General features: G+C 53.2%; 4 protein-coding genes across 12 annotated transcripts; 2 read left to right on the top strand and 2 right to left on the bottom strand.

Moving 5' to 3' along the window:
* Positions 1-3,180: 3,180 nt before the first annotated feature.
* On the top strand, positions 3,181-18,576 carry GRK6 (G protein-coupled receptor kinase 6). Of its 2 annotated transcripts, none has more exons than XM_080914104.1 (16): positions 3,181-3,396; positions 7,245-7,340; positions 8,174-8,286; positions 8,383-8,460; positions 8,823-8,923; positions 9,202-9,294; positions 9,397-9,460; positions 9,587-9,727; positions 10,022-10,212; positions 10,939-10,976; positions 11,064-11,153; positions 12,178-12,386; positions 12,467-12,604; positions 16,466-16,603; positions 16,686-16,820; positions 17,452-18,576. In XM_080914104.1, exons 1-16 carry the CDS (start codon positions 3,345-3,347, stop codon positions 17,503-17,505), a joined length of 1,731 nt encoding a protein of 576 aa, XP_080770230.1. In that variant the 5' UTR covers positions 3,181-3,344; the 3' UTR covers positions 17,506-18,576. The 2 variants fall into 2 exon arrangements, with proteins under 2 accessions (XP_080770230.1, XP_080770231.1); XM_080914105.1 differs by lacking the exon at positions 17,452-18,576 and adding an exon at positions 17,005-17,292.
* Positions 18,577-29,211: 10,635 nt separating this feature from the next.
* Positions 29,212-30,183, top strand: PRR7 (proline rich 7, synaptic; the record flags this gene model as incomplete). Its single annotated transcript, XM_080922482.1, has 2 exons — positions 29,212-29,623; positions 29,786-30,183. 2 exons carry the CDS (start codon positions 29,212-29,214, stop codon positions 30,181-30,183), a joined length of 810 nt encoding a protein of 269 aa, XP_080778608.1.
* Positions 30,184-30,785: 602 nt separating this feature from the next.
* On the bottom strand, positions 30,786-43,733 carry DBN1 (drebrin 1). Of its 3 annotated transcripts, XM_080927743.1 has the most exons (15): positions 43,583-43,709; positions 39,290-39,345; positions 38,608-38,720; positions 38,327-38,401; positions 38,039-38,185; positions 37,800-37,877; positions 37,442-37,593; positions 37,302-37,365; positions 34,749-34,808; positions 34,529-34,652; positions 33,635-33,772; positions 33,145-33,315; positions 32,044-32,726; positions 31,639-31,741; positions 30,786-31,475 (listed from the first exon to the last, which is right to left on the bottom strand). In XM_080927743.1, the coding sequence occupies exons 1-15, from the start codon at positions 43,666-43,668 to the stop codon at positions 31,405-31,407; spliced, it is 2,121 nt and encodes a 706-aa protein (XP_080783869.1). In that variant the 5' UTR covers positions 43,669-43,709; the 3' UTR covers positions 30,786-31,404. The 3 variants fall into 3 exon arrangements, with proteins under 3 accessions (XP_080783869.1, XP_080783868.1, XP_080783867.1); XM_080927742.1 differs by lacking the exon at positions 33,635-33,772 and having other exon boundaries at positions 43,583-43,733; XM_080927741.1 differs by lacking the exon at positions 33,635-33,772 and having other exon boundaries at positions 31,639-31,744.
* Positions 43,734-53,110: 9,377 nt separating this feature from the next.
* Positions 53,111-67,927, bottom strand: PDLIM7 (PDZ and LIM domain 7). Of its 6 annotated transcripts, XM_080928725.1 has the most exons (14): positions 67,860-67,927; positions 66,803-66,909; positions 63,113-63,264; positions 62,997-63,027; positions 62,446-62,564; positions 62,067-62,087; positions 61,695-61,831; positions 61,533-61,569; positions 60,516-60,577; positions 60,134-60,368; positions 58,931-59,111; positions 53,809-53,929; positions 53,598-53,713; positions 53,111-53,432 (listed from the first exon to the last, which is right to left on the bottom strand). In XM_080928725.1, exons 2-14 carry the CDS (start codon positions 66,896-66,898, stop codon positions 53,346-53,348), a joined length of 1,395 nt encoding a protein of 464 aa, XP_080784851.1. In that variant the 5' UTR covers positions 66,899-66,909; positions 67,860-67,927; the 3' UTR covers positions 53,111-53,345. The 6 variants fall into 6 exon arrangements, with proteins under 6 accessions (XP_080784851.1, XP_080784852.1, XP_080784853.1 ...); XM_080928726.1 differs by lacking the exon at positions 62,067-62,087; XM_080928727.1 differs by lacking the exon at positions 62,446-62,564 and having other exon boundaries at positions 62,071-62,087.
* Between the last annotated feature and the right edge of the window lie 270 nt (positions 67,928-68,197).

Below are 68,197 nucleotides of genomic sequence, written 5' to 3'. Positions count from 1 at the left end.
GTTCAAGATCAAGGAGGCTGGCTGACAACTCTGAAGAACTTGTTGAGAGAGAGAGAGGAAGGAAAGAGGAAAAGGAGGGAGGGAGGAGTGAGAAGCACATCACTTTACAGGAAATGACCAAATTTTACTTGCTCAATTAGTACCCCGTTTTGAACAATGCTGCAATCACTAACCTCGATGTTTATTTCTTTGGCCTAAGTGCAACGACTTCTACAGGCAAGATTCCAGGAAATGTACCTCTGACATTATTGTGTGGTTATTTCATCCAAATTGAAACGTTCCCTCCTGGAGATGGGGGGAGTGGGTGGGGGATGTCTCAAAGGCCAGGGAAACTAATGAGGCTTATCAGGCTTAGGAAGCTCAGACAGTTTCAAGATTCACTTGTTATATAAGCAGGAAACAACTTCTCAGGGAAAAGGGACTCTTTTGTTGAGGTATAGGAACACTGGGCAGGAAGCTAGTGTGCAGCTTTTCTAAGTCCTCACCTCTGCTGGGTGGGCTTCTAGGTGATTCCATTGCCTTTGAGTCAACTATAATGTAAGTAGCCAAAATAAGCTTATTGGTTTAGGAAGCTGGAACTGGGCTGGATTGTGCTACCTTTTTCCTTTTAAAAAACATCTCTAAAACTTCCAAGTTATGACTGGTACCTTTTCTTCACCTACTGTTAATCCCAGCTTGACAACGGTCTCCATTCCGTTGTTTACATGGCCTGGCTGTTACCCCACTATAGGGTACCACTATTCTACTAATGGCTCATCCCAAACAGTCTACTTCCTGTCTTAGCTAAATACTTGGTTGTATGTGTAGCCAAACCAGATTCTGGGTAATAAGACCTGGAAGAAACTGGACAGCTCTTGGAGGGGAACTTGTTGATTTCCCCATGCTGGCTTAACACCACTATCCCCTAGCCCTCACCCCCAACTCCACCAACACCACGACCCCTCCCACAACAAACTCCAAGTGACCTCACGCTGTCTTTTGTTGGTCCCTTCCTTGGCTTCAAAGACCTGGTTGGAAACATGTTCTGCTACCAGAGACCCAAGAGAGTAAATTCTCTTTCTCCTTTTTTGATTTCCTTAGAGTCAGGGCCTCCCTCTGCTTCTCATAGGACTCCTCACAGAAAGAAGTGTTCAGATACCGGACACCAAAAACAGACAGTCTGCCATTCATAGCCCAACCCGGCAGTGCAGCCTAGAGCCCTTTAGGAAAGCAAATCCTCTCCTCCTTAAAATCTGCCTCCATGACTCCCCAATACCCTCAAAATAAAGTCTAGGGACATCCTGGATACAGGCTCCATCAAGACACTACCTCACTTTATGTTCCCTAGCCCACCCCAATGCCTATACTCTACCCTTAGATGCTATATACATTTAGCACCCTTCCCTCCCCTGTTCATGTTGCACTTGTTTAAGTAGATTTGTTTACTTATAGTAACTTACTAATTTGTGTGTAACTAGAGGACAACAGATACAGTTAACTGTCTTCTTCCACCAGATGAATCCCAGGAGCGAATTTAGGTCTTCCCTTTTGGTTAGGCTTGCCCTCAGGGGACTTAACCAGCTGAGCCTTCTCACCAGCTATCCGACCCCTGAAGGCGCGAAAAGCATTCTTTATCCAGAAGGTTCTTTCCACCCTCCATGCCGTCGAAGCCTCACAGGGGCACATTCTCACTAGCTCTCAGGTCTCACCCCGACACAACAGTCTTTGGTGCTTAATAGTCCATTAGTCTGAGCTATCATTTGTAAATACAAATCACCCTTCCAGGAGCTTCACATTTCACAGAACAAACCCTTCTCTGTAAACCACAATGCCTTCCATGGCCTAGCTGACACCCTTACTCTTGGCTCACCTCAGACCACTGGACTCTGAAGCCACTTACACCTCTGTCTTCACCAAACTTAACTTTAGGCAGCGTGTCTCCTTTGGACCTACTCAAATGTCACAGCCGGAGACCACCACTTCGGTGGTCTCTTTAATGAACTGGGGGGCTGGGCATGCTAAGCGTACTCTACCACAAAGCAAAGTCTCTAGCTCTTTGTTTTAGTAGCATTCATTCTAAAACCACCCATTAATGTGCTCACTTACAGGATCATTACCACCTTTCTTCCCGCCTAGTACGTAAGCACCGAGAGTTTGGTTTTCTTGATGTTACCACTATATCCGGCACCTGGCTGGGTGCCTGGGAAAAAAACAGCAGCAGTATTTTTTGCAGTCATGAATGAATATGGATCAAAAACATCTAATTGAATCCGGTTGTTCCTTAATTCTCGAGTTTGGGCAAGCCTCCATTTCCTGCTGTACGAAAAGGGGTGGTGAGGAGGAAGTGGGAGATTGGACTATACGGTGTGGATGAGATGCAAAAGTTCGGACCTGTTTCCCTCCCCAGTCTCTGCGAGCAGCCAGCCATTCAACATCCAGCACCTCAGCTCCCCACCTGTATAATGGGTGTGAACTCATCCTCAACGACTTGGGGTGGCAGCGCTGCCTTATAAGGCAGCAGAGGCCGAAGGCGCCGGACGGGTGGGAGGGGAGAAATCACAACATCCGGCTGCGGGGGCGGGGTGAGGGGTGCGGGGTGCAGCTGGGCTGGAGCTAGGCGCTGCTGGGAAGGCAATAGCCTCCTTCGGTCCTCTGCTCGCTTTGGATGTGCGCTCTTCAGAAGCAGCTGATCTAAGGGACGACAGCAGGACACACATCCTAACCAAGCTACCTGCTAGCCGGCAGGATACACAGCGTGTCCGCAACAAAACCCTAGAAATCCCATCGGCGACCCAGACACTCAGCCACGCCCCTATCCTGTCACCCAATCGGATCGCAAAGCTGCATGGTTGATGCTTCCTTAATCCAATCATGTGTTTGGTCTCCTGGGCGTGGCTCCCGAAAGGACCCACCCCCAATTTCTCGGCAGAGGCTCGGCCCTAATTGGCAGCTCAGCATCCAACGAAGGCCTAGAAATTCGAACCTAAGGGCCAAATCCCGCCCGCAGTCCAACCAGAAAGAGGCGACGCAATGGGGACCGCCCCCGCCCCGCAGGGAGCGAGTTCCCGACTCCGTGGGCGGGGCAGGAGAAAGAGGTTAACCAATAGTAATCCGGCGCGGGGAGCGACAGCTCGCCTATTGACTGAGCCAAGTAAACAGAGGGCGGGGCTGGGCGGGCGCCGGTGGCTCGGGAGGGGCGCAGAGTGCGCGGCGGGCGGCGGCGGCCGGGGAGGCCGGTGAGGCCCGGGAGGCCGCGGCGCGGTCAGTCGAGCCGAGCCGAGCCGCGCCGATCGCCATCGGCCCCGGCTCTCGTGGGCGGTCCCGGCCGGCGGCGCGGCCTGGCGGGCCGGGCGGCGCTGCAGCCCATGGAGCTCGAGAACATCGTAGCGAACACGGTGCTACTCAAGGCCCGGGAAGGTGAGGCCAGGCAGGCGGGCGGCCAGGCCCGGGTGCGGGGATCGCGGGCGCACGACCTCCGAGCTCCACGAGGCGCCCAGTCCCCAGCCACCCTCGTGCCCTGGAGTCTGCACCCGGACTCTTGAGCGTAGACATGAGCCCTTCCGGCCCTCCGCATCTGCTCCCGGAACCCGGGGCCCATGAGGGGCGGGGGTCGCGCCATGGGACTCAGGTCGGGTGTGGGGGTGATGAAGAAAGGGAAGGAAGAGAAAAGGTGGGACATGAGCCCCAGGAGAATGCGTGTGAGGCCTCTTCTAGGTGAGAGGCAGAACGGTGCCCACGTGCCCCAGGCCCAGATTCCCTGAACAGCACAAAGTTGGTAATCTGTAAAGATTGGAGAATGAATGAACCGAGTCTTTGCATAGACAATCCGACCGACGGGGCGAAGGGAGGGGGAACCTTCTGGACACACACATTACCAGCAGAACCACCACTCAACTGGAGCTTCTGGATACTTAAAAGGGGTGAAAGGGGAGCGAATTTTGCATTCAGCAAGCCTGTGACCCGTTGGGGTAGATGCACAAAGAAATAAATGGGAAACGAGCATCCTGGGCTGTTAGGACTAAAGGTTCAAAGCGTGACAGGGAAGCCAGTCTGATCGACTTTGTGTGTGTGCGCGCTTTGATATGCTTCAGAGTTTCTCTTCGTTGGTTTCGCTTGGTGTGTTAATTGGCACCTATTCTATGGGTCCTAGGTGACTAGAGCCAGACCTTAAACTTACTGTCACTACCACTTCAGCGACATACTCGTCAGACACCTGTACTACTCTGTCCAAGGTGCTGGGAGACCAACACCAACCAGATTTTTTTTTTTTTTTTGGAACTCCAGGGAGGGACATGGTGACAGTTTTCCACTTTGGGATGGCTTTCCATGCTGAAAGAGCCTGCAGTTTCACTGTGTTCTAAATCAGGTTCTAGGTGGGAAACTGAGGCTCAGAGCAGAGGATAACCCAGTGAGATTGTAATTGATCCAGGCTCAGGCCAGGAGAGCCTATTGGAAGCTCAGAGAAGCCCCCGAAGTCCTCAGCCTACGGTGCATGTCACACCCAGAGAGGTGTTGCCTGGAAATGGGATGGGCAGACTGGGTCCCTAGTGCCCTAGGGAGGCTATCTTATCTCCTGCCCTTTATCAAGCTCAGGGGCTGGGCCTTCCTCTCAGCCTCTGGGGGCATCTGCAGATTCTGTTCTGCCTCGTCATCCAGCCAGCCAGGGAGGAGGGGTAAGGAGAGCCAAGGCCAGGCCTCACTTCCCAGGGCTAGCCAATTCGGGCCTTGGCCCCACTGAGGGCATTGCCTTGCTGGGCCAGACCCTGTGGGCTCCTTTGCATAGGCGGACATTGCTAGATCTTTGCTGAGGACAGTGTTTCCCTTGGAAGACCTGTGTCCTGGACTGGCTACCACAGCCCTATACACACCTGCATGGCCTTTGAAATGCTTCCTGTCCCTCAAAGTCATTGTTCCTTATTTTACATATACATTTTAAGGAGAGCCTCGTTGCTGTGGAATCCTCTAATGCCCATGGACTGGTTGTGTCAGAATCATTTCACAAAACAGCTAGAAGGTTGGGGCCAGCTTTCCAAGTGACCAGAGACCCTCAGCAGTCGGGAAACCTGTGGTATTTGCATACAGTTGGCTTTGTTTGGGGGATTTTGTTTTTGAGATGGTGTATACATAGATACATACATACATACATACACACCAAGGTCTTGGCCTGGACCTTGCTATGTAGATCAGGCTGGCCTTGCACCTAGAGATCCTTCTACTTATCCTACCTCAGTGCTAGGATAAAGCTCGGTTGACTTTTAATAAATGCTAGTCATCTAAGGATCTGAATCCAATGCCCAGAGCCTAACTTGTGTGTAATCTGGTTAGGTGGGATGGCTTTTGGGGTGTGCACCCTCACTTGGGTTTTCTTCCTTTCCCCGGTGCCAGAGGAGGGGGGCAGGGTAGGGTGGAGAGGAACCCCACACATTTGCAGCCAGTTCTAGGATGGGATATTTGCATGTGACTTTTTGCTCTTCCCTTAATACAGCTAGGAGGAGGGGGAAGAGGAAGTAACTGTGTGTTTGGGGGGTGAGGCAAGAAAATGTAGGGTTGGGTGGGGGACCTGGGTGGAGGGAGAGTGGGAGGAGTTCCTCTCTGGGGAGGCTTTGCCGTAGGTTAAGGAGTTGGAGATTTCTTGCTCATTTGCAGTGAGGCAGTGGCAGTGGGGCACATGGGGTATAGGCTGTAGCAGGGCCACCAGAGTTTCTCAAGGGGACGAAGCAGCACTTCCTCCTTCCTCAGCGCAGTTAGGGACCGAAACGTGACCTTTTCCCAAAAGGCAGCTTCTCCTCCTACCTCATTTACACTGGATCAGATAAAGGCAGTGCTGGGGAAACTGAGGCCAGGCAAGAGAACTTGATTGTCCTAGGTTGTCAGTAAATTGGAGCTAGGTCTTACCTCTTTAACCAGCCCTACTGAGAGCTGGGCACCATCTTTCCCACTCCCCCTACAGGGCCTCTGGAGGTGCCCTGAGATTGGGTAGTCCTGGGTATGCAGTGATGGCAGAAGTGTGTGCTGGAGAATCGGGTCCGGGAGGCTGCAAGTGTGTTGTCCCAAAGACAACACTGCCGTACTCCGTTTGCCTGCAGTGTGGGGTTTTTGTGTATTTGGTTCTTTGAGACCCATGCCTATATAGCCCCGACCTGGAACTCAAGTAGACCAGGCTGGCCTCCATCTCACGGAGGCCAGCCTGTCTCTACCTCTTTTTTTTTTTTTTTTTTAATTTTAGTTTTCAAATTTCTAGTCTAGTTTGCCTATCTCACTACTTCTGCAGGTGGGGGTGGGAACTCCTAAAGCACACATTTAACCTACCTGTCAAGCTCTGGAGGCATACCAACTGGCTCAACCAAATAAAATAAGGCAGGCATCAGTGAGGGTGTGTGATAGGGGCATCCTGAGTCCCAGCCCTCTGCCACCAGCTTGCTGAGGGCAGGAGATAGTTCTAGTACAGGGATTGGTGTTAGCAGTATGGGGGGGTTGCTCAGATTGCCTCTGGCATCTCATACAAGTCCTATGTGACACAGATCTTTGGCATGCCTTGGTGTCTTATGTGATACCCTCCACTGTGGTAATTTTGTCTACTTCCTTCCTTGTTTGTTTGTTTAAAGACCATAGTCTCACTGTGTAGCCTTGGCTTTTCTGGAACTGATTTGTAGACCAGGGTGGTCTCGAACTCAGAGATCCACCTGCTTTTTGAATGCTAAGATTAATGGCGAGTGCTACCATGCCCGGCTTCGTCTTCTCGCTTTCTTCTTTCTTTCTTTCTTTCGTTCTTTCTTTCTTTCTTCCTCTCTCTCTGTCTCTTTCTTTCACTTTCTTAGACAAAATTCCTCTGTGTAGCCCTGGCTGTCCTGTAACTTGCTCTGCAGAACAGGCTGGCCTCAAACTCAGATCTACCTGCCTCTGCCTCCTGAGTGCTGGGATTAAAGGTGTGCACCACCACGTGGCTTCTGGTCTACTTTCTTAACCTGTAGACTTCCCACTGTGTTTTGGGGAGTGAATGAGACTGAACTTCTTGCTGAGATGTCTCATTGCTCATTTTTGTTCTCATCCAGTGATCCCTTAAGATGGGTGTCCAGACAGACCATGTGGGTTTTGGAACTTGTTAAGGGTATGCTAGAATGTGTGGAAGAAGCCCCGAGGTTCCCCCCACAGCAGGATCGGTCTTAACAGGGCCCCGAAGGCCTCTGTACTACATGTTAAGGAGAAGGTTTGGAGGCAGGTGGCTCAAGACTCCAGTGAGACCCAACTCCTGATTTCTCTTGCAGGTGGTGGCGGAAATCGCAAAGGCAAGAGCAAGAAATGGCGTCAGATGCTACAGTTCCCCCATATCAGCCAGTGCGAAGAGCTCCGGCTCAGCCTTGGTGAGTTGTGGGTAGAGCTCCTGGCTTCCAGAGCAGACTGGGGGGCTACTTGTGAGGAGCCATCCCCAGACATTGCTTTGGCCACAGGGTCCTGTCGGGGAGGGATGTCCAGAAAGATTGAGACTATGTAGTCCAGTTTCAGTTCCTGGGCAGAGAATGGAGAGGACTGGACTGGCATCCGCAGAGTGGGCATGGGCAAGGAAGGAGGTGAGAGAAACTTAGGAAGGGAAGTCAGGTTTGGAACACTAGTCATGTGTTTCTGAGCCTCACCTAGGCCAGATCTGAGGAGCCCCATCAGAGCAGTATGAGTTACTTCTAGAAGGGCTCACCCCAGTTCCTGCATCTTGGATGTGGATCTGAACAGTACCTAAGGTGGCCCAGTCCTCTGCTGATGGCTTGCATGTGGCTTGCATGTGTTTGGGATGGAGGCCTTGCAGAGAGCAGCGGAAGCCACAGCTTCCTCTCGTACTTTCGTCAGGCAGGCAACAGGTGTAGACTTGGGCTGGGCGGGGCTGGCTGGAACCTCACAGACCACACCCAACACCAGAACTGTGACAAGTCCAGGAGATCACAGGGATAGGACACCTGGTGTCTGGAGCCCAGACTCCTGCCTGTGTGGCACTGAGTTGAATTAATCAACCTCTCTGGGTGCCGTAGCCCCCAAGTTACATTGGAATTACGGTGGTGTCCATCTGAAGATTGTAGGGTGGGAGCTGAAGAGATAACGACTACCACTCTCTGGGGCTGGAAGTTACTGGATTCCAGATGTGAGGGTATAGACCAGAGTGCCCTGAGTTCTAGGTCTGACCAGCAGCTCCCTCCTTGGCCTACAGAGCGTGACTACCACAGCCTGTGCGAGCGTCAGCCCATTGGGCGCCTGTTGTTTCGAGAGTTCTGCTCTACAAGGCCTGAGCTGACCCGCTGTACCGCCTTCCTGGATGGAGTGGTGAGTATCCAGCACTGAGGGCGAACAGAGGTCCTGGCCACTACCCATCCCCCGGACCCCCACATCTGTTAAGGTTCTTCGCCTCTTACCCTTCAGGCTGAATATGAGGTGACCCCTGATGAGAAACGGAAGGCATGTGGGCGCCGACTAATGCAGAATTTTCTGAGCCACACGGTGAGTGAGCAGTGACGGGAGAGATGACAGCAGCAGGCATGGCCCAGTGACTACAGGCACAGGAGTGACCACAGCCTGGGCACTGAGTGCCCTGGAGCTATTCCAGGCAGCCCCAAGGGCATGGAGCCCAAGGGTTGGGCTGAGCTTGGGACAGGCAGCCTGCCAGTGGCTGTCTCACCCTGTCTTCAGGGTCGGCAGAAAGGGAGTTCAGCAAAGAAGCAACTAGTGTACTACCCATCCACAGCCACCCTTGGTACCCACGGACATCTGGCAGTGCTGCCCCAGGAGTAGGCAGTGCTGCCCCAGGAGTAGGCAGTTGTCCAAGGGAACCCTCTGCATTGAGCTGTCTGGCTTGTCCCTAGGGTCCCGACCTCATCCCTGAAGTTCCCCGTCAGCTGGTGAGTAGCTGTGCCCAGCAGCTAGAACAGGGACCCTGCAAAGACCTCTTCCAGGAGCTGACCCGGTAAGGCTCCGGACCCACAGGTCTGGAATTGTGCCAAGGGAGGGGACTTCTGTGGGCTCTGAAGTCTGTGACAAGCTCCGCTCCTCTCCCTGTCCACGGTGTTTGAGTTTAGCGGTTGCCTCCCATCCCTGCTTCAGCATGGAATACACGTATCCTTAGTTACCCAAGGACAAGGATGGTTAGTGCTTTGTGGCTGACCATCATGTAATGGGAGGCCCAGGCCTTCAGATTGAAAATTGGGCTTGTTAGAGGCTCACCTATAGATCCTCTTTCAACAGGCTGACCCATGAGTACCTAAGCATGGCCCCTTTTGCCGACTACCTCGACAGCATCTACTTCAACCGTTTTCTGCAGTGGAAGTGGCTGGAAAGGTGAGCTCCTCCCAAGCTGGTCTGTGATAGGCCAGGGGTGGGGTCTCATGGCAAGCCCTCCCTGCTTGGGTAAATATTTGTTTCTTTTACTCTTGCCCGTAGGCAGCCAGTGACCAAAAACACCTTTAGGCAGTACCGAGTCCTGGGCAAAGGTGGCTTTGGGGAGGTAAGTGGCCACCCGGTGTCCCTGGAGAGTATATTATTAGATTGGGCACGGTAGGCCTGGAGCCTCCCACCTTTAGCAAGAGCATGCATGGCTGGCCCCCATTTGCTTCTGTCTACCTGGCTATAGGTGTGTGCCTGCCAGGTGCGGGCGACAGGCAGGATGTATGCATGCAAAAAACTGGAAAAGAAACGAATAAAGAAGCGGAAGGGGGAGGCCATGGCTCTCAACGAGAAGCAGATCCTGGAGAAAGTGAACAGTAGGTTTGTAGTAAGTACACAAGGAGCCCTCTCCCTTCCCCTTTGGTCACACTGCTACATTCCCCACCCACCAGGCTAAAGTCCCTCCCTATTGCCAAAGGGACTGCCCTCTGCCCCATCCCTTCCTGCTCTGGACAGTACCCAAGAAGGGTGGGGTAGGAGTGCTATTCCAGGCTCAGGAAGCCTGCTGAGCCTTAAGGAGTGGCACACAGAAGACTGTTTGGGTGGCTGCCATTAGCGCGTAGGAGAGCGTGTGCACGCACGCTCACGCTCCTGTCTGAGGGTGTGGGTCTCCTGAGCACAGGTGAGCTTAGCCTACGCATATGAGACCAAGGATGCACTGTGCCTGGTGCTGACATTGATGAATGGAGGTGACCTCAAGTTCCACATCTACCACATGGGCCAGGCTGGCTTTCCTGAAGCACGTGCTGTCTTCTATGCTGCTGAGATCTGCTGTGGTCTGGAAGACCTGCACCGGGAACGCATTGTGTACAGGTAGGGCGGAGCTTGGACGTCTGGCTGTTCCAGGCTCAGTCCTTCCTGGACAGAGGCAGCAGTTAGGTGTGACAGTAGCAGCCTATGCTAGGCAGTTGAAGTATCGTGTGCTGGGAATCTCTCTAACTAGAAGCCAACACTGGCTCCACATAAAACTCCCTCAGATTTGATAGATTTGATAAGTTTGGGAATCCAGCCTGCTGGCCAATGTGTGAATTCTGATTTTTGTCATCCTTCTCTGTGACCTTAAGCTTGTCTGCTCCCTGCTTCCAACATGAATTCTGTTTCTGGGAGACCCTACTTCCTGCCTTGCAGGTGGGCTCGGTAGTAGAGAGCTTTGCTTGTGGTTGTGCATGGAGCTTTCATTTGAGCCTCCCAGCGGCCCTCTGAGGGGGTAGAAGAGTAGCCTCATGTAACAGAGAAGGTAGAGTTGGCCACCAGGGGGAAGGGAGTTTTAATGTCACTGATGAACAAGTTCAAGGATGACTTCCAGGGATCCCCTCTCCCCAGGTCGGTCCCCACACTGGGTGGGAGTCCTCACTTTGGATTGGAGTCACTTCTCACTACCCTAGAAAGCTTCTGAGGTACTGGCTGCTGCCTGGGGAAAGCAGGGCTCTGTCACCTGGCTCTATGCCTGAACCCAGCAGGCACTTGAACCACGAGAGGCTGGCTCTTTCTGGCTTCCTGGAAAACGGGCATCTGACTCTTATGTTTCTCTCCCCATAGGGACCTAAAGCCAGAGAATATCCTTCTGGATGACCATGGTGGGTGAGAAGGCCCAAGTGGGAGGTGGGATGAGATGGGGAGGCTTGGCCAATCAGTAGACCCACCTACTTCAATACCCTACCCAGGCCACATTCGTATCTCTGACCTGGGACTGGCCGTGCATGTGCCTGAGGGCCAGACCATCAAAGGCCGTGTGGGCACTGTGGGCTACATGGGTAAGTACCTTTGACCTAGTACACCAGTCCCCTTGCTGCCCTAACCTGGCCTACTTACTCACTGTTGTACTGGGGAGGGAGGTGTCTACCTCAGAGAGTAGATAGCTCATTCCAACACTGCTACTTTTTTTTTTTTTGGATTGGGAGACCAAGACTTAGCCAGGTCCCACCATTGCGAGCCCTGCTGTTCATTTGCTGGGTGCTAATTAAACACCTAGGATTGAGTGAGCTTGTGAGAGTGAAGGGAAATGGAATATATAACCATGGCCCAGTGTTCCCTGCATGGCCCATGCATGTCATTCATGGGGGACACAGGCAGTGGAGACCTAACCTGTGGACAGTGACACAGTACAGTCTAGGCGCTTCACACTCCATCTTAGGTGAGGCATTCCACTTCTTGCCTTCTTTCTCCCACTGTAAAACCTCATCAGAGCTGCCTCCTGGGGGGCTTTGAGATGAAAGGAGATGCTAAAGGGAGAACTGTGCAGGAGTCTGCCAGAGCAGGTGGGAGGTAGCAGCCAGTGGGTGTTTTCAATCTCTTGTGAAAGCCAGAAGTTACAAATTAGTAGCTACCTGGTTCTGACTTGGCATATATTAATTTTGAGATTGAATTGTTTTTAGAATAATTTGAGTTGATTGCCAGCATTTAATAAGCCAAACAACTTAATGTAAAAAAAAAGAAGTAGTGCGGGGGTCTTGGTTGGGTATGCACGATGTAACTCAGATGTAGCTGACATTTATGTGGCCCTGGATTCAACAAACTCCAGCACTAAGAGCCCTCCCGCTCCCCAAACACCATGAAAACAAAGCAATCAGACATGGAGTTCCTTGATGTGACCCTCCCGCTTAGGGTCACATCAACTGTCATTGAGATGTGTTTTCTCATACTGGCTGAGGTCCCCACCAGGCCAGTGGCATACCTGCTTATCCAGAGGATGTTTGATTCTCTGGCTTTGGTTTCTGGGGCTCCAGGGCTCTCTGCTCCTCACCACCTACCCAGTCCTGCCTCCTCGTCCCTACCCAGCTCCAGAGGTGGTGAAGAATGAGCGCTATACATTCAGTCCCGACTGGTGGGCGCTAGGCTGCCTCCTGTACGAGATGATTGCGGGACAGTCACCCTTCCAGCAGAGGAAGAAGAAGATCAAGCGTGAGGAGGTGGAGCGGCTGGTCAAGGAAGTGACTGAGGAGTACACAGACCGCTTTTCCCCACAGGCACGCTCACTCTGTTCTCAGGTACTATAAGCCAAAGTCTGAGCTGGGGGAACTGGGGTCTCACCCCGTCAGGTACCCTAACCACCACTGCCCCTCTATAGCTTCTCAGCAAGGACCCTGCTGAGCGTTTGGGGTGTCGTGGAGGTGGTGCCCGTGAGGTAAAGGAGCACCCCCTTTTCAAGAAACTGAATTTCAAGCGGCTGGGAGCTGGAATGCTAGAGCCGCCTTTTAAGCCTGATGTAAGTCCTATCCTACCCTGCTAATGGTCGGGCCAAACTAGGGTGCGGGGCGGAGGGTGGATCACTTTCAGTGCAGATGCTGGAAAACCCCTATCTATGGCTTAGGTTGTGCCCCACCTCCAAATGTGTATGTGTGAGCATTTGTGTGTGTGTGTATGTGTGTACGTTGTGAAATAGTGTACCAGGTTAGGATGTGAGGTGGTCATGAGGATGCTCCTGGAGCATCACAGGAGCTCACTTCCGCTCTGTACTGTGATTGGTTAGCCTTCCATGCTTCCATGGCAGGCATCTGTTCCCAGGGAGTGGCATTGGTGACCTAGTGGCTCAGGATCAGTGGACTCAGAGCAAGTCTTGTTCAGGAGTTTGAAATGAAATTTCACTGGACACCCAGATTACATGCCTTCTTGGCCCCATGGGAATAATTCATTTCCAAGGAAACTAGGATGGTGGTGCCAGCAGGGGCTGTTGGGCTAACTGTCCCCTCTGTGGGCAGAAAATTAACCCCTTCACATTTTTATTTTAAAGTATTTATCTTATTCTTAATTATACATTTATGTGTCTCTCTGTGGTTATGTGTATGTCTATGTATGTGTGTATGTCTGAGTATGTGTATGTCTATGTATGTGTGTATGTCTGAGTATGTGTATGTCTGAGTATGTGTATGTCTATGTATGTGTGTATGTCTGAGTATGTGTATGTCTATGTGTGTATGTCTGAGTATGAGTATGTGTCTAGGTATGTAAGTGTCTGTGTGTGGGTACATGGATGGGAATGTGTTGCCACAGGGGCCCAAATCACAGGTAATTGTGAGCCTCCACATCACATTAGTTTGAGGAATCAACTCGGATCCTCCACAGTGGCAGTGTGTACTTCTAACTGCTGGGTCCTCTTTCTAGTCCCAGAATTTCCCTCTTGAGAGTTTTACCTTTGAACTGAGCCTCTTGTGGATTGGGCACTCTGCAGGCAGTTGTCGGAGTGGCCAGGATGGGGTCGTGTGCTTGCCTCCCTCCCATGTGTTTGTGGACATGAGGTCCTTTGATTGACAGTTTGCCGCCTGGGAAAGTCTCGAGGTGATAGAGTCACCAGGTTGATGGCTGGCAGCCACATGTGTTTGTGCATTTGACAAATACCTGAATATCTGTCTGTGTCAGATCTTAGAGATAATGAGGTTCTTAGAGTCAGGCCTATCCTTATGCTCTAATGGAGAGAAATAACCAAAATAAACCTAACAAGCAAAGAGGGCTTTCAGGTAGTCCTGAATCTGACAGGAAAAAGAGCAGGCTAAGAAGCCAGTGGTGCGGGGGTGGTCATCTCAGACAGGGTAATCGCTGAGAAAGCGATGCTTACGCGGCACTGAAGGAGAGCGCCTTGCAAGGCAGAGGACATGGCATTACAGGCAGAAGGGGCAGACTGACAGCCTGTGGCAGGATCAGCCAGTGTGTCTGGAGCAAGTATGTGCAGAGCAGTAACAACGTGAGCCCTAATGTGAGGTGTGGAAATGGGTCACAGAGGGTGACTGTGAGCTGGAGAGAGGCCAGCGAGGGGGCCTCTGAGTGATACTCACACGGCGTGGTGAGCATTGTCAGTGAGCTGGCACTTGAACCGAACAGGTCTGACTTCATCATGCTGCCTCAGGCTGGAGCTGCTGCACGGGTTGATCCCTGCTCTGTACATCATCTAAATTGTCACATCTGAAACAGTCACACTGCCTGTGGGTCATCTGTTCAAAGTTAGAAAGAAAGTCAGTGTCTTGGAACTTAATGTTAGAAGCAGCAGATAAAAAAGCAAACTTAACAATGCTTTTATATTTTTAATTAAAAAAAATTACATGTGTATCTGTGTGTGGTCATGTGCATGTGAACCTCTAGGCCAGCACTTAAGAATTTTTTTGGTGGGAGAGAGAGGGCAGGGTCTAGCTCTGGCTGCCCTGGAACTCATTCTGTAGACCAGGCTGTTCTTGTCTCCTAGAGTCACCTGCCTCTGCCTCCTGAGTGCTGGGACCAAAGGTATGTGTAAGACTCAAATGGAGCCCTAACTACCTGGGACTCCCATGAATGAGATGAACCATCAGAGATCGATGCAAAAGCTAGAGGTTTATTAGTCCAGTGCACTGGGGTGAACTACATCCAGAGGAGAGGCAACCCCGAGCCCTCTGTCAGTATGATTTTTATACACTTACTAATGGGTGGGTTACAGCGATGGAGACGAGGCATGCAAGCATTGGTGGGTTTAGTTGACTTTTAAGTTGATTGGCTGCTGCCAACATGGGTTGCATCTCAGGACCTATGTCCTGTATTCCAGGGGTCGCCCAGATAAGACACTTCTCCCTGGGAAGAAGTGCTGCTTGAAGCCTGGGCTGTATATCAAGACCGTTACCCTACTACATTCCAGGGGTTGTCCAGATAAGGTTGAAGCACTCCTTCCTGGAGGGTGTGGGACTGAAAAAGCCCTCAGTGGGAGAGGGGAGCTGTAAGACCCTCAGTGGGAGGGGGAAGCTGAGGCCTTAGGGTCCCTCATGTACATCACCATGTACTGACAGTACTTTTTAAAAAAGATGTATTTCTTTTACATATGTGAATACACTGTAGCTGTCTCTGAAGACACACCAGAAGAGGGCATTGGATTCCATTACAGATGGTTGTGAGCCACCATGTGGTTGCTGAGAATTGAACTCAGGACCTCTGGAAGAGCAGCCACTGCTTTTAACTATTGAGCCATCTCTCTAGCCCCTAACAATACAATTTTTAACAACTCTGTTGAGATGAAACTCACAGTTAACCTTATAAAGTATGCAGTTCGATTGAAAGAGTCATAGTTGGGAATGTTTTTACTAGCCCTTTCAGAACATAAACAAAACCATATGTCCATTAGGGTTCCAAGCCCGTTCCTCCTGCCCCAAGAAATCCCAGCTGTTTTCTTCATCTAGTTTAGATGCTTCAGTTATGTGGGTGGATATGGGCATGCTGAACACGATCCTCTGTGATTGGTTCCTTTTGTTGGGCATTCTTTTAAGGTTCATGCATGTTGGAGCATTCTTATAAGCTGGTTAATATTCTATTTTATGGATATAAAATAAATGCTAGTTGACCGGAGGGTATTTTTCTTTTCGGGGGCTGGAGCTATCAGGAATGATCCTATCTGCTTTTGAGATGAGGTGCCATTGTATTGTCTTGTCCAGTTTTGAACTCATAGACTCAAGCATTCTTTGTGCCTCAGTATATACATTGATGTAACATTATGAAGTCGTAAATGCAGTATCTCGTAGGGAGCTTTAGACCTTTTTGGGTTAGATACACCATTTTACGTGCTGGCGATGATAATGTGTGTATCGGTAGGTGGGTTGGTAGATGTGTATGTGTATTAGGGATTGAACCCAGGGCCTGAAGCATGCTGAGCAAATGTTCTATCACTGAACTACACCTCTGGCCCCATGGCGATAATATGACTTCATTTGTGGTAAGTTTTTAAAGCAGGATTGAAAACAGAAAGTAGCCTTCAAATGCAGAAGCCAACTTCCAGCAGGAACTTGGTAGATGGTTGGTAAGACCAATCTTGTACTGGACATCCTAGAAATGAGAACCCCTCCATTCCCTGTGGAGGAAGCCAGTACTCCCCACCCCAACCCCAACACATACCCAAGCAGTCCTGTGTAAGTAGCAGGCCAGTCTAGCACCAGGTCTGGACAGTCGCTGCACAGTAAAAGGTCATAATCCTAGTCCAAAGAGTGAAAACTGCCTTAGAGACAGTGGCTTGCTTGGCTTAGGAATGTGTGGGGCACCATGCCGCTCTCTCCAAACCAGGGAGCTGCCAAGGGTGACTGAGATTCAAACCTTCCTGACTCCTGCCTCTGTCCACCCTTAGCCCCAGGCTATTTACTGCAAAGATGTTCTGGACATTGAACAGTTCTCCACGGTTAAAGGTGTGGATCTGGAGCCCACAGACCAAGACTTCTACCAGAAGTTTGCCACGGGTAGTGTGTCCATCCCCTGGCAGAACGAGGTAGGGACTATCCTGTGAGTGGGATGAGGTTCAGGTAGGGCACCTCTGGGGTAAACTCTCACAGTTTCCTGTTTCTGAGTAGATGGTGGAGACTGAGTGCTTCCAGGAACTAAATGTCTTTGGGCTGGATGGGTCCGTTCCCCCAGACCTGGATTGGAAGGGCCAGCCCATTGCACCCCCCAAGAAGGGATTGCTACAGAGACTCTTCAGTCGTCAAGTAAGTCTGAGCAGTGTCTGATCTGGGCCCCAGCCTGCTCCACTGGGATAGTGGGTGGGAGGCAGAGCCAGTGCATGCCTGCCCGGGAGTGGGCATTCTCCAGCGGTGCCTAAGGTGCCTCATTCCTGCCTGTCCCCCCAACCCCCATGCCTGGCTGGTCTCATGGCCTCTTTTCTCTTTCCAGAGGTGAGCAGTGTGGGCTCCTCATGGGTTGGCCTTGCTGCCTGACTGTGGGGAGCCCCAGGCAGCCCTTCCATGGCAGAGGCGAGATGTAGGAGAAAGAAGTCTGGTGTCCACCTTACCCACTCCCTCCCTGCTGCTTGCCTCCCTGCACCCTGACCCCTTCAAGCTGCTAACCTTGCTTAGCAACTGTCTCCTTGTGCCTGAGTCTGTCCAGGGGGATGGACAGAGCCCTTGCTCTGACAGATCCTGGGAGCTTCCTAGTCTTTCTTCAATCTGTCGCCAGAAAGCTGTACCCTGACACCACCTGGGTTTGGCTGAGCTGCTGCTCTAAGCCTCTTGTGGGAAGCCCACAACCCTCTCTGAGCATAACACTGGCCTTGGTCAGCCTTAATGGTGACTAATGGCAACGCTGTGCCTCTCTCCCTTCATGTCTTCCCTGTTCCTCCAGGATTGCTGTGGGAACTGCAGCGACAGTGAGGAAGAGCTCCCCACCCGCCTCTAGCCCCCAGGCCGAGGCCCCCACCGGTGGTTGGCGGTAGCAGCTACTCTCAGTGACGTTTACAGTTTTGCACAGTGGTGTTCCCCATTATCCACGCAAGTCGTGGTCTGTGGAACACAGCCGGAACTGTCCCCAGTGTCCTCCGTTCCTCAGCTACTGGCCCGCCTGAGTTTGACAAGGCCTGGGCCATCTTGGGACAAAGGTGCGTCCCTTCAGCTCTTCTCTGTGGAGCTTGGGGCTTTATGTATTTATGTATTTGTACGAATGTATATAGCTACCAGAGCGTTCTTAATTCCACCCTGGATCTGGCACCTTAGGGCAACTAGCCCTAGCCAGGAGAGCCAGGAGCTGGCAAAAGGAGCCAATGCCAAACTCCAGGCTTCTAGGGCCCAGTCCAGATGAGCAAGCCGAGTGTGGGCCAGGTCAGACCTCTGACCACAGCATTGCACTGGCCACCACCAAACTCCAAGTGAGACTCGTGCCTGTCTGTTGTGGACTGAGGCCACCACCTTCTGGTTGCCGGATGCTTTTGTCCTTTCTCAGCATTTGTCAGAGCTGGAGATGGGGGCTTTGGATTCTCCAGGCCTGGGTCAGTATAACCACAGACTGAGCTGACTGGGACCCACCAAACCACTGCCCAGGATGGGTTGCTTCTGCCTTCCAGCTCGCAGAGCACATTAGTCCTTATGCTGGATCATATCCTGAAGACACCTTTTTCAGAAGTGCCCCAGTCCAGGCCATGGGAGGGGTTAGAATTAGCCCTCCAACATTCCAGAGTCCCTTATAAAAGTAGACTTGTGCCCAGCAATAATCCACCCTTCCCTGTGTGTGTCTGTTGGGGGTGGGTGTGAGTGTATATTCATTGTGTGAAGAGAGTAGGGTAAGGCTGTGCCTAAACCCCAGACCCTAGCCCTGGCCTCTCCCGGACTGTGATGGCTGTCCTGATGCTAGTAAGGACAGCATGGGACCATAAGGCCCTGGCTTTTCCATATTTAAAGCCAATGTAAGCTGCCATGTGTCTCTGTGTGACCAATGTGAGCTGCCATGTGTCTGTGCGAATACAGTCTGAGCACAAGGCTGGCCAGCCACCCCTGCCTGCCTCTTTATTTCTGGTGTTTCAATGACTCTTCCTGATTTCTTGGCCCAGCTGGAAAGCATTGGAGGTAGACCTGGAATGGGACTAGGGGCTGCCCTTCAAAAGCCTAGGAGTGCTCGGGACTTTGCAGGCAACCAAACCTTGTGTGGTGACTTAGTCTCTGCACTTTCCAGTGCTAGGTGGGACATAGCCTTCCACACCAGCTTGGGTGTATATAGGACTGCTAGAGAGGTGGTCTTTAAGCTTTCTGAAGTCAGAGTCCTTGTAAACTAGGGAGTGTCCTGGAGAGGCAGTGGGAGCTGTTAGTGGTTCGCTAACCTGCTGTGTGGCATTCTCATATAACACACATGCATGAGATCCAGCACCCTCTTAAATATTAAACGTGGGTGGGCAAAGAGTAGAGGCGATTGAGAAGGATGGGTGTGGTGGGTAGAAGAGGCCAGCACCTAAGTCAGAGTTCCTCAAGTTAGTGATGGCCAGGTCCTGAAGCAGTCACCTGGAAGACAGGAATTGGCAAAAACATTTTCAGGGGGCAGGAATGGGAAGGATATCTACAAATTTTAGGGGCCAAGAGTTGTTTAGCCCCAAGTTTCTACCAGGCTCTACAAACTCCTCCTAGGATCCCTAGCTTCCCAAGAGCCCCTGAAACTCCCTTGCCTGTGAGCTGGGCACCAACTACTGAGAACACAACCTTCCTGGGTACGTGTCCTAATCTGGCAGCTTCTGAAACTGACACGGAAGAGGCCCTTGTCTGAGAATATAGTTCCCTTGCATCTCAGCTGTGAGAATATGAAACGAGCAGAGAATCAGTCGGTGTTTCCTGGGCTGGCCTGGCCTGGAACCCACTATGTACATAGGCCAGACTGGCCTCAAACCTGACTCTCCTGCCCTTCCTGTGTGGCGTTAGGATTATGTGCGTGCACCATCACGCCAGGCTTAAGCAGCACTAGTCTTAAGAGTTGCCAACAGGTGTCTTCACAACCAGCCTCTGAGCATCTGGAATGTTTGCTAATGCTTCTTTCTATCCATGTGAAAGAAATAGGGTGTTCCAGGTTTTTTCATTGGGTAGAAAAGAAGCCAGATGAAGACAAGGTAGGCAAGGGTGAGTGGGCACTAAGTGACTTCATGAAGTGCTCTGCCTGCTGCTTGGTCCAGACCCTTTAACCTCCTTGGCTAGGAGGCATCCAGTGAACTCATTGTCTAAGGTTAGGTTTACCTTAAAACCTTCCTGATGTTTCCCAACAAGATCGGCAAACTCCACTCCCTACCCAGCCCTATGGTGAGAGCCAGGGACCCGGATGGAGACGAGGTCCCTGCCAGCTTGGAGCTCATCTGGTAGGCAGGGAGGTGTGGGACCTGTAGCACTCAGTGTGTTAAGCACCTTGGTCCCAAAAGTGTTGGGGTTGAAACTCTGCAGGACTGTGCCCAGGCAGAGCCGAATGTACAGATGAATTTAGGGTGGGAAAGGTCTGGTTGCAAAATACGGTCAAATTTTGGGGTGCAGCCAATTTTGAAAGCTATAATGTGTGGGCTCTACTGGAGGTTAAGAGGGTCCCTGAATGGTTTTAAAGGCCTGTCCCACCTTGCACAAAAAGCATCCTAATATAACTTGGGCAAAGTATTCTCTACTATTCCCATCAATGTGGGTTAGGTGGTAGTGGGCTTACACCACACAGATACACACACACACACACACACACAAATGGCACGTGTGCATAGTTCAGTGGACAGGTGCCTTCCTGGCAAGAGAGAGGCCTGGGTTTGATCCCCTGTACTATAGGAAAAACAACTCAAAGGGGAGGCAGAGCTCCTATTAGCTGCTAATGCTTCACAGGAGACCATGACTGCCAGAAAGCAGCAAGGAGCCCCAGCTGGTTGTGTCTTGCCGTTACTGAGTCCATGGAATCCTGGTGGCCAAGTTAGAAAGTCCAGCTTATTGTAGGACAGAATTTTTGTTAGAGGCCTACCTTTGATGGCACCCATGGATTGGTAGGGAGCAACGATTATCCCCCTGAAGCCCAGTAATTCACACTCAGAGGAAGGGACTGAACACTAGACAGCCATTTGGAGTGATATATCCTTCCCCACCTCAGGACATGGGTCCTAAATGTCACCTGTGCATTTGTGTTTGCTTGCTCATTTTTGCTAGAGATACTGAGAATGACAGTTTTCTTCTCACTAGGGATGGATGGCAGAACTAGGATCTATGGAGGCCATGGATACCACCATTTGGGGGCAGTGTGCCTAATGCCAGTGTTTGAAACGCCTGGAACCAACTGTGACCGAAGCTAGTTTAATACTGGGTCCACTGGTTTTATGTGCCTTTTCCTCTTGGCCTCCGGTTTAAGATTCTGGCTCTCGGAGCCATAGCAGTCCTATTGACAGCGGGAAGTGCTTTAGGAAGTTCACTCTTAACGCCATAGAGAAGTTGAAGTAGAAACAGTCAAAAGGCAAACAAAAAGTGTCAAACTTAAATGAAGACTGATGGAGCCGGCTCTAGACAGTATCTATTCCCTTGGGATGATCATGCCCATGAAACCTTAGCGATTTAGCGCTCAGGTGGGTCTTTTTGTGTTGCCTCTCAGTAGGTATGTAGGAATGTATACCGTCTGGAACAGAGTGGGTGGGGTCCTGAGTTGGGAGGAGGCCACAATGGGGTGCTGATTTCATCTAGCCCCTGCCCCCATTACCTGTGTCTCAATATGCCCAGGTTGAGTTGTGTGAATCCTTGGGTTCGTTACCTCAGCTGCTCCGTTAAGCATCTGGTGTCTGTGGCCACAAAGCTGCCGGTGTGTCCTTCACCCCACAACCCCTCTGGGTAGCCTGTTGCCTGGAGGTGTACAGAGTGTACTTTTTCTGTGCTGGGATGCCCTTGGTATTGCGAGCCCACATCCTCTGTGCCGCGTCTGGGTGCGGCAGGTGGGTCCGGAGTCCCACCCACCCCTTCCCTTGCAGCAGCCTCGGCGGCGTGTGGCAGGGGGTGGGGGTGCCTCTGTTGGCTGCGCGCGCGCGCACGCCAGGCTCAGCACGCGCCCGTGCGCGCGCCCCGCGCCTCCAGCCCTGCGCTCGGAGCGGCTTTCGTTGCCACTGTCTGCTTCCCGGGGCCGCTGCCTGCCCAAGCTTGGGGATCTGTCCGCTGGGCCGCTTGCCCCGAGGCAGGAAGACGAGTTCGAGGAGGATGCCTGGGCCCGTGAGTACCGCGACGGCTGCGGGCCGGGCGGGAACAGAGCGCGGGCGGAAGATGGTCTTCGGGTTGTTGACCCTTCCTGAGGGTGGCTCGGAACCCTAGCCTGGTATCGCCACCCGGACCCCGACCGGGACAGCGGGCAGCCCTTCCCCCAGCCCACACCGGAGGGAAGAAAGGAGGGGAAAGTGAGCGAGGGAGCCCGAGCCGGGCGCGAGCCTCCACCAGTTCGCTTGGAAACCGTTGCCACAGCAACGGGGTTGCGCTCCCCGGCAACACGACTGCGGGGTGGCGACGCCCCCTCCCCCACCACGACCGGGGGCGCGGGAGGGGGGAAGGGGGATGCACTGTGGAGAGACCATTGCTCTTCTGGCCGGTCTGGGTGTGCCTGCCTCAGCACGTCGAGGGTGGGGGTGAGGGAGAGCGGTTCCGTGGGCACGAGCCGGCTCCCACGTGGCTGCAGTCGTCGCAACAGGGCTCCCAGGGTGGCTGCAAACGTGGAGGCGGCCCAGACCCTGGGCCTGCCCCGGGCGAAGGAGGCCTGGAGGTTGGGTCTGGGGTCTCTGTCTGGTAACTACCATTGCTAGTATCACCACTAGGGTAGTCTCCCGGTCCCTTGAAACATGGCCTAAGACAAAAATCGCATTCTCCGGAGGTGATTATTATTATTATTATTTAAACTAGAGAAGAGGAAAGAAGCTAGCAGCGTCCCTTCTCATGGCCAGGGCATGTGCCAAATCATGGGCCCGCCGGTGGGCCTCTGCTTGGTGTCCTAGCCACCATTCTCCAGGGAGGAATTGAAACAGAGCAAAGGACACTGCTGACCCAGGAGTGCTGAATCCTAGGCCAGATGGGAACGACCCAGCTCATTGTCGGGACCACAGTGCCCCTTTCTTGTCTGTGCACAATGCCTTAACTGTGTGGGGTGGCATGGAGGTTGGCCTGCAAAGAGGCCAGTGCCACATGGAGGTGCCCTGCCCAAGGGAGCTCCTCGAGTGGCTGCTGAGTCAGAGGAAATGACCTCTGGCTCCCCTCCCAACCTCCCCTCATCGGACAGTGTGCTGAGAGAGAAATGGCCCCCCTGCCAGCAGGACCTGACTCAGCAGATGCCAGCCCTGACCACAGGCTTTAGATACAGCATCCCTGAAAGCATAACCAACCATTCCTAGGTTTCTCTTTCTACCCAGTGAAGCATCTGTGCCCAGGATCTGGGGCATCTGAGGCTTTGGCATGAGATGCCCTTAAATGGATGCTAACCTGGGAAGTCAGGCAGACCTGGGGAGTTAGTCACAGGCTCCTTTCATTCTTAGCCTGCTCTGTGTGCAATCTGAGTGTTCTACATGCACAGCCTCCTAATCCTTGGAGCAGTTGTGCAAGGTAAGTTTCTTATCCCTGCTTTTTAGATGAAGACTCTCCGGGTTCAGGAAGTAAGGGGACTTGCCCAAGGTCAAACACCAGTAAGCAGTGTCCTGGGTTTCCAGTGTCCCAGTGCAGGTCCCTCTGCTGACATATAGCCCCATGTGATCCAGGCAGGAAAGGATCTAGATAGAGCTTGCCAGAGGAACATTCTTAGCCTGCCTTCGTGTTCCTCCAGTAAGGAAGTTCCCCATTTCGAGCCTTGGTATACCTTTCCCTCTTCCTGCTGAATCAGCTGGCTGCTTTCTCCCTCACGTGCAGCACAGGGTGTGCTGTTGATAGGGCTGCCTTCTTGTCTCCCTCCTCCATTTTCTCTCCAGCCAACTGTAAGCCTCAGGCTGGCTGTCTTGGCCCCCGGGGAGAGTCCCCCACCCCTCCTATCTGGTGTACAGGTTCACTGGCCTTTCACGGCTTGTAGTTCTGATGATGAAACAATCTGGGAGATCCAGATCCAGACAGTGCTCCAGCCCTGTGGTTGGCCACACCTGCTGAGACCGGGACCCTCCATGGGTCCCAGGGGCAATGGGATGAGGTGCCCCGCTCATTAGCTAATGCCACCATGTAATATGTGGACTTCATGTGTGTAGGTCATGCAGTTTTTAAGATCATACTTCAAACTGACTTTTGTGCAGATGTTTGGGAAAATGAATGTTGAAAGCAATTGTTACTCATTGGCCAGCAAAACTCATCCATGGGTTGTGATAAAAGTTGAAGGTCTTAACTCTTGATACTGCATGCAGTCCAAAGTAAAGTGGGGGATTTCTGCTAGACCACCACCGCAGTGCAGGGCGCTGGCCTTCCACTGGCTACACACCTAGGTGTGTGCATTAGAATTGACCTGTTCTCACATCAGTTGTGTTCCTGGCCCCCCAGACTGACTTTGTCATTATTGGACTTGGGTTATATTGTTTGTTTTAGGCTTATTCACTTATGTTTGAGTGTTTTGCCTACTACCTTGTCTGTGCACTATATATGTGTGTGCTTGGTGCCTGTGGAGGTCAGAAGAGGGTGTCAGATCCCTGGAACTGGAGTTTCAGATGGTTGTGAACCACACCATGTGAGTGCTGGGGACTGAACCCAGGTCCTCTGCACGAAGAACAAGTGCTCTTAACCTTTGAACCATCTCTCCAGCCCCTAGCCAGTTCCTAGCATCCCTGTTCTGCAGGTAAAGAAGCCACCTCAGGGGTGGGACTAGCATGGGATCCCAGGGTTGATTAGGGCAGAAACAGGTTCCTCTCAGTGCTTGATGTGCTGAAACATGCTGCTCCTTCTGAGACATGAGCATTATCTTTCCCTAACATGTGACCTCCTCCCTTGCAAGAACAAATCATGTTCATGCTGAGTGAGGGCCGGAGACACAGGGGACCACTGAAGTGAGGTTTTAATATGGGCTTGAGTTTTCATGGCCCCCATTCCTTCGTTGCCCCAGACCGGACTAGAGCTGAGAAATGAGGGCCTAAGGAAATCTGTGACCACAAATTGACTGGAACTCTAGTCTCTGGTGTCCTGTGGCAATTTCCTTATGCTGGGGTCAGGTCACAGATCCTAATGAGATTATTGTGAGTGAGGTTATTGGCAGACCCAGGCAAGGCTGACTCTGGGGGACAAGTTCAGCTCTCTGTGGCCCCAGTACATCTGTGTTGGTGTGAAAACGAGGTTTAGAAATGCCACCTGTGCCTCCCTGGTATGCTTTTCCTGCCATGACTGGACCCTGCAGTCTTCAGGGCTTTCCAACCAAGTGAGACCATAGCTTGACCTCTTGAGTCTTGCTGAGACCACAACTGTAGAGGCTAGTGACTCCTGCAAGGACGGGTGACAGCAGCTTCCCTCCTCCACCATGGCCCTGTAAACTACACTAGATTCAAACCACTGTCTCCTCAATACCATTTTTCCTTTACTCACAGAAGACTGGGTTTTGGGGTTGGTTATAACCCGGCCTGACTACCAGCTTTAGTGGTGTGTGCCTTTAGTCTGAGTACTTGGGAGGCAGAGGCAGGTAGACAGATCTCTGAGTTCTAGGCCAGCCTGGTCTACATAGTGCCAGGACAGCCAGAGCTATATAATGAGACCTTGTCTTCAAAACAAAACAAAACCTACCTCCAGAGGGCTAAGACCTGGGTCATGGCTTTTTGTCAGTGATATTTCTCAGGATGAACTATACTCTGATCTCTCTTCTGAACTGTTCCCACTCCTACAGCTAAAACACTATACAGGTGGCTGGACACCTCTAGTCACTTCCACAAGTGGCTTTCGGCTGCTGTGTGCCGGACGATCAGGCCTTCATTAATCCTCTAGTGCATTCCAAGATCACTAGGCTTTATCTTCATCCAGGCCAGGGCCGTGAGGTAGCTCAGGGTAAACATGTCCAGGGAACAGTGGAGGAGGCCAAAGAGGCCCTGCAGGCACTCACTCTGGAGACCATGATCTAGGTCACGGGGTTTCTCTGGCATAGCATCTGCTGGAAAATTGTTAGAAATCTGAACTCTGAAGCCAGGTGTGGTGGCTTTTGCCTGTGAACTCAGCTTGGAGAAAGAGGGAACAAGAGGATTGTGATGGAGTTCAAGGCCAGTGTGGGTGAACTAATGCATTCGGGACTAGAAATGTGAACACCAAGACCTCTTAAATCAGGTGGTGGTGATGCTAGATCTCTGGGTCCAGACAAGCTCCCCCTCAGTGTATTTCAGACACTTGGTCACGTTTCAGAAGTACCATCCCTAAAGCCACCAGCCACCCTTAGCTCAGAAGCAGACAACCCAGTGACCTTTGCAGAAGTTAGCACAACTCTTATGGTAGAGATTCCTGAGGAAAACAGGCAGCCAAATGTTTAGGAAACTCCTGGAGTCTTGCTTTCATCCCTTGGTGTAATCCCAGGATGGTTTAAGAAAACCTAGCAAAACCATATGCCCCAAATGCTACACAGATCAAGATGGAATCCTTAGAAATGTTTTATAATCTGCAAGAATTTAAGGTGAGGAAAAAGAAAGAGGAAATAGAGTGAATGAGTAATGTGGCAGATGGATGGAGGGGTCTGTCTGGAGGGTGTGGCTCCCAGCAGGGGAGGTGGGCAAGTGGCAGGTGTTTGCTGTCAACATTGTGGAGATAGTGAGTGTCCGAGACCAAGATTCTGGGGCTGAGTCTGCAGAACCCCCCAACTAGGGTGAAAGCATGCACAGAGGCAGGGAAGAGCCTTGGGGCAGGGGGGCTGTGGAAAGTTTGGCCTGTTCGATAGATAGATAGATCTGCAGGACCCTCTTGATGTTTATGGACTGAGCAACTATTGTGGACTAGAGAGTACACAGGAGAAAGGCTGTAGGCCAGACTGTGGCCCACTGTAGCCCCTGGGAGGAGAGCGTTTAGCATGAGTTGGGCACTGGAGCCTGGCTGTTGTCAGAGATTTCTCTGACCCTCAGTTTACATCCTGTGGTGAATGACAGATCTTACTCCTTGCCCTAGAGACAGAAGCACACAGATCTGGGGTTCATTCTTTGGAGTCTGGCCTAATGCCCACTCTGCTGAGCTAGGACCCCTTAGGATATAACTTCTGTACTTTGTTCTGTTGAGCCTGAAGCTGCCATTCTCTCTCCTGTATTTCTTCCCAATTCCCTGAGCTATACCACAACAGGTGGGCCAGGACCTCGACCGGAAGTTTGACGACCAGTTAACTTCCTATAGATGTTCCTATAACCAGGTGTTCTGTGGTCTCAGGTACCCGGTGCTGACAAACTGGTGTTTCATTCACAGCTGGCCACGTGGAGTGATTCAGATCCAGACTAAACCTTAGCACCTCCTCATAGCTGTGTGGCATGAGACAGGGTCTTGCTTCTGGGCTTGTCACTTCATCTGTCAGAAGATGGTACAACAACAAGTGACAAAGCCAACTTAAATGTTCTTCAGATTCTGCAGGAAGCCAGATGTGGTGGTCCATGCCTTTCATCCAGCAATGGTGAAGGGGAGGCAGAGGCAGGCAGATTGCTCTTGAGTTTGAGGCTAGCGGGAGGACATAGTGACATCCTGTCTCAAAAAACAAACAAACAAACAAAAACCCAGCAGAAATCTACATGGAGAGAAGGAAGTTTCTGATGATCCTGACAGAGCATTCTAAAGCCTCCCTTTACATACTCTCAGAAGGGACAGTGACATCATGTTGTCCATGATAGCTAGTCTTCTGGGCTCAGATTGTGTTCATCATTGCAGACCCACACCGCATCGTCACCCGACTCTTGACAGATACTTCTGACTTAGTAAGCATCAATGACTTAGTGAGCATCATTACCCCAAACACCGAAATACCTCCTTTAGCCCTGGACCGTTTCTGCCCTTCTTGAAACCTCTAGCTTGTGCCCGCTTCCTCTGAACATTCCTGTTCCTCAGGGCTCAAGGAAAGAGAACAACAGATTTAATTAACTCCCAGTGACTGGCAGCATCATGTTTTTATCGGGCTGCATCACCATGGCAGCCTCATGGTGGGGTTGTCAAGGGGGCGGGCAGAGCTATTGTTCCTACCCTTGTCTGCTCTGGAACGCAGGCCCAGGAGGATAGGACTGGCACGGGCACCAAGTGACACATGGCTGAAGGCAGCCAGAGAGTCAGACAGGAGCCATCTGGGAAGATGGGGTGGCCAAGGCCTGGCACCCTTTCAGCCCAAGTCTTAAGCTGATTGTGGGCAACCAAAGCTGAGTGGGTGTGGGTGCGCCAAGGGCAGGCGGTTCCTTGAAGCTCCTGGAAAACCGTCCTCCCCACAAGCTCAGTGGGCCAGGGCTTGGTGGCTAAAAGCCTAGGTTCAAATTAGCACTTCAGTCTGTGCTGTTAACTGCTCTTCCAGCTCCCAGCTGGGAGTTAGAAATAATCCGTTACCCAAAGGGTTGTGTAAATTGCTGATAGAAGGCATTCAAGAAAGGCCCATTTCTGTTCCGTGGGGATGGTGATCTGGCTTTTGCTTGCCCTTAACTAAGCAGTCAGGGCTGTCTACTTCTCCCTGCCAACTCCCCACCCATGCAGAGATGTCTTCAGCCCCCTGCTGTGATGGGAGGTGGACCTAGAGGCCCTGGTTTGTCGTGAGTGCAGGACTAGGTGTGTCCGAAAGACAAATCTACTTTTCCACCCCACTACAAAGAGGGAAAGGAATTGATGGAAGGAAGGGGGAGGGTTGGAAGTAAGAGAGGTGCAGCCAACTGGGATTTGCGCATGAGTAGGAGGTGCGGGAAGTCGAGTTGGGGCTAGAATCTGGCTGGCAGAGGCACCTAGAGGAAGGAAAGCAGGTCTGGCCCACACCCAGCGCACCGTGTTGGGAGCAGACAAAGGCTGGGCCCGAGACATGCATTGACATCCGCTCGCCAGTCTCTTACAGGCGTTAATAGTTGGAAGCAGTGCAGGGCAGAAACTGGGCCCCAAGTGGGCTGCTGGTGGGCCTCCAGGAGGTGCACTATCCTTTTCCTCGCCCCCCAAACACCGCGCCGATACTACTCCAGTGCCCTGGTAGTCACAGCCTCAGAAACCACTTCGAAGCTGGACCTTGGGGTCGCGGGCGGACTCCGTGCGCCCCCTGCTGGCCTGTCTTGGGTCGCGTCGGCACGCGGTCGCCGGGTCCCGATTCGGGGAAACCCTATCGGGGAAACCTCGGAGCGTGACGTCATCCCTCGGTGACGTCACCCGGCCCCCGGGGAGTGCGGGGGTTCCCACCGAGGAGGCATCCCCGGCCCTGCGCGGGACGCGGATGCAGGCCGAGAGTCACCCAGGATCCCGGCGAGCCTCGCTGAGCCCTGTGTCTGCCCCGCAGGTCGCTCGCGGCCCCGGGTGAAGCAGGCCCCCGCCGGCCGGCGCCATGGAAAGGAGCGGGAACCACAGTTGCCCCCCGCCGGTATGCGCGCCTATTGAGCCCCGCCGCAGGCAGCCCCCGGCCGCAGGTCCCCGAGTGACACTGGCGGCACCTGGGAGCGTGGCGCGGCCCCGGGGCCACGCCGAGGAGCCCAGCGTCCAGTAAAGCTGCCGAGGACCTGCCGCTTGTGCCGCAGCCATGGTGATGTCCCAGGGCACCTACACGTTCCTCACGTGCTTCGCCGGCTTCTGGCTCATCTGGGGTCTCATCGTCCTGCTCTGCTGCTTCTGCAGCTTCCTGCGTCGCCGCCTCAAACGGCGCCAGGAGGAGCGACTGAGGGAGCAGAACCTGCGCGCCCTGGAGCTGGAGCCCCTCGAGCTTGAGGGCAGTCTGGCTGGAAGTCCTCCGGGCCTGGCGCCACCGCCGCCACCTCACCGCAGCCGTCTGGAGGCGCCTGTGCACGCGCACTCGCACGTGCACGTGCACCCGCTGCTGCACCACGGGCCGGCGCAGCCGCACGCGCACCCGCACCCACACCATCACGCACTGCCGCACCCACCGCCGCCGCACCTCTCAGTGCCGCCCCGGCCCTGGAGCTATCCGCGCCAAGGTAAGGCTGCGCTCCGGCTGGCGAGCGCTCCCTGCCCATTGCCGGAGGCTCCCACCCTTAGCACCGGGAGAAGCGGGCTGGGGTGGTGGTGGTGGCTGGGCGAGGCTTCTGCCTGGGGCCGGCGGCTTCACCCTCCTCACCAGCCCGCTTCCCGTTCCGCAGCCGAATCGGACATGTCTAAGCCGCCGTGCTACGAGGAGGCGGTGCTGATGGCCGAGCCGCCGCCGCCCTACAGCGAGGTGCTCACGGACACTCGCGGCCTCTACCGCAAGATCGTCACGCCCTTTCTGAGCCGCCGCGACAGCGCGGAGAAGCAGGAGCAGCCGCCTCCGAGTTACAAGCCTCTCTTCCTGGACCGGGGCTATACCTCGGCGCTGCATCTTCCCAGCGCCCCGCGACCCGCCGCCCCCTGTCCTGCCCTCTGTCTGCAGGCGGACCGCAGCCGCCGGGTCTTCCCCAGCTGGACCGACTCGGAGCTCAGCAGCCGAGAGCCCCTGGAGCACGGAGCTTGGCGCCTGCCGGTCTCCATCCCCTTGTTCGGGAGGACTACAGCCGTATAGAGGGGCGCCCGGCGTCCCGAGCCCCACGGGCGAACTCCTAGCCTGACTGCGAGGCTTTTTAAATGCTTCCCTTGGACTGCAGGGAGGGGTGGGGGAGGGAGGGATTTCTTACCCTGTTTGTTACATTTTGAGGATAATAAAGTGTGTGATCTGCTTTGGTACAAGCGGAGGGGGGATATCAGCTGCTTTAAGCACAAGGTGCTAGTGACAGGGAAGTGTCCGAGTGAGCCTGGGGAGCGGAGGGCTGGCAAACAGAAATGCGTTGGTCTTCGGAAACCAAAGGTTGCTGCTCAAGAGCAGGATGTTCCTAACCTGCTTTTGTGCTCCCCCTGTACCCTCGGAGGTGATAGAAGTTGAGAAGCGGGTCGTGAGGGCCGGCGCCCACACCAGATCAACCCCTAGAGGCCCAGAGCAGCAGGCCCGAAGGGATCTGGATTTCTTTATTAACAGACATGAGCACGACCCATTACATAAGTTTGTGCTTTAAAAAAAAAAAAAAAGTTAATGTGAAAAAGAACCCAAGCAGAGAAGAAGGAATGGGGCGGGGCCACCCAAACCACTGGTTCCCATCAATAAGCCCTGATTTGAATCACGTCTAGGACCTCCAGCCTGGGACCTGCCCGGTCGGCCGGAGAGGGCGGGAAGCCAAGGGGCCCCAGGTGGGTCTGATAATTCCTTTTGACCAGCGAGGGTAAAGAGAAGGGGAGGGGTCCCAGGGAGCCAGAGCCCACGAGCCGTTTATTGCCATGTTTTAAATTTCGTGCAAAATATCTGAAGCCCTGGATAGAGAATACAAAGTGATATTTTTTTCCAAGAAACATAAAACTAGGAAAAGTGATGGGGGGGCATTTCCCCACCAGAACCCCCGACCCCCACCAGGTCCCAAGTAGGGTGAGGCCTCCACCCTGATCAGCTGAGCAAGAAGGACTAAGCTACAATCTGGTCTGGGCGGGAAGGGGGTGGAATCTGCAACATTGTTTCAACTACCAACGGGAGGAAAACCAGTCAACTGTACAAGTCTATCAACTTTTTAAAAAAAGAGAAAAGCTGTAAAAGTCAGGCCCTGTGGGTAGGGAAGCAGACAGGTCCCCGGCCAGTGCCGGAATCCAGAGTGAGAGCCAGGCGGGGCTGCTGCTAATGCTGGCACTGCAAGCCGGCTGGCCAGAGGCCACTGCAGGTGGGCAGCCTTGGCGAGGGCAGCCAGGGGGGCAGTCGCCACTACTAATCACCACCCTCGAAGCCTTCTTCCTCTTCAGGAACTGGGTCTGCATCCCAGCAGGTGATGTCGATTTCTAAGATATATTGGGAGAGGAGAGAAGGCTGGGTAGATCCATCAATGGTGCCACCACCAACACCCAACCTCTAAGAGCTGTGCCAACCCTGTTTAATGACACCACTAGCCCTCCAATCCCATCCCGAAGCCAGGAATTCCCATCATCCATCCGGGGATACTACCTGGAGGCTTGTTGTAGAATACAGGAGGTGGAGCCTTTGCACATGGCTCTTCTGATTGGGCGAATTCTTCCTCCTGTGACTGACTGAAGTATCCTTCGCTGGCCTGCTGGAGTTTGTTTTTGGCTTATTTATTTATTTATTTATTTATTTATTTATTTAAATAAAAGCATAGGTCATCAGGCCCCAACTGACAGGACTACAGCTGATCTATCAGGCTAGAGCCTGTTTCCCCAGCAACCACTCTTGGAATCCTTGGTTGCTGGGGAAACACAGATGCCTGCCAGGGAACAAATGCAGAGATGGAAAGGGGGAAATAGAGCTGCTTCTCAATATGGATCTACAAGCAATCAGCCCTCCCCCTCCGCACTGACTACTGTCCCTCCCACCATGCTTCCCCTGTCCCACCTGGGTCCCCTCCTTTTGAGTGGTCTCTCCATTGGTCAGCTGGTGAGGTTCTGGCTCCAGCTCCTGCTCCAGCACCTGATCTACCTCCTCTAGGGCTGAGGGCATAGTTAGGACTTGGGAAGCAGCCAGCGGCTCTCCTTCTACTTCCTCCTCTGGGTCACAGAAGGTGGCTGGAGGTTCTGGCAGCTCATCAAAATTAAGAAGGTTGGCACAGCCTTCACCCACTGGCGGCAGCGGCTCCTGAGCCGCTTCATTCAGCAGAGGCACCTCTGCCAGGGAGGCCTCAGCACCTGAGGGTGGTGTGGGCACCCTGGGTTCAGCCTGAGGTGTTGAGGCCTCTTCCCCGTTGCCAGGCCATAGATCAATGAGGCTGGCAGTGGCAGGGGTGACATTGTTGGCAATAGTGGTGTCAGTAGTGGCAGTGGTGGTCTCAATGGTGTCAGCTTCGTGAGCATCAGCTACTGAGGTGTCAGAGGCAGCAGGCTCTGGAGTGGTAGCCAGGACGGCCTGCTCTGGAGGTTCTGTGCACATCAAGTCCTCCACGGGGCTGCTTTGCAACAGGGGAGGTTCCTGTGCCTGAGGAGGCTCCTCTGCACAGCCAGCCCAGACCTGAGGAGCTGCTGCTACTTTGGCCTCCTTGCTGATCTCTTCACTATCCAGCCTGCGGGTAGACTCCTGGGCCTCTGTTGCAGCACACATGAAGGACACAATGCAGTCAGTCCCCTTGGAGAAGGACAGATGCCCTGGGCCAGTGTACCATGCCCTGCCCACCCACTGAAGAGAAAGGAGTTTGGGGTTTCTGGGGAGGACCTACCACAGAGGCGTCTTTCAGCATCAGCTGTACCTCCCTATCTTTTCACCCACTCTTTTTAAACCACTGGGAGGAAGGCCACATTCCTCAGTGATGAGCCAATGAGGTTTGGAGAAGGCATGTCTGAGAGCAACACCAGGGCTCTCCTATGCTACAGCCACTTCTTTACCAGTGTAGTGTTGGTGATGAGGGAGTGGTCCAGGTCCTTTGAACTATGTTACCATGGCAACCTGAAGTTCCCTGCCCAGAGACTAATGGAAGGATGGATACCAGTGGAGCCCTTCTCTTACCTTGAGTTGGTGGGGGCGGTGGAGGTGGGGGTGGAGGCTGCGAGGATGTAACCTCATCCAGGGCCCTCTCGATCTGCTCAGTGATGGGGGTGGAGGCTGTGCTGGAATCAGATGGGCTCCGGGTGGGAATGGGAGTAGGTGCCATCCTCCGGTGGCTGTCCAGGTGGCTGCCTGTGGAGCAAACGCCCAGGCTAGTGAGGGAGGACTTGGGTGCTAATTGGAATCAGGACTGTCCACCTTGTGTCTTGAGTATGGGTGGGGGCTGTGAGCTCCCCAGGCCCCCCAGGGGCCAGATTACTGCTCCAGACTCTGTAAACCAGGCCACCGGGGGCCAGTGCCCTACAGGGCCAGGGACAAGAGCCAGGTAGTACCTGCTCTGGGGACAAACACCAGCAGTCGGCAGTCAGGCTGGGGGAGAAAGGGCGAGGGGGCTGCTGGGAAGCGGGGCCCTCCTTACCCCACCCTGCCGAGGCCTGGGGCTGCTACCTACATGGGAGGGAGGAAGAGAGGTTTGGGGTGCGGTGGCAGGTGATATAGGGAAAGGGAGTCCGTGGAGGGGAAGAGGAGGAAGAGGAGGAGGAGGAAGGCCCACTGTCCGATGCCTTTATGAAAGGGCAGTACGGACGACCTGCCAAGAGAGACAGACAGAGAAAGAGACAGAGGACAAGAGAGGGTCAGTCTCCCCCACCCCTGCCCCAAGGCCTCACCCACCCCCCGGGCCAGCCCGAGATGTCCAAGCCACCTTCAGCCAGGGTGCACATTCAGCCAAGCTGGGCCACAGCCTCAAGCCATCTGATGCCTCCCACCAGATACACGGACACACATAGCTAGCCTCTGCGTTAGCAGCATGAGTGAGTCTGCCATGCCCCTGGAACCCCAGCAACATAACCAAGCACACAATAAATGCAAATACTCAGACCAGCAGACAAGAAATGGAAGGGTGCTTCAAAGGGAGGAAGAAGCTACACAAGGAGAAGCCAAACAAGCGAGCCCAGAGAACAGCCGCTCTAGGATGCTTACACTGAAGGTCAGAGGAAGATCCCACCCTACATGCATCCAAAGCCTTCAGGCCAGACCTAGTCCGACCCTGCAGGGAAGCTCCCAACACTAGCACTGTGTCTGAACCTTCACCAAATCTGACCAACTGGCCTTGAGTGCTAGCCATCACTCAGCCAAAGCCCAGCATTGACAGGGCCCCCCAAACCAGCCCCTCTGGGGGTGCTACCACCTGGAAAGCTGGGTGTGGAATCACACTGAAGGGGGCGGGTCTTGCCTTCTTCAAGGAGTCCTTGGGCAAGGCTTCTTTTCCAAGAAGAAGTCCCAAAGGGATTTAGGGCCATAGTCTGAGAAGTAGGGATCAGACAAGGAGGGGACCACGGACTACCTGGTCGGTGGTTGAAGGGCGAGGGTGCATCACAGCTGCCACCAGAGGCCGAAGCCACTCGCTCCTGCTGTCTGAAGAACTCCCGGGGGTTATCAGGCCGCTGAGCAATAATGGCAGCTGCCTCCTGAGGGCACAAGGGAAGAGTTAGAGAGTTGGGCAGGGCTAGCTGTCTGAGCCAGCGCTTGCCCATCTGTCTCACTTGCCACTCCCCCGCTCTCACCTCCACCTCAGATTCCGACTTTTTCATCTGGGACTCTTCCTCTTCATCTCGCTGGTCACCCTGGAAACCAAAGGGACAGTGTCCTGAGCATCTCTTTCCCACCCAGCCAGCAGGGTCGCAAAGCACCACCCCTCAGTACCCAATTCCACAGCCTCCTCTTCTCATTTAATGTCTACAGTCACCTCGTCCCCAGACCGACCAGCCAGCTCAAGTACCTGACTCATCCATTTCCCATCTGACCAGGTGTCCAGAACCATCTAGAATAATCCTGGTCCTTGAGCCACACGGAGCACAGGCTGAATATGGCTGGTGGACTGGGTATTGTTCTGATGGCCCAATTTTAAAGCCTGTACATGTTCACTATGCGCATGCAGTGCCCTCAGAGGCCAAAAGAGGGCGTTGTATCCCCAGAATTGGAGCCACAGCTGGCGCTCTACAAGGGTGCTGGGACTTGAACCTAGAGACTCCGGGAGACCAGGGCTCTTCACTGCTGAGCCATCTCTTCAGGCCCCCATAGCAAGGTTTTAAACCCATGAAAATGAAGCTGCTGTCACTACAACGTTCAGTTTCATATTGAACTGAAAATAGAATCTGTTTTCCCCAGGACCTCACAGAAGCCAAGCAAATAAATGCTTTAGCGGTGACTATACACACCCATTGTTTTTATTCTGAGACAGGGTCTCATTAAGCTGTTAGGCTGGCTTTGAACTTAAGTTTTTCCCGTCTGCCCTGGCTTTTATTTTCTGGCTCTGTGTCTCTGTCCCACCCTAGGAGTGGGGGTGGGAGCTTGCTGGACAGCACTGTACCTCTGAGCTGCATACTCAGACCCCTATTATCCCAACACCATGGCTACAGAGTCAGCCAGAAGCTGCCCTTACACTGGAAACCTGAAGTCCCCTCACTCGCAATTTCCTGGCTTGTTTTAAGACTGAAACCCAGGACGACAGGTGGGCAGGCCCCTTGTTTGGCTACATTCCCCTTCCTCAGACTGATCTAGTTTTCAGTCTCCGACCATACCATCTACCCCGGCTCCAACTTGCCCACATACTCGGCTAGATGTGGACACAATGTCTGCGGCATGCCCCAGCCACAGCCTAGAGCAGTCATCCCGTTTCCCAACCCCATGCTTTGGCATCTGAGGTCAGCTCACGTCTCCCTATTGTCCTGGCTCCTAACTCCTGAGCAAGAAGTTCCTGGTTCATTCAAGTCATTTCCCTTTCTGGGTCCCCTTCAGGGAGTTCCCAGTAGATACTACACAGCAATGTTTCCTGTTTCTGGGGTCACTTCCCTCAGCCCCTGTGAGCAACACAGGATGAAGCCCCAAGTCTATGGGAATGGTGAACATGAGACTGGTGTATGTGCCCAGTGGAACTCACTATGTCAAAAGCCCTTATTTGGCATCTCCTGTTGTTCATGGGGGCAAACTGGGCAGAAGGGGCTGCTGGGGATAAAGCTAGATGAAGAACAGAACTTTTTTTTATATATTTTAAGACAGGGTCTTGGGGCTCGGGAGATGGCTCAGCGGTTAAGAGCACTAATCATTCTCCCAGAGGTCCTGAGTTCAATTCCCAGCAACCACATGGTGGCTCACAACCATCTATAATGAGATCTGATGCCCTCTTCTGGTGTGTCTGAAGACAGCTACAGTGTACTCATATAATAAATAAATTTTTAAAAATTCTTAAGTTAAATCATTTTAGCTGGACAATGGTGGCACACATCCAGTCCTCAGGATATAGAGTCAGGCTGATCTTTGTGAGTTTGAGGACAGCCTGGTCTAGAGAGCAAGTTCCAGGACAGCCAGGGCTACAGAGAAACCCCAGTCTTGGGGGAAAGGGGGCTGAAATCAAAGGGACACAGCCGGCTACAATGTTGCTACATCGTAACTTTCCCATGAGATACCTTGATGCAGTGGATGAACTCTTCAGAGCAAAACTGCCACAGCAATAGCTTAAGATGCTAATAGCTGACAAAGCTGAAGGGGGAATTCAGAAGTCACTACACTAGTCTACTTCTGTGCATGCTCGCGCACCTTTACAATTCCTGTAAAATTCGGCTTTTTCAAAAGACCTTGCTGTGAACAGCTGTGCACAATACAGCTTTGGAACAGCAGAAGAAGAGGCTGCTCCAAGGCCTGCCTATGTGTGTAGTCCCTAATAATACCAGCCTACATTCACTCAGGAGCTCTGGGTCCTTTCATTACAAAGCCTAATTCTCAAAACCCCCACAACTCCAAGTGCAGAGCCCATGACTAATACACCCCAAGTCCCCCAGATCTCAAGTGGGAAGCCACGGAGGAGCCAGGTCAGCAAGGGGCTGAGCCAATGTGGACTTTCTTTCCCAATTTGGAGAAAGGCATCTAAAAGAAGTCTTGCTGTTGTTGTTTTTGTTGTTTGGTTATCTGTTTTCCACACAAACACCAGGTCCCCACAAGACAGGTGCTGGACCTGACACTCTCACGATACAAACATCCATGCGTGCTCTCGGAGGGCAGGACGCATGGACCACCCTCACTTTCCTGGCCAGGCACAAGAGCCCTGGAAAATAACTTACAAAGATAGACTGTTCCTTTAACCTCCTCTTGGCCTCTTCAGCTTCCAGACTCTGCTGTTTCCTCCTGGAAAGAGAAGCGCGGGAAACCCCTTCAGGGTGGGCTGGGGGCGGACACTCCTCTGCCTTGGGCCTGACCTTACCTGTGTTCCTCGATCTGCTGTTCCCGTTCTCGGTAGCGCCGCTCCCGCTCTTCCTGCTCCTGCCGCTCCTGCTCCATCCGTTCCTGTTCAAACCTGAGCCTGGCGTCCAAAGCCTTCTTCCGCTCCTCCTCCTTCCGCAGCTCTTCCTCCTTCTGCTCCCCACACCCAGGAAGGACAAACCCTGAGCCCAGGCTAGCCTTGGGCTTTCCAATTCCACTCCCACCCAGCCTAGGGAGGTGGCCTTCTGGGAATTAGGGGGTGAGCCCTGTGTGCTCTCTCAGCTGAGAGAGGTCAGAGCTACCCTGCAGGCTCAGGTAGAGACACCTGGGTGTAAAGGCTTAGGGACGGTATTGCCCACCTTGGCCTGCTCCCAAAACTGCTCACGGTTAATCCGCTTCATCTCCACAGCTGCATCTGTCTTCTGGTAGGTGGTGCCCTGCAGAGTCAAGCGCGGAGGTGTGAGCACAAGAGCAGACGGGAAGGGACAGTCTGGTACTCACATGTGCAGGACGAGGGCTAAGAGGGCCTGGGGAGGCCCGATTGGGGACCAGGTCACACAGGTGACACAAGACCAGCCTGTCCCAGGGATGCACTGACCACCGGCTCAGCATTTTCATCCTCCCGAAGGCGTAGGCGATGCAATACTGGGCTGGAGAGCCGGGCCAGTCCGTTGGAGAGCCGCTGCCCAATGGCACCAGCGTCAATGTCTTCCACACTGCTGGCGTTCACAATTACGTCAACGCCCTTCATTAAAACAAAAACAAACAAACAAACAAAAAACCCCAAGTGTTCAGGTGGCATCCAAACTCCCATCAGCAAACCCCCGCATACAAACCTGGCCCTAGGTGACTGACCATTCCCACTTCAGACCTAGTCCCCACATACCTGGAAGAATTCAGCCACCTTGGCCACATGGCTGGCACAAGCACATTTTCGGGCATCGGGCACATCCTCACCAACCTGCAATGTACCCAGTGAAGGGGGGCTCAGGACAAGATGAGTGGAAGACAACTGCCCACACGCCCAATGGCTTGAAGGTGGCAACAGCCTATGGGCTCAGGCTGACTTCCCAAGAACTAGTGTAGGATTTTCCCCAGCAGTGGCTATGGGTGGAATGTGACCACTCTGAGGCCATCAGCTCCCAGCCCCGTCCCACAGCTGCATACCCAGTTGATGAGCACATATTTTGGCAAGGCAGCCTGGGAGTCCTTGACGCTGCAGAAACCGTACATCACTTTCTGGTTCTCGAAGTGGCCGGAAAGCTCCTGCAAGCCCCCTTCTGGGGGAAACCAGGAAGGTGTTGGGACTCTCCCAGCTCTCCTATACCCTTGTCCCTACAATGGCCTAGAACTCCTGGGAGATTTCTAGTCTGCAGAGCTAGAGGCTCAGATCTCTATGTAATGAGGCGGAGGGGTAGACAGGATTCAATTCCCTCTGGATCCTCCTGGGCCTGATTTGAGATGGGATTGAAGAAGTCTGTTCATACATCTTCGTTTCTCAGGGATTACACCTCTTGTGTCTTACCGGGTGCTAGTGCTCAGCGAGGTACACAAAGCCTTCCTTAAGGAAATCTTCCAGTTCTAAGCATAGCGCTGAGCTGGACCACCCTACTATGCCCCTTCCCTAGCTGTATGATGTCAGGCATGTTGCTTTCCTCGCTGTGCCTTCCCAGAAGTCAAACAGGAAGCAGGACTCCCTCCCGCTACACTCTGAGGAATGCGGGGATGACCAAGAGGAAGGACAGCCATCAGACAAGTGTGGGTCTGCTGAACAGAGGCAGGAAAGTGGGAGGGGACAAAACAGGCATTGTAGGTGGTGGGAAGGAGAGGGAATGGCTGGAATTCTTACCTCCTGATGCTGCAAGCTTGAGGTCATCTGAGCCATCTTCATATGTGTACAGGGCCCTGAGGGGAGGGAGGAGTGGCTCAGAGCTGTCAGGGCCTAGGCAGCCAATTTGGGGTGGGGAAGGTACTAGGGAGGGACAGTGATACCAGAGGGGGCAGGTAAGGCAGAACAGGATGAGGAAGGAGAAAGCTTTGTTCGTTGGTTGGTCATGACAACAAGGCCAGGCATCATTTCCACTGAGCCAGAGACCCCGGTCAGATGGCAATCAGGGGATGGTGTGGGAGAAATCGCTGCCTAGTCAGCTCAGCGTCCGGCCCTAGCCCTGGCAGCCCACAACTCAGTGGAGCGGGTGTGCAATGGAGACTCCAAGGCAACGGTTCCTTGGTTACCGTTCCCTGGCGACCAGGATTCTCATCCCTCATTGGCCAGAGCCAGGAATCTACCTGGTGCGTGCCTTGGTACCCGCTGCCCCTCCCCCTTTGGGAGGGAGAAGAATCTGGTGCTCGATGCTGGGCATCCCCTGGTAACCATGGCAACCCAGCAATTGGCACAGAAACCAGCCCACCAAAGCTGCATTCTCCTGGAACACAAAGGACCCCGGGGACATCCTCAGAATCAATCTCTCCCTCTCTGAGATAGGGATGAGGTCGCTGTGATCACTCCCTGACTCTGACCCTAAGATCTGGTTTTTCTGCCTCTGTTCTCCCTGAAGCCTACTAGGACTACCATAAAGACTTAAGCTAACCAGAAAGCTAAACTAATGACTTCCTTCCTTCCTTGCCTTTTCTGCTCTGCATTCATTCTTGGTAGACATACTAAAGCATCCATTTCATGGAAGGTAATATAACACTCTTCCCCTGAGCTCCCCTCAACCCATCCTAATGCAGGCACCAAGCTGGAGACACACGGAGAAGGGGATCTTGGTTCCTGAGATTCAGAAGAGCTCAGAACCTTCCTTCCTCGTCTCTCATTTCCCATCTAAGTCAGGAGGCTGGGGTATGTGAGAAAAGGAAAAAGCAGAGATGGAGGAAAGGGGGCAGCAGGGAGGAGGAAGAAAAGAGGGGGAAGAGAACAGACAAGAGACAGGAGGGAAGTGGAGAAAATAAAAAATGGAGGAGGGAAGGGAAGAAAAGAGCAAAAGGGAGGAGGAGAAGAAGGGGGAGAGAAAGGAAGGAGGGAGGGCCTAACCCCATGCCCCAGGGGTTGTTGGCCCCTGTTAAGATGGCCAGATAGCCCCTGAAGCCCCTCCTCTTCCTGTATCCCTCCCTGCTTTTCTCCACAAAGAGACACAGGTGGGCTGCCTGCCTTGGAGCCCTCGGGTGCAACTGCTGCCCCAGCCGCTCTGACAGCTGCTTCCCTGCACAGCTGTGCCACCACCTGCCAGGCTGCCCTAACCCATGGCCAGGAACAAAGAAATAGGGTGTCTCCCTCTCTAGTCACGAATAAAACACTGAGCCAGCACCAGGAATCCTGGCTTCTTCCAAGACACTGCCCCGGCCGGCACATCTCTCCCGGGCTAGGCTGCTTCCTCTGAAGCTCCTTCTACCTTTCCTTTATGCCCACCCTCCTCCAAACCGGCCCTCTTCCCTGCTAGGGCCGTGATCCTTCTCCATGAGCAGAGACCGTGCCTCATTCAAACCCTCTCAGCTCTGCTAGCCCACCTTTCCAAAAACAACAGTGTATTCACACCCACACTCCGGCCACACTGGCTTCCAGACTCAGCTCTGAAGAACACGTTCTACCCTAGAGTTGCACTGCAGTTTTCTGTACACGAAGACCACTGAGGATGCCGCTGCCAGCAGCTTCAGGGGCAGCCTCAGTCTGAGCTTCACACCCAGAGCGCTACGGTACTTAGCAGGAACAGGGAAAGACATCTGCACTAGCCCCAGACCCTGCTGGACAGTGTTTCTCTACCATAACAAGGGTATTCTGGGACTGGCAGGTAGAAGCTAAGATGATTAAGAAATCATCAGGACAAAGTAGAAGAGGAGAGGACTGTAAATGCACACCAGCATCAAATCCTGGACATAGTCACTGCTAGACTGTCCTGAAGGCAGGGACTCTGTGCTAACATACACTTCTGCCTCTGTCCTGGGCCCAGCACAAAATAGCACCACAGGGATCTGTGATGTTAACACAAATGCTTATCCACCATCTACGCCAGAGACACTGGACTGGGTAAGAGTCTGACTTCAGCATGGATACCAGCAACAGAAGGTTGAAGGCCAGCATGCTCTCAGGGAGCTAGAACCAGAAAGGCCCAAGAGACCTTAGATGGACTCTGCCCATCCCCCCACCCCCTTTCTCAGCATACTTGAGAAGAGCAGGAACTTCTCACACAATGAATCACATCATAACCAGGGTGGTGCTGGCCCTTCCCACTACACAATCTGACTTCCCCAGTGACCTGCTTATAGCACAAGGACGGTGGTCCATTTAAGAGACCCTGCCTCTTAGGAGTCAGCAACAACTCCAAGCTCCACCACACACACACAAAATCAAGGTAGAGGGAAGACACCCCTCCTGCTGGACTGTTACATGCTGGGTCTGTCCTGAGCCTTAAGCTCTAGGCCAGCGGCTGGTTGTATGGTAAGAGCTGAGAAAAATCACACCATCTTCTGTAAGATGTGATCCTCACCGCCCTTTTACAACGTGTCCCCCACACAGCTCAGATGGGGCTGGCATAGGCCAGGGATGAATAAACTACCTCCCTTTGGCTACATGGTGGCTGAGGCCCAGGTATTTTGAGCAGGATGTGGGGCAGTAGTAGTTGGTAGCCCCAGCACTGGGTTGCCAGTGTTTGGTTTTGGTGGGACTAAAAGATACAAGGTGGTGCCTACAGCCTGACAGAGAAGACAGGGTTCTGGCCAGTGTTTCTCCTCAGGCAGAGCCACATCTCCAAACAGGCTCCTCCACCAGGCCACTTGCCCAGGTTGCCTCCCATGATCTCAGCCCCCCAGGGGCAGGGCTGGGACAACAATGTGGAAACTGCCCTGCTTGGCTTCTGCTGGCCTCTCCTATAACTGACCTGCAAGACACAAGAACTTGTCTCCTGAGTCCATCCCTCTGGGCCTGGCTGCCCGCCAGCGCTGCAGTACCATGGCTTGGGCGCCTGGCTATTTTGTTCCCTCCCCCAGTCCCCCCTACTCGGCTGCCCTCACAGGGTGAGAGTGAGGCCAGCCCAACTGGGGGGGTCTCTCAGATGAGCCCTAACCCGGCCTCAGTTTTCTCAAACACAGCCTGCTTCCAGCCTGCGAGATGAGAAGATCCAGATACAAAATGGGGTTTTTTGAGAAGAACACTGTGCTCAGAACGGGGCACTGAAGCCCCTTGGTTTTCCTGACACCCTGAGACTTCAGGCCAAGGCAGGTGGTTCACACCCTCCTCCACCTCAGGAAAGACAACAGCTGGGGAGGGGGAGAGAAGCCATCCACTCACACCGCCCTAATCTGAGGCTGACAGCCCCCTGCTGCTGAGTGAAGAGGCTAGGGTCCCAGAGATCTACTCATCTGGTTTCCCTCTGCGGGGGCTCCCTCCACGCTTCCTCCCAGCTGGCCGCCTAGCCAAGCTGCTCCGGTGCATCTCCTGGGTCTCTTCCTGCCTAGCTGCCTAGTCCTAGCGATCTCCTCCTTCAGAAGGGGAGAGAATGGCTCAGCCCTGCCTCTTCCTCTGCGATCCGTGAGGGATAAAGAAGTCACTTCGTGGTTGCCATGTGGCAGTGAACACCCTAACCTAGATGTGGGGGGGAGACAACCCCGAGAAGCCCCCGGTGGGCGGGGCACGCTGGCCCCCAGCCCTCGGCGCTCCTCCCCCGCCCTAGCTTTCCTTTGTGCTGTGGCCGGGCAGGCTGCTCTAGCTCCGCTAGCTGGGTCCCCGCCCCGTCCCCACCCGGTCCTCGCCCGCTCGAAGGTGGCGAAGGTGCCCTTGGCTGGCCCGTGCACACCTGTCCCCCGGGCCCGTAGAGGGAGGCAGGGTGAGAAGGGGGATGGGCTCCGGCAGGACCGTAGGACCCCAGGCCCCTCCTCTGGGCTCCACATCCGCGTGGTTGGCGTCCGGCTCTCGCGTCCCCGGTGCGCCTAGGACGGCCTCAAGGCGCCCCAGCCCGCACGCCCAGCCTGGCCCGACCGGCCCCTCCCCCGGCTCGCACAAAGGCAGCCCCTCCCCGGCTCTCCCGGGCCGTTGCACCATTTCGGGGTCTCCCCCTCCCTTCCCGGTGGCAGAGCCTCGGGGAAACAAAGGCGCGCGGCGGCCTGGGGACAAAGGGGCCGGGGGCGGGGGCGGGGGCGGGGGTCTCACCAGTCGGCTGCGCTCTCCTCCCGGATCACCTCCTCGTACGCCGCCAGCAGCTCCAGGCGGTGGCCGCTGAAGCTGACGCCGGCCATGCTGCGGGCCGGACGGAGGCCGAACGGACAGACGCACGCACGGGCGGACCGACCGACACCGGAGGGAGGGGATGAGAGAGTCGCCGCCGCCGCCTCAGAGCCTCTGCAGCGCTGAGAGCGAGCGAGCCAGCGGCCGGGGGAGGGGAGCCGGCCGGCGGGGGGCGGGGGGCGCTGGCTCCGCCCGGCTCACTCCCTCGGCTCGCTCGGTCCTAGCGCCGCCCCGGCCCGGTCCACGGGGAGGCCCGCCCCCCTTCCCAGTTTGCCCCGAGGTGTCCCACACACGCCCCTCTCCCTGCTGGCCAGCACACGACACTGAGCTTCCACTCTGCTCCCGGGGCAAGTCCCATGCACCTGTCTTGACCTCGTCCCCAACCTGGCAGCACACCCTCCTCCCTAGCCATAAACCCACCAAGATTCCAGACCCAGATTCAGTCCTTTCCATCTCCCCAGAATAACTGACCCAGCCCAACACTCTTGACTCCAGCTCAGACTCACCCCATTCCTGGATCCATTCCACCCTTAACGGCCTTACCCTGTCCCTGCCCAGATTCAGTTCATCAGACCAGGCCTGGGTCGTCTGCAGCCCATTTCCTCTGAACCGACTCCTAGTCTACCACCATTACTTCCCAACTACAGGCCTGTGCTTACCTCTGCACACCTCCACCATACCCTCTAGCCACGCCAGCCTGTCTGAATCCCACTCAGATCCCTCTTTCTAACCACACTCGCCCCCCACCCCTGCCCCACCTCCTTGTCCCAAGCCATTCGCACCCCACCCCAGTTCATCACCTTTATGTCAATCATTTTCTTCCTCCTGGATGAGGTATCCAGAAAATGATGTCTTCTTTTTCAAGCACCATGCCTCCTAAGAAACCCCAAGTAGGGTCCCCAAGGCAGGGCACCTCCAAAGCTACTCCAGAAAGAACTTTCTGGCACCTTTTATTTCCCAAAACTCTGCACACAGAAGGGTCTGGGCCTCAGAGAAGTCCCCATGGGGAAGTGCCCGCACAGACAGGATCTTCAGGCACTCTTTCCCGTGGAGCGGAGGACCCTGAAGCCCTCCGCAGCTCCAGAAAACCTTTCCATCACCACCAAACCTCCCAACCCCTTTCCCAAGCAGGCAGGCGACAGAGCCCCAGCAAGCTTCCCCGGGTCTGTAAAGAGGAGGTGGCTGTTTTCCGAGGGCTTCTGTTCTGATTTGGTCAATTATCTCTACCAAGAAGCCAGTACTTACACTCCCAGCAATGCTGGGATGAGACCAGGGTGAGGGGTGACTTTACAAACTCTGCACTTCACGAGGAGGCCCCTGCTTCAGGAAGTCTGGGTACCCAGCCTACCCATGTCCCCTGTCCTTGGTAGTTTCTCCACTGTTCTCACCTATAGTGAGCCCCAAGAGTGGTCAGTACTCGGCCAGGAGCCCAAGATGTAGCTGGAACACAATGGTTCTTAGTCGATTTCATAAGCAAAAAGCAGACCTAAGTGCACCTTGGAAGTTCCTCTATGGATTCCTGTCTGCCCACCAATTGCCTAGCACTGTCTCTAGCCACACCCAGTTCACCTCCCACTTGTTTCTAACCACGCCCAATTCACCTCCCATCTGCATTTTGTTGTTCTGTTTTGTTTTAAAACTTTTTTCTTTTTTTTTTTTAAATTGGATATTTTATTTATTTATTTATTTTAAATTCTGTTTGGCTCAGCGGTAAAGAGCACTGGCTGAGGTACTCAGTTCAATTCCCAGCAACTACATGGTGGCTCACAACCATCTGTTATGGGGATCCGACGCCCTCTTCTGGTGTGTCTGAAGACAGCTACAGTGTACTATATACACTAAATATATAAATCTAAAAAAAAAAAGTATTTGTCTGGGTGCAATGGCATGTCTTTAACCCCAGCCCGGGGAGAAAGAGGCAGGCAGCCCTCTGTGAGCTGCAGCCAAGCCACGCTTACATGGTAAGACTCTGCCTCAAAGGAAATAAATAAAAATCCAAGTTCTTTCTCCTTTTGAAGTTTTAAGTTAGCATACAGGGTATCAGGCCTCACCACATCTGGCTTTGTGTCATTAGTTCTCACCTACACACACACACACACACATAGACACACACACACACACACACACAGACACACACACAGACACACACACACACACACACATAGACACACACACACACACACACACAGACACACACACACACACACACAGCTTCTTCTGGTGGGTTTACCTTCCTTCACTTCTTTATAAAAAGATTTATTTAATCACACCAGAAGAGGGCATCAGATCCCATTACACATGGTTGTGAGCCACCATGTGGTCGCTGGGAATCAAACTCAGGACCTCTGGAAGAGCAGTCGGTGCTCTTAACCGCTGAGCCATCTCTCTAGCCCACTTTAAAAGAAATTATCATTGTGCACGTGTGTGGGTACAAGCATGCTCACATGATGCCATAGCCTTCCTGTGCGGGTCAGAAGACATCTTTCAGGGGTCAGTTCTCTCCTCTCACCAGAGGCTCCAGGGATGGGCTACAGCTCGTCTGGCTGTGCCTGCTGACAGTGCTCACACTGTAGCCCAAACTGACTTCAAACTCCAGTTGTGATTTGGGGATTACAGGCATAAGCCACTGTCCGTGGTGTCTGGTTAAGAACATTTTCAGGCCTGGTGGGCATGATGGTGACTGGGCTCCTGGCATTCAGAGATGAGGGCAGGAAGAGCAACACTCTACCTCATAGGGAACTCAAGGGTTCCAAGAGCCCTGTTTCAAAACAAACAACAAAACAACTGCGTGTGTAGTGGTAGTAAAGAGCTAGGACCAGGACAGGCTCCTTCTGGAGGCAGAGACAAGAAGATGTTTGTGCATTTGAGGCGAGCCTGGTCTACCTATCAAGCTCCAGGACAGCCACACAGAGGTACCCTGTCTCAAAGACAGACAAGCAAAAAACGCATAGATGAAACCACGTTAGAACTGCTGAGTGGAGCCAGAGAGATGGCTCAGTGGTTAAGAACACTGACTGCTCTTCTAGAGGTCCTGAGTTCGATTCCCAGCAACCACATGGTGGCTGACAGCCATCAGTAATGGGGTATGATGCCCTCTTCTAGTGTGTCTGAAGAGAATGTACATAAAATAAACAAACCTTTAAAAAGAAAAAACGTAAAAGAAAAACAAGAAGAACAACAACAGGAAAATTTGTAAGTGGAGCACAGATCCCACATCCTGTTTTAATTTTCAAGGGATAGAGAAGTCTGCTGTTTATCTAGTCCTGGGATTTACTTTTTTTTACTGTGCTTTTTGGCACTTTTCTGGCCAACGTCATCATCTTGAAATGGCCAGATTCAGTTGCTCTATTACAGCTCTTTCCTTGGCTGGACTTGTGGGACAGATGGCCACTGCTCACTCCTCAGAGACCCTGCCTCCTTACAGCCACTTAGTTGCCCCTGAAAACCACACCCAGTCACGGTGGGTGGCTGGCATGTGGGTGCCTCCTTGGCGGTCCTCCCACCAAGCTTTGTATCTGCCACCCCCCCAGCATTGATCACCCTTCACATGACTGACATGTTGCTTTCTCCCGCCCCCAGAGCTCCCCCCACACACATGGCTTTTGGGTCCCTAGAATGAAAAAGGTGAGAACAGGCTCAGAAACTAGCTCCTTGCTGTGTACCTTTGACCAAAGCGCTTCCCCTTCCGAGTTTCCTTTTGAGAACCTGTTGTTGGAAGTGGAAAAGGGGTCTGGATGGCGCAGAACACTGGAACCTCCTCCCTTCCTGCTGGCAACCCTGTCCTCCCCAACCTTTTAGCTCTGTGCTCCCCCACACCTTTCATAGCTTTCAAGACTGAGGGGGATGTGGGCTGCAGGGTTGTCTCAGTATCAGCTAGCAGAGCCTTCCCTGGCCTCATCCTGACCCTTAAGATCCTACCTGGTACACATTCAAAACTGCCCCCTCGTCAATACTCAGCTCAGTGCTTCCCAGGCATGTGCCTTGGCACTGGGCCAGGTACATCAGCTCTGCTTTCTTGCAGCATGTGCATCCTCACACAACTGTGCCCTGTTGTTGGCATGACTAGATTTGGGGTGGGAGTTATTTTGAGGCAGGGTCTGGATCTCAAATGCCCATCTCAGCAGAGATCACCAGTGTACCTGGCTTCCGTTGGATGACTTGTCTCAGTGGGCTTTCTGTTGTGGTGCCGAAACACCATGGTCAAGAGCAACGTTGGGAGGAATGGGTTTATTTCAGCTCACAGCCCACTGTTTGTAGTCTGTTCTGGAAGGAAGTCAGGGCAGAAACCTAGAGGCTGCAACTGAGACAGAGACCATGGAGGAGTGCTGCTTACTGGCTTGCTTGGACTTGCTCAGCCTGATTTCTTACTCAGCCCAGGATCATCCACCAACGGGGTGGCCGCCTTCAGTGGGTTGGGTCCTCCCACGTCAATTATTAATCAAGAGAATGTTCCATATGTTTTTTTGTTTTTTGCCTACAGGTAATCTGACAGATCTGAGCTATGTCTTCAGGGACCTTTTGTTTTAAGACAAGGACTCCCTAAGTTGCCCAAAGTGGCCTCGAGAGTAGCCCAGGCAAGCTTCAAACTTGTGATCCTCCTACCTCAACCTTTCTTGTAGCTAGAATTAGAAGGTCTGGGATATCAGGTGTGGTTAGTTTGATAATTTTTTTTTTTCCTCTGAAAGTATCTTGGAATTGTTTAAAGTAGCAAAACACACAAGTAGGTGCACTGGATGTGTTAGTGGTTGCAACAGCTCACCTAGATACACAGCTGAGTGTTAAAGTCCAGAGAGAGAGGGAGAGAGAGAGAGAACAACTCCCCTGTACACACACAGCTAAGTAGCAAAGTTCATGTCACTTTAGGACACACACACACACACCCCAGCATAGGAATTTCTTTGATTATGGGCTCAACAGCCTAAATTTTGGTCAGCATTTCTAGAAGCTAGGCTGAGAGGTCTGGAACAGAGTTCAGGAGCAGAGGACCCTGCTGTAGAGGCTGAAATGAGCTGGATATTTGTGTACAGTTCTCCTCAGCACTCCTGTTTGTATCTTCTGATTCTTCCTGTACCCTGTAACCCAGGCCTTGTGGACCTGGCCTGTGACATCCCAGATGGAGCTGTGACCCAAGTCAGTCCAGTAGAGCGTCTTTGGGCCATAACAGGATGTGCTCCCGGGTTGGAGCCCCATGAGGAAGCAGAGCCAAGGGAAAGAGTAAGACACCAATTACCCCTATCCAGTGTGCCATGGCTGAAGCCACTAAGTACTTCGAGAAAATTATCCCCATTTTTTGCTTAAAGGAAGTCTCCCCAGGCCTCCTCTGACCCAATACTCCCATTATGATGTCCCTTGAATCCAGCTTAAGCATCTTTCCTCGAATTGGGAAGGGGCCCCTTCTAATATTCTCAAGGATGCCTCTGGATCTCAGCTACCTGCTGCTCCCTGGGTAGGAAGCCACCAGGCCCTTTAGCCTGCTGCCTTTCCTGTAGCAAGGCTTAGAGAGGCGGATGTGCCTTCTGTGTGTACCCAGGCCATGTGGGGCCTGAGCCCAGAAGAGGCAGCACAGAAGCATCGGTTCTGGAGAAGTGCCCCTCCCCACCCTCCACCTCTCCCTGCTGACTGCAAATAAGTTCAAGCTGTTCAAAGTAGGAACAAGCCCCTCCCTCACCTGCTGCCCACGCAGACCCCTACTATGGACTCTGCCATGTTGGCTGGAGGGCACTGCAATCTCTCCAAGGGTGTTAATGGCCTCCCCTGCCTGGCATAAAGACATTCATTTTTCAAGTGTAGGTCCCAGCCCATAGAGCCTCACACTCCAGCTTGGGAACAGGGTGATCTTAGCAGCCCTAGGGGGTTGGGGGATTCGGCTGTGGAAGGGTGGGGAGGGGTATGGCTCAGTGGAAGGTGCCTGCTCCTTTAGGCCATAGAGTAGCAGTTTCTGGGCATCACAGCTGGGTAGCTCTGGACATGTCACCTTTGCCTCTCTGAGACTAGGTACCTATTCTATTTCTTTTCTTTTTTTTTTTTAAGCAGGACTTAATGTGCAGCTCTGGCTTGCCTAGCGCTTTTAACAGTCTGTGGTGGAACTCCCACTTTCTTCCTGCCTCAGCCTCCCAGAGTGTTGGGATTAGAGGCATATGCCACCATTATAACAGGTGGTAGAGTAGCAAGCTCTGAGCACTTGCTTTCTAGTCCCTGGGATCCAGACAGGCATGTGGTATTTCTCTCCTCTGAAACAGCCCTCAGTGCTTCCCTTACTTATCTTGGACCCTCTGGCTTTCTATCTCCACCCACACTCCCTGCTCCCTACCCATATCTGTACTTGGTTGACCGTGTCCCCCCCCCCCCCCCCAATGCCTCTTCAGGGCTGTCTGCACTCTCTTCACACATACACCTGTTCCTCTTAAGTCCTGGCAGTGGCCCAGCTCTTTGCTAAACTGATCTGGCAAATGTCACCTTGTTTTGAAATTCCATGGGGACTCCTTGGCCTTATCTGCCTGGTTGAGAGTGTTGGCAACTTCTGGAAATGCTCTTGGCCTGTGTGGAGAGCCCTGCAGGAGCTCCCTGCAGGCTGTCACGCTGCCGTCCCTGGCGGCTCCCTCTGCTTTCTGTGCCCAACTCTATGTCACTGTTTCGGGTCCCCTGTCAGTTTTCTGTGCTGAGTCCCTAGCTATCCTAACACTGGATTTGGCCTCAATTTATTATCTTTAAAGTGGGGTTAAAAAAAAAATCTGCCGATACCAAAAAAAAAAAAAAAAAACAAAAAAACAAAAAACCAGCTGTCATACAAAACACACAAACCTGCACACACTGCTGCTAATCTGGCAAATTTGGCTGCATTGCCAGGAGGACATGGAAGCCCTTAGTTCAGGACAAGGGGTGGCTACCCCCAGAAGGGTGCCTGGCAGCAATTGCCACCCACCCTTGTGTTCTTGCTCTTTGGTATCCATGGAAACCAAGGATGGACTGAGAGGGCTTCACAGTTCAATAGAAGCAGGAGATCGTGAGTACATTTCCCTGTGAACTAGAAGACATTGTGTTTAATATGCTCAGCATGTCTATGTTGAAAGACAGCCACATCCTCCCTTTTACTCCCGGTGTTACCTGCCGGGGCCTGTGCCTCAGCTCTCCTCAGGTTAATTACAAGCATTTATACTGAAGGTCCTGCGCCTGCCCCAAGTTCACTCCTGAATTGAAACTAAGGTGAATATAGACTTGAATCTTCTGCTGCTTCCTGAAATTGTCTCCTAAACAAAATACGTCACTCACTCATTCACTAAACAAACATTTACTCTTTCTATACACCAGATGTGCAAGGTCTGCAGGATGGAGACTGACCCTCAGACCTTTTCACAAAAGGGATCAGCCTGGAGGTACGTAAGAACATGTGGTCCGGAAAACACTAGGTTGTTCTGACCCGGGTCCTCTCTTCAGTCCCTCAGCTGTTCAGCCTTGAGACAGGTGGCAGAGCCTCTTGGGTGGTAGAGGGTACCAGCGGGAAGGAGAGACGTCAGTGGGGAATGATGTGCCTCTCCTAAAACCACCAACCCATCAAATACAGCAGGAGAGATGGCTCAGTGATTAAGAGCATTTGCTGCTCTTCCAAAGGATCAGGGTTTGACTCCTCCCAGCACTCAGAGGTTATCGCCCTTCTGTAACTTGGTTCCCAGGGATCCCATCTCTTCCAGCCTCCACAGGTGCCGGGCATGAAAGTAGTGTGCATACATCTATGTAGGAGAAACACCCAGATATACAAATTAAAAAACATAAATGACCCCACAGTAAAAGCAGGCTTCCTGGAGGGGCACTGGCTTACAAGCATAACTCAGTACCAGCCTGTCTTAGGGCAATCCACCCGGGCTTCCTGCCTGGTGCTGAGGTTGTGTGACTTGTATGACCTTGGCTACTTGTCTCAGCCAGTCTTAGGGCAACACACCCCTTGTCGTGCCTGGCTCTGGCTGTATGACCTTGGTTACATGTCTTGACCTTTCTGAGCTTACTCATCTAGAAAAAGAGTAAGCAAGGCTGAAGATATGATACAGCTGACAGAGTCCTTGCCTAGAAAGCACAAAGCCCAGGGTTTGAGTCCCAGCACTGCATAAAACCAGGTGTTACCAAGAGGTAGAAACAGGAATTTGAGGTTCAAGATCTTCCTTGGGCTGCACAGTGAGTTAAGGTCAATCTGGGATACATAAAACTTTGTTTCAAAAAACAAAACAAAAAACCCTAAACCAAACCAAACCAAACCAAATTAAACCAAAAATGACCCAACCAACCAAATAAAACAACAACAAAAAGGTAATGAAGAAGAGTGTGTGAGCTTCACTCTGCAACCTCAGCACTGGGGAGGCTAAGGCAGGAAAAAGCCCTTAAATTTGAAGCTAGCCAGGTAACCGAGTTCCAGGCCAGCTTAGGATGCAGAATAATAACCTGTTTCAAAAAACAAACAAGACTAGGCATGCTATGGTGCAGGCCTTCAATCTCAGTACTCCAAAGGGAAAGGCAAGGGGGAATCTCTGTGAGTTCGAGGCCAGCCTGGTCTACAGATTGAGGTTTAGGACAGCCAGGACTATAGAGAGAAACCCTGTCTCAAAAAACAAACAGGGGCTGGAGAGATGGCTCAGTGGTTAAGAGCACTGACTGCTCTTCCAGAGGTCCTGAGTTCAAATCCCAGCAACCACCTGGTGGCTCACAATTCCTTTTCTGGTAAATCTTACTGTTCTTACAGAGGGCTGAGGTCTGGGCCCCAGCACTCTATGGTGGCTCACAACCATCTATAATTCCCTGTTCCAGAGATTCTGATGACGACATCTCCTACCCTCCATGGACACCAGGTATGCAAATGGTGTATATACGTACATACATACAGGCAAAACGCAAAACACTCATACACAAAAATACCTCTTTAAAAAAAAATGACTCAAAGGCACCTGGCGAGGTGGGTGGGAATATGGCACCTGGCGAGGTGGGTGGGAACAAGGCATGAGTAAGCAGCCTCTGGTACATAAGATTCCTAGCTACATTGCCCAGGGATCCTGGGGCTCATCCCTGGGTCCTCTCTCCAACATTGCCTTTCCCTGGAACCTCTGTGTCCACACTGTCCCCAGGACACTCCAGATCCCCATCTGGGGCTTGAACCCAGCACTCGAAGCCCCCTCCCTCCCAGCCTGTTCTTGTTTTCTAGGTGGTGGATGATGGGAGGCAGGTGATGTGTGTCTCACCTGGCAATCATGTCCCACCTCCACCCCGACCTCCTACCAGAGGCTTCCTTCTGTGGGCAGGAAGCTGAAGACATGGGGTCCACACTGTACTTCTTTCCAGTGACCATGAAGCTTCCACATCCCCAGGAGGACGAAGAGGCTCTGCCCCAAGAACAGTTTTCACGCCCATCCTCCTTCTGCTTCAAGTACCATTATTCCAGACACAAAGCGGGGAGGCACACAGCACGCAGCTACATACATGTTTATTGTGGCACCGGAGTGAACTGGGGCTAGGAGGCCAGCACCAGTGAGTGACGGTGGTGGAGGAAGTGTGGGAAAGGGGACAGTGAAGAGGGAACCCCAGGATCCAGCCAGGAGCTGGGGCTAGGGCAACTACTGCCAGCCCTACCCAGAAAGGTCGAGGGCGATCTTTCTCATTTTTTCACCCTTCAGGGGAGAGTAGGGTGGCAACAGCATGTGGGAGGTACTCATACATGGGAAAAGGCATGGCTCTTGCAGAGGGGCTTGTCCTTCTTGGAGTAGAAGGTCTTTCCTTCCAAGTTGATTTGACATATCTGAGGACAATGAAGGTCCAGTCACAGGAGGCTGGGGAGGAGGGCAGAGGCCCTTTCCCAAGCTCTTTGATATCCCACAGGCAGGAGATGGGTGTGTAGTATGAAACAGAGGGCACCAAGGGTAGGGGATGAGGGGGATGGGAAATGGGGGGAGGGGGCGCTTACCGCGCAAACAAAGCATGTGTCATGCCAGCTGAAACCCAGCGCCTCCAGGAAGCGGTCTCCAGCATCGATCTTGAAGTCACAGCCTCGACATTTTGTGCCGAACATCTTCTCATAGTCTGGTAATGGGGACAGAAAAGAGGGTCTGTATCCACAACCCTGCCCCTCCCCTGCACCCCAGTCCCTCCTTGGCTTGTCTGGGCTACCCCTGTACCTCGCTCGCAGTACGGGGCCCCTTCTTCCATGTAAAAGGCTCTGTTGCGAATAGGTGTTTTGCAGGCAGCACAGGTGAAGCAATGCACGTGCCAGGTCATCTTCAGAGCATGCATGATCTCCTGCAAGAGGCCACAGCCACGCCAGGGTCAGCCCACCCCCAAGAACGAGGGAAGGCAGGCATGGCCCCTCCCACTGCTATAAAACATTACATCTCTGTATGCACAGCTCCCAGAGCTGCTCGACAACCCCCAAGGTCCCCGGTCCCTAGCATCAGGTCTCAGACATCAAGACCCCTATCTGTTCAGACCCAAACCCACCATCTCCTTTTTCTTTCTTTCTTTCTTTTTCTTTTTCTTTTTTGAGGTAGTCTTTTGTAGCTCTGGCTGGTTTTGAACCCCTGATGCTGATGCTCCTGTCTCCATTTGCTGAGCGCTGAGCTTTCAGGTCTGTGCCTCCATGACTCAAAACTCCCCTTTCCCTCATAACCCTTCATCAATCAGTAAGTACTAAAGGCTCCACCTTCAAGACACATCCAGCCGGGTGACAGCTTAAAGGCTTGCTGGGTGGAGTTCAAACTTGGCCCGTGTAACTGTCAAAGATCCTGTCTTTAAAAAGCCTGTGCAGGACCCAGTCCCTCCTCTCCCAGTCACTCACATGTTGACTGTCACATCAAGCACACCCGTGTTGGAGCTATACCTCACCTGTGAATACTTTAAACCAACTCACCCCCCCCCCCGAAATCCTTCCTAGATGTTGAAGAACTATTTCAACAGTGCTCAGCCCACTGAGGGTCCTCAGTGGACTTGGCTCCACTGGACAGTGCAGAGGCTCAGGAGAGGAACTGTCTCCAGGGAAAAACTGGCCATTCCTGGAACGGTTTAGCTCACCAGGGCCAGAGGCTGTATGGGGCACCTGGCAACAGCTTTATCGTCTTGTACAGCCTAGCGACCTTCCATAAGAACCGAGTACCCAAACCTAATCTTGGGCTGTTTAGAAAATAGCCCAGGTTTGCAGTCAGGGATCCAGGTTCTCATACAGCCAGCTGGGGTATTCAGTGGAACCAGCCTCACTTGGGGATTCTTGTTCTGCTTCAAAGGGTGGTTCTGACAGGTTCATTCCAAATGACTAGAATATTTAGGTTGAAACCTTTTGTCTTTCCTGGTGCTGGAGATAAAAATCTAGGACCTCACAGACGCTAGGCAAGCATGTCCCACCCAGCTGCACCTAGGTCGGATTTGTAAAAAATGCTTACTGATTCAGAAACACAAGTGTGGCTGTGCCAAATGTAATCTTGGGGGACATCTTAGCTCTCGGATACTCCTGGCTGTAGTTCCCCCTCCCCCACAAGCCCAACAGCAGCTTTCTGAAGCTCATCTAACCTGCCTTCAGCTTCTAACTCTTCTATCTTCCTTCACACCTTCCTCAAGCACTACCTAGGACTGGAACCACTCTTCGGCACGCATCCTTCTCTGAGGGAATCCTCACGTGTGTTTGTCTTCCTCTCGAAGCCACTTCCGTGCACCTGTTCAAGTGTTTACTGACCACCTTCTATGACAGGCACAGCGCTTAAATCAAACAGACCTGCTCTTGGCTCACAGTCTCCACACCCAGGGAAGCAGGGTGGGTCAAAGGATGAGGCTACAGGGAGTGAGCTGCGGGGAGGTCTGATGGGACGGGTGGGTTTTGAGAAGATATGGGGTGGTAGTAGTGCACTGAGAGGCAGAGGTGGGTCTCTGAGTTCAAGGCCAGCCTGGTCTGCAGAGTGAGTTGCAGTAGAGCCAGACGTACACAGAGAAACCCTGTCTCAACAAAAGTGAGAGTGAATGAATAGAATACAGTAAAAGGGTACTGAATGAATGAATGAATGAATGAAAGAACACATAGAAGGGTATTCCTGGGACTAGAAAGATGATGTATTCTTTTGAAGGACACTGAAGTTCAATATCGAGCATCCACTTTTGGCAGCCTGTAACTCCCTCCACATCCAGGGAACCTGACACACTCGTTTGGATTCCAGGTATGCTTGCATTCATTCAAGTGTACACACACAATTAAAAAAAAAAAAAAAAAAAAGAGGCTGAAAGGGTTCTTGAGGAAGTGACAGTCGAGTCTTAGTCGAGGAAGGGTGATGGTAAGAGATGCTCGGAGAATGCAAAGGTGCAGTGGTAGAGAAACCAGAGCTTACTGACCAAGTGGAGCCAGAAGCAGGGAGTATTTTCAAGGGACTTTTGGGCAAAAGACCCCTTATAACACCTGGAAGATTGGTGAGGGTAGACTTTTATCCCTGGGAGATGAGTATTCTCCTTTCAGGTAACTGATGAAATCCATCTTTTCTAGGTATGTGGCTACCCAAAATAAAGGCTATACATCAGCCTCCCTTGCAGCTAGATGTGGTTAACAAGTGGGTTCTGGTCAGCAGAATGGAAGCAGAAGGTCTAAGTGACATCATCCCTTAAAGATGGTTGCCACCTGTCTCTTCTTCCCCTTATGACTTAGGGCTAGCTGGAATGCCGACATTTTGGCCAAGGCTCAAGAGCCACCCTAGACTACAAACACATATTGAAAATGTGTAGACAACAAAACAAAGGAGCCTCAGTCCACTATCCAGTCCCAGGCTATCCACCTCTGCATGGAACTGCTGAAGGAGCTCTCTCCCCTTCTCACTAATCTGAGAGTCACATTGTGGACTCTGGCCACACCTAACAGACTCCCCTCTGTATCCAAAGAGCTCAAGTTAGGAGGAAGACAGCCTGGGTTCAGCTTTATACTCTTACCACCCCCTAGACAGACAAACACATACACACAGACACACACATATACACAGACACACACTCACAGTTTATTCCCCTTTCTCGTCCTTAGTGACCATTATATAAAATAGAAACCCACGAAGGTTGTCAAATTTAATCTGTTCTGTGTCCCCGTTCCCCCAAGCCTTGTATGTCACGGGCTAGACCTGTTTGCCAGGTTTGACCTCCTGCTATATACACAGATGAAGTCTCAAGCCCAGCTGTGCAAAGAAAACCTGGTGGTAGGCTCTGTGTTTAGCCTTTGAGGAAAGAATATATTTGCATCCATGTTTTAGTTTGGATTTCTGCCTTTGCCATCCACAAGTACTGTCAGGTTAAATGCCCGAGTTTGGGCTTTGCACACTGGAAGCAGACAAGGACCGGCTGCTTGTGGCCTTTTAGACAGCCTTCCAGTCCCACGACAGCTGCAACCTCGACTGCAGAGCTAAAGTACAGGGGCCCTCAGAACTCTCAGGCCTGGCATCTGCTGCAGCTTTGACCAGCCGTGAATCAACAACACTTGGAAGTACTTGTGCCTGTACTGAACAGATGTGGACTTCCTGTTCTGGTCATTATCCCCCAACAATCCGGAGCAACCCCTATCGATATCTGACTGAGGATTCTAAATTATCTAGAGATGGAATGAAGCAGAGAACACAATATGCACGGGTGACATGTGACTATAATGCCGCTCTGTATAAAGGAACTTGGGCACTAGTATCTGTGGGTCCTGGAACCAATACTCCCAAAGGCTAGGGCGACAAGCACACTGTGATATAGCCTGTGATGGATGTATTGCAGTTCTAGACAATAATGTAAAGCCCTGGGCTAGATTCCCAGCACACACTACCCCTCTAAGGAATGCTATTTGCCTCTTCCCTCTCCTGCCCAGCCTCAGCAGCCGTCTGACAAGCATTACAGATCAAGCACCCTGGAGTCCCATTCTAGCTCAGGAATTCTTCTGTCTGAAATAAATAAGCCCGTTTCTACCAGCCATGCCTCCACTGATATGGCAGCCAAATGCAGACCCAGTGGGTATAGCCTTCTCGACTATTTCCCTTCTTAGGGTACGCCATCCTGCTTTTATTTGAGGTCACTATTTGTCGCTGGTCACTGGTTCATTTGGAGCTCAAAGCCACCTGTCAATGTTTCCTGACAGCTACAGGGGAGGGCACAGCCCAGCCCCATCCAATCAGACATAAGTAACTTTTCAGGGATGATCATGTGACTCAAGCTACGCCAATGAACATCAGTGCTGGGATCACCAGGTACTGAGTGGGACTGAGGTGTTTTCTCTCCTATGGAGCTAATGGGGAAATGGAACCTTGGAGGCACAGTGACACTGTTCTTGCCAGTCTCCAGGAAAAGCATGCTGGGAATGAAAGAAGCCGAGAGAAGGTAAAAACAGGCAGACTCAGGAGAACATGGAGCCAAGGCTCAGAGGCATCTGGAGTCAACACCTCTAGTCGCTGGGGCTGGCTCACTTCCTTTGCTTAAGCTTGTTTTGAGTAAGAGTTTGGTCTTTTAGGCTGGAAAGATGGCTCAGTTGGTAAAAGGACCCGAGTTCCATCTCTAGCACTCATATGGTAAGTCACACCATCTGTGATTCCAATTCCAGAGGACACTGTCTTCTGACCTCTGAGAGTACCAGTGGTGAATGTGGTGCACACACATATGTGCAGGCAAAACACCCAATACACGTAAAATAAACACACCCAAATAAATAAATAAATAAATAGTTGGTCTCCTAAGAGTATCCTGGCTGGTGGGACAGTGGTGGTGCACGCCTTTAATCCCTCTTAGAAGGCAGCAGGATCTCTGTGAGTTCAAGATCAGCCTGGTCTACAGAGTAAGTTCCAAGAGAGCCAGGGCTACACAGAGAAACCCCACCCAGAAGAACTGAAGAAAAAAAAGAGCATCCTGCCTGATACAAAGTGAAGTCATTATTAGCATGTTTTTGCTTCTTTCAGGCAGTCTCACTGTGTAGCCCAGGCTGGCCTGTCATTCATGATCCTCTTGCCTCTGCTTTCTGAGTACTGGGATGAGAAGTCAACGCCACCACGCCTGATGAGGCTGTACAGAAATGGAACTAGGGCCTTGTGCATGTTACACAAGCGCTCTACCACTGAGCTCTATCTCTGCTGTTAGGCTGTTTAGGATCCTGGAGATTCCTGCTGAGAGCTCCACATCTGACAGCTGTTCAACAGTGCTGAACACTGCTAAGATTTCACTTTCTCCCTTGCCCCTCCTGCCCTCCTGCCCTTCCTACTCACCAGGCCCACCTGTCCTCCTGCCCACCAGCCCCTCTGCCCACCTGCCAGCCCCACTCACTCCAGTGATCTTCTTCTTGCATTTGGCACAGTTGGGTGCATAGCGCACATCATAGCAGGAGGGGCAAAAGATAGCTCCCTTCTCCTCAAAGAAGCCACCCTCTTCCAGGACCTTTCCACACTGGCTGCACACAAATTCCTCAGGATGGTATGCGTGGCCCAGAGCTACCAGGTATCGGCCGCTGCAGAGAGAGGGAATATATGCAAATGAGGTAGGGGGCTCCAGGAGGAGGACAGGAGTGGCATTTTCTGCCTTCAGAAGATACTTGTTCTTACAAGAGCTGCTTGTTCATACAGCAAGATGGACCAAAAGTATATATGCTCTTGATAATAGAAGCACCCTGCTTTGGGTGGAAGTTAATAGCTTAGTCTACCAAGACACCCCTTGGGACTACTGCCCAGTGTGAAGATAGACAGGCGAGGAGACCCTGGTGAACACCCAGTCCTGCTTGCTTGTTCCATTTGGTCTGAGCAGGTCTTAGATTAAACAGGGGTGTTAGAAGGAGATGTTTTACAAATCCTCTCTGCCTGAGAGCTGAAGGCAGACCAAAAGCAGGCCAGGGACAGGGCCAACAACTAGGAAGGTTCTGGAACCTAACTCTGAGGGGCTGTGTGACTTGGCTGGGTTCCACAGAGGGAAGTACCTGTGGCCCATCGGCTCTGAGAGCAGAGGCTCAGCAGAGACCAAACATGAGGCAGAAGCTACAGAGAGGGAGGCCCTTCTTTATTCAGAGTGGCAATGTGACAGACACAGCTTCAGGGTGCTGCTGGCACCTCCCTGCTACAGATGGGTGTGAGCACTGTAGGAAGTGCAGGATTAAGAACCTGAGGATGGGGGCTGCAGAGATGGCTCAGCAGCTGAGATCACTGGCTGCTCTTCTACAGGTCCCAGGTTTGATTCCCAGCACCCACATGAAGGCTCACAGCCATCTAAACTCCATCCAATTCCAGGGGAATCCAACACCCTTTCTTGGTGTCTGTGGGCACCAGGCATGCAAATGGTGCACAGATACACATCTAGACGAAACACCCGTTACAAAAATATGAAAATTTAAAAAGATCCGAGGATCCAGGCTAGATCCTTCCCGGCTTCAACCAAATCCTTAACTCTCTTAGAGTAGCAGCAGAGGTAAACTAGGTACATAAGACAGGCCAGGGCCAGGCTGGATGGCAAGAAAGATCAGCATTAGAAGGAAACACTCACCGGATGATCTTGTGGCACTGGTGACATACAGGAGTCTTGCCATTGTTGCTGCCCCCTCCTGTGCCCCCTCCAGCTGCGGCCTGTACTATAGAAGTGCGGTTCTGCAGAGGCGTAGGTGTGGCTGGCTGGCTGTGCCGGGTCAGCACTGTGCTGGTTTTGTCTGGGGCATAGCGTTCAGCAAATGCAGGGTCCACAGCCCAGGGTGGGCGGCTGGTAGGGCTGGGAGTGGTGGGGCCTGACAGCCAAAGAAAGTAGATCCAGAGGGGTGTTCAGGGAGCCCAAAGAGCAGAGGGTAGAACCCAGGGTAGCCTTAAAAGCCCACCACCCCTATGTCTATGGAGGCTACCCCCCCCCTTCTTCAGCCCCAAGCCCACTGTCTTACCAGGCCAGGATTCCTGGGGTATAGTTGAGGCTGGGGCTGGGGCTTCTGTCCTGGGCACCTGGCTGTAAGATCTGCCATTCAAGGCCCTGCCTGGCTGAGGCTTTGGGCATGGTCCCACCCCTAACTTCAGCTGTGCTGTTCCCTTGGGTGATGCCTAAATTCATTGGGAGCTGCTGGGATGGATTCTAGGTCCCTGTGAGTTAGGGGTAGGAAGCAGTGCTTTCCCTAAGTAGGGTACTGCTTTCTGGCTGCTGTGTAGAGTGTGGAAGCAGAGTGTGCTCCTGCTCCTAGGACAGGCTTTGGGTCTCCTCTTATCCAGGAGAACCACGGGTAAGGCAGAGGCATCTTGGTTAGGTACTCCCTCCCACTGAGAAGCAGGCTACAGGACCCACACCAAGTCTAAACCAGTTAGCATCATCCCAAACCCAAAACATAACCAGACCCAAAAGATGGGAGACAAGAGGCAAAGGAAGCAAGGCCGAGAACGTTTATTTCCATGCTCAAGGCAGCGCAGACCTGGCAGACAGTAGTACCACAGGGCCAAGAAGGAAGGCAGTGTCAGACGAAGCCAGTCCCTGTGCCAGGCCGGTTGCCAGGACCAGGCCAGTAGGAGGTTCAGGCCAGGGACGTGAAAGTGGTAGGCAAGAGCTGGAGGCACCCATGGGGTACCCCAGGAGGGAGTAGCAGAGAGAGGAAAGCAGAGGGCAGCAGGCTGGGAAGGGCCAGGCTATGACTGCACGTTGAGCACGTGGGCAGAGCGCTGGTGGTGCCAGTCCCGGAGGCGTGTATAGCGTGGGCTCTGTAGCTCCAGGACATACTTTTCCCTGAGGGGCAGAGAGAGAGAGGAGGAAGAAGTGAAAGGAAGGAGAGATGGAAGGGAGGCAGGGAGGATGAAGGGAAGGAAAGGAGGAAGGGATAGAAGAGAGCTGTGGCAAGGGGTGGCCAGCAGACAAGGGCCGGTGGCTGGAAAGGAAGAAGTGGGAGGTTAGGGAGAGGGGCTGGCGCCCAAGCTTTTACCTTGACTTCTTCATAAATTCCTCATCCGGGTCTTGCACTGAGAGGACAGAGGCAGGCATTGACCAAGAGAAACAAGGGTCACCCCAGCCTTGAGTCCTGGTGAAGTCAGGCCCAGGCTAAGGCCAGGAGAGTCCGCCCTGACCTGGATCAGCCAGCACTTACTGAACTCTGTGCCCGTGAGGTGGGCAAGGATTCGGAAGGAGCGGGACTGGCCTGTCCCTGGCCGAGGCCGCCAGTCTTCGGTGTTCTCCATCAGACGCTGCTTGCTGGCATCGGGGACCAGCTGTCTGAGCAACTGTCTATGGGAAGGGTAGAGCTCAGAACCTCTGGTTCTGTGGGCACCAGGGGGCTGCCCCTCCCAGGATGTGATGTGCATGGGTTATGGTGAAAGCTGAGAGGCGGGGAAGGGAGCAGGGAGGGGGGGGAGGCTGGGTAAGTGGGTAAATCAGAGGGAACAGGAAGGCAGGGTAGGGAGGGGCCACCACCCAGAGTGCCAAAAGGAAGGGAGAAAAGTGACAGGAAGAGGGGGCTCACTGACTTGTCAGGGGTCTGCACCTGTGAAGGAAATAGACAGATAGACAAATAAAGGGACAGACACAGGAGAAGATAGATTGGGGTGGGGGATCAGAGCAGTTGAGAGGGAGGCAAGAAAGCAACAAGTGTGAGACTCAGCTGGCCCAACACCACACCCCAACCCCAGGCTGCCCAGGAGGGCAGAGCCCGTGGAACAGCAACATCCTTAGGTGGGGCTCTTTTCCCGAAGCCCCACCCGCTTGCCAGGGATTGCTGCCACACGGTTAAGGGGCTGGGGTCCGACACAGACTGAGCAGTAGCAGGCAGCTTGTGCGTGCGCTTGCGGAAGAACTAAACGTGTGCACAAGAGGTCGGAGTGAATGGGCAGGGGCTGACATACCCATTCTGCGGCAGGGTGCTGTCAGTAGGTGGGGGTGCCCCAAAGGGCCGGGCCGTCTTGTTGAGGGAGGCGCTTGGTGCAAAAGTGTACCTCGGGGGGTCGGCGGGAGGGGTCAGGGCCTGGGCAGAGACAGAGCCGGGCAGGGTAGGTGGGAGTGGGGGCTGAGGTGGGAACAGAGTTGTCACCACCACCAAGGACACTGACAGGTCTGGCCCCACTCTTACACATCTGTCCAGAGGTTAAGATGAAGGGGTGACTACGATTTCAAGGGGCCCATTTGGAAGTGATGAATTCCCTCTGGGCCAAAGGGACCAAGGGTGGGTGGCACACACAGCACAGCTTGTGGGAAGAAGCAGGCGGACAGACAAGCAGGCACGCGTGGCGCCCGGACCGTGCGGCAGCTCCTAGCTCCACTCTCCGCTCCCCAGACCCTGCCCGTTCTGGCATCTGCCCTCTACTCTTTGCCGGAGAGAGGGTCCCCCCAGGGAGGGCAGATCAGTCCAGCCCAGGCCCCTCCCTTTCTCAGCCAGGATATCTCCTGTGTAACCTACCTTCTGTGGCTTGCTCTGAGCAGGCTGGGCTCTGGAGAAGAAGAGAGAGAAGCAGTCGTGGAGGGTAAGTGAGACCAGAGACTATCCTCACCCCTTCAGCCTATCAGAACCCGTACCTGCTGAGACCCAGGCTGAGGCGCTCCCCACAGGCGCGGATCTTGTTCTGGGCTTCAATGTGTGTGAGGCTTCCGGCATTCTCACCGTCAATACTCAGAACCCAGTCTCCCACGGCCACGCCAGCCTGTGCAGCCTTGCCTCCAGGGGTGAGCTGTGAAGAGGAATGGTTAGAGGCCCATGGGTGCATGCCCAAGCTCACAAGCTCCCTCACAGTTCAGACACTGTTGGTAAACAGACACCTTCGGGCTGGGGCCCATACCTGCAGGCTAGGACCTCAGCCTTCCAAGGCTGTGTTTTCTGAGGCCTCTGTAGGCTGTCTTACCCACCAGACTGCCCTCCCCAGACCTGTGTTACTGAAACTGGGCTACAAAGGACTAACAGGGTTGATTGGGGTCACTTATATCCTGTGAAGTGTCCTCCTGTCTTCTATCTGAGAACTGCTACCGCCCCCACCCCCTTCAAGGCCAAGTCCTGACTCCTCCCTCCCGCCCCCAATGCCTTCATGAATGTATTCTCTATCCTCAAATGGCTCCACATTCCTTTACTTTTATTTTTTTTATTTTTGGTGACCAAAGCTCACCGCTTACCAGGAAATCAGTCAGTGCTGGTGGCAATCACTCCACCAGGCCTACTGTGTTCCTACTGTCCCTACTGTGGCACACAAACCAGAAATTCCCAACTCAAAGTCAAAAGGATCGGGGGCATGGTGGTTCTCCACAGGCCTGAAACCACGAGGCCACTCAACCATCTGGTACCACACAAAGCACTTACACTTAGCAGGTAGTAGGAAAGGGGGGGGGGCGCAGGATGCCCAAGGACCCAGGAGGCTCCTCAGGTGAGCTAATACAGTGTGTACTGAAGCAGACAGAGATGTCAGGGACAGCGGGACCTCATACAGAGACTGCCAACTCTAAGACAGAAGGGGGAGCTAGACTGGACAGCTTTATTTTGTACCTGAAGGGGAGGTTAGCAGGAGAGAGCTGGTGAGTCAGAGCCCTCTTTACCTGCTAGCATATGGTAAGAATAGCAACTCACGGAACACCTAGGATCAATCCTGCATCTCCCAACACGCTTGCAGAGGAGTCTGGGGAGTCACCCTGTTCACACTCAGAAACACCTGAACTCAGTCACCCAGCCAGCAAGAGGTACAGCCAGGATTGGCTGTGACTGCAACACTCTACTACAACAGGGCACCCAATAAAGATGCTGGGATAGCTAGATGTGGTGGCGTACACCCAGCACTGCCGAGGCAGAGGCAGGTGGGTTTCTGTGAGTTGGAAGTTAGCCTGGTCTGCATAGTGCATTCCAGAACAGCCAAGATTACAGAGAGACCCTGCCTCAAAAACTAATAAAAGTAATTAAATAAAATCTGGGGTGCCAGGTGTGGTATACTTGTAATGCCAATACTCTAGCAGGCTAGGCAGAAGGACTGACAGCTCAAGGCTAGACCTTGTCTAAAGAGACGTCCCCTCACTCCATGGCTACGTTTGGGGTCTGCACGCCCCCCCCCCACCTTTATTTCACTCCAACCAGCCCCTTATAATGGGGACAGGGAAGTGACACTCTAAAGGGGAAATGACTTAGTCACAGGCATGGTGAGTCAACAGATGGAAACCTGGTTTAGCCACTCCTTCCTACACAGGCTGCTTCCTGAGAGGTGCATGGCGAGACCAAGGTGGGGGTCCCGTGATGAAGAGTAACTGGCTCCCTGAAAAGGAGTGGAAGAGTGAGGAACTTCTTTTATGGGGTGTGCAGGGCAGAAGCATGCGAGGGGTAAGCCGATGGTCAGAGTTGGAGAGAGGAGCACTATGGGAAGGACCGGCTGAGAAAAGTGGCTCATGAGATTAAGGAGGGGAAAAGCCAGGGGGCTGGACAGTGTTATGGGTGTGGGTGAGTCAGCCTGGGAGCTCCACTGAGCTGCCCAACCCCCAAATCCCAGACATTACCTCATCTTCCAGGCCTGGGCCCTCAGCCAGCCCTAGCCCCTCCTTCCTCCCTCCACTCTGGGGTCAGGGGAGGGATAGCTAGCTGGCCCAATTTAGAAAAGACCACCCCACCCATCAGGGCCTAACTCACTCCAGGGCAGGGCTCAGCGGGTGGCCCCACCCACTCGTCAAGGTTGCTGACAAAGGAACCCAGAGGCCAGCAGGGGCCAGAGTGTCCCCAGCAGGCAACATCTGTAAGGCCTTCACTACCAATGAAGAAACTAAGACCTACATCACACTGGCCAGCACTTTCCCAGAGGGGAGGAAGAAACTGCAGGATGTACATGTGGGGGAAGGGTCCATAGCCCTTAGTCATCCTGCTGGTTGGAGCAGATTCCAAGGCAATTCCAGAGAGGGATCCTGGGAAGAGCACAGCCCACATGCCTGCCTGCTCTGACCACCATGTCTGGCTCCCATAGAGAGAAACAGCTTTGATACCCCTCTCACGCTGAGCAGTGCCTGGAAATTCTCAGGCCCCTTTGGGCTGGGCTTGCCCTAGGCTTCCTGCCAACAGCTGCCTGCCTACACTGTGGCTGGGTGGGCCTCTCTAGGCAGGAGGATGTCAGAGCAGGAAGTTCCTGCCCCCTTTTTGACCCCCTAGGCCAGTTAGAGATACCAAGCTGGTAGGCTGGCCTCACCCACTCTGGGCAAGTTTGCTTTGAGTCCTACTGACAAAAGTGACTAAGGGCCAAGGTGAGGGGCCACCAGTGAGCTGAGGAGCCTAGACGTAGGCTAACCCTTTTGGGCTCTGTTGACTAGCCACTGCTGGCCATCCTAGCTGGGGCCTGCATTCTTGGGCTTATAAGGTAATCCCCCCCCTCCCACCACAGGGAGGAGTCAGCTCCCAGCTCCCCCCCCACCCCCTCCCCCAGGGTGGACTGAGGAATGGGAACAAGAATCCTATAGGTCAGCCTCTACACCTCTGCTTAGGGTCAAAGGCCAGGACAGTCTGACTGGAGACAGCTGACTGAGACTCAGTCCTCACACAGGGCGGGGAGAGTTCGTCTTTTTTTCTCTTTTTTTAATATTTATTTAATGTATGTGAGTACACTATCTCTCATTTCAGATGCACCAGAAGAGGACATTGCATCCCATTACAGATGGTTGTGAGCCACCATGTGGTTGCTGGGTATTGAACTCAGGATCTCTGGAAGAGCAGTCAGTGCTCTTAACTGCTGAGCCATCTCTCCAGCCCCTGAGTTCCCCATCCTTAAATGTACAGGGCATACACGTCTCCCTCCAAACCCTTGGTCTGCTGTGGACTTGCTGAATGAGCTCCTCAGACCTCCAAGTTCTATCACTCGGAGAAACAGGGTGACAATTGCTATTCCTTAAATGCCAGCGAGACTGAAGTTACATCCTGCTGGGGACCTGGCTCCACAGGCTGCTCTTCTGGCTAAGACACTTCTATGAGACATCAGCATCCAATACTGAAGGAATAGGCTCCCCCTTGGCACTCACAGATGGCTGGCCACAGGGGCTTGGTGGAATAGCATCAAATGCCATGTCAAAGTAGGGAAGCTGGAAGCGCTTCTCCCACTCTCAACCTAGTTGGGAGTCTTTGTAGTAAGTGTCTGTTTGGACCTGGACATCCCTGTCCTCTTGGTCTTGGCTTGCTCCAACCCTGCTGTTTCCTCCCATAATCTGCTGGGAACCTGAGCACCCAAGAACCCTTGGGGAGTTCGTAACCCCATCTAAGCTTACCCGAGAGATGGAGAGGGGCACATTGAAGTCCTTGCCCCCTTGTAGACGGAAGCCCCAAGGGGCTGGCCCCTCCAGCACTACCTTGAAGGAATCCATGGCGCCTGCTCCTGTGAGGAAAGAAGAGATAGTTGAGTGTCTGCACTGCAAATTGGCATGCAGGTCTAGATCTGGGCACTAGTGTTGGCCAGGTACCAAGAAGGCACGGGCGGACGCTCAGCACACACAGGCACTGGGAGGCAGGAATCTAGTCTGGCTTGGTTGGGCTCCTGGCAGGCCGACCTCTCACAGACAACAGACAAGTTGGTTCCCCACCCTGCCCCCTGCCACTGGGAGGGCGAGGAAAGTCCTCATCAAGTTCAAATTCTTTTCTCTTCCAGGGGCTGGATGTGGGGTTAATTGGCACTGCTTTGCCCAAGCTAACCTGGAATCTCAGGAGGGCGGCGGGGTGAGTCAGGGGCCAGCTCCCCCTCCTTCCCCGGGTCCAGGCAGGCAGGCCGCCGCTGGAGCCTGTTCGGACTATATAAGGCGTGTAAGCTGACACTAAGGAGAGCCCGAGGAGGGAGCACATTAGGGGCTTGGGATATGAGGGGGAGGGGTGGGGAAGAAGGACGCTGGAGCAGGTCCTAGCCATTTTGGGACAGGTCGAGGTTGCTGGTAGCCAGGGCGGGACCCCTGCGCTCTGCAAGGGGAAAAAAAATGGGCTACTGGCCCTGGAGAGGGACCGGGGCCATGTCCCTTACACATGGCCAGAGAGGGGATCCTTTCTGAAAACCAGAGAAAGTAGTGCCACCCACGCACGATGTTCCCTTGCCAACGTGACTCAGTTTCCCTTCGTCTCCCGCCCCAGCCCCGCGCTTGGCGGCGTCCCCGCCGCACACGGTGGCGCAGGCGCCAATCAGCCCCACTTCGCCGCAGGAAGGCGGGGGCGGAGGCTGCGGCCGGAGCCAGCCGAGTGAATCTGGCACACTCCACGACCGCCCACACCCTCCCCAGTGCCTCAGCGGTCCATGGGACCCCGTAGGGTGCAGCCCAGGAACCCCCTCGCGGACGTCGGTACCTGAGTGCCGGCTGGGCCGCTGCCTGGCGGCCTCCGGGAGCCGCGCTGGGAGCCGCCGCTGCGCTCTGACCCCGCCTCCTCGGACGCCGCGCACTTTGAGCCAGCGGAAGGGGGCGGAGTCCTAGGCCACGCCCTCCCTGGGCCACGCGAGTGGACATCCCGGGGTCGATGGGAGGCCCCACCCAGTCCAGAAGCTGTGAATCTCCAGGAGAGGGAAGGCGAGATCCGGCACTTACCCTCGCCAGCCCGGTCGCTGCCCAGCCTGTGCCCAGTTCCAGGCTCTCCCCCAAGCCCTTTGCGCCTCCCACTGGCGGAGTGGAGGCAAAGTGTCCTTTTGA

Source organism: Micromys minutus (genome assembly GCF_963924665.1).
Source record: "Micromys minutus genome assembly, chromosome: 1".
Taxonomy (NCBI): domain Eukaryota; kingdom Metazoa; phylum Chordata; class Mammalia; order Rodentia; family Muridae; genus Micromys; species Micromys minutus.
This window is presented reverse-complemented; position numbering and strand designations above follow the sequence as displayed.

Coding starts and splice junctions, on each gene's coding strand:
- PDLIM7 (XM_080928725.1), bottom strand. CDS start 66,898: ATGGATTCCTTCAAGGTAGTGCTGGAGGGGCCAGCCCCTTGGGGCTTC. Junction 61,570..61,694: donor CCTCACGGGCACAGAGTTCA/GTAAGTGCTGGC, acceptor CTGTCCTCTCAG/TGCAAGACCCGGATGAGGAA. Junction 53,930..58,930: donor GCAAGAAGAAGATCACTGGA/GTGAGTGGGGCT, acceptor GGCCTCTTGCAG/GAGATCATGCATGCTCTGAA.
- DBN1 (XM_080927743.1), bottom strand. CDS start 43,668: ATGGCCGGCGTCAGCTTCAGCGGCCACCGCCTGGAGCTGCTGGCGGCG. Junction 39,346..43,582: donor GAGGAGAGCGCAGCCGACTG/GTGAGACCCCCG, acceptor CCCTCCCCTCAG/GGCCCTGTACACATATGAAG. Junction 34,809..37,301: donor TAAAGGAACAGTCTATCTTT/GTAAGTTATTTT, acceptor TTTGGTTTCCAG/GGTGACCAGCGAGATGAAGA.
- GRK6 (XM_080914104.1), top strand. CDS start 3,345: ATGGAGCTCGAGAACATCGTAGCGAACACGGTGCTACTCAAGGCCCGG. Junction 10,977..11,063: donor TATCCTTCTGGATGACCATG/GTGGGTGAGAAG, acceptor TACCCTACCCAG/GCCACATTCGTATCTCTGAC. Junction 16,821..17,451: donor AGAGACTCTTCAGTCGTCAA/GTAAGTCTGAGC, acceptor CTGTTCCTCCAG/GATTGCTGTGGGAACTGCAG.